The 71,054-nt window shown below is 45.1% G+C and overlaps 1 protein-coding gene across 5 annotated transcripts; it reads left to right on the top strand.

Annotated features, from left to right (window-relative positions):
* Nucleotides 1-378: 378 nt before the first annotated feature.
* Nucleotides 379-41,160, top strand: ZBTB44 (zinc finger and BTB domain containing 44). 5 transcript variants are annotated; one of them, XM_064731957.1, is made up of 6 exons: nt 379-525; nt 17,696-18,765; nt 23,397-23,481; nt 30,124-30,287; nt 33,626-33,926; nt 35,945-41,160. In XM_064731957.1, the coding sequence occupies exons 2-6, from the start codon at nt 17,748-17,750 to the stop codon at nt 36,225-36,227; spliced, it is 1,851 nt and encodes a 616-aa protein (XP_064588027.1). In that variant the 5' UTR covers nt 379-525; nt 17,696-17,747; the 3' UTR covers nt 36,228-41,160. The 5 variants fall into 5 exon arrangements, with proteins under 5 accessions (XP_064588027.1, XP_064588028.1, XP_064588029.1 ...); XM_064731958.1 differs by having other exon boundaries at nt 30,175-30,287; XM_064731959.1 differs by having other exon boundaries at nt 30,178-30,287.
* Nucleotides 41,161-71,054: the final 29,894 nt, after the last annotated feature.

Raw genomic sequence — 71,054 nt, forward strand, 5'->3', positions numbered from 1 at the left:
TCTCTCCCCGCTGGGTCTCCCGTTCCCGTTCCTCTTTCTCCCGTTCCCGTTTCTGTCTCCCCGTTTCCCCGTTATTTCTCCGTTTCTCTCTCTCTCTCTCTCCCCGCGGGGTGCCGGCTCCGCCGTTGCCGCCGCCGGGCTCTGTGTGCGCAGGCGCAGTGCCCCGCCCCCGCCGCCGCTCGCGGTGCATTGTGGGACACAAACAAAGTGCCCGGGCGGCGCGCGCGGGAGCTCGGACGGAGGCGCGCGCGCTGCCCCCTCCCCCCCGCGCCCCCCCTTCCCCCGCGTGCACGCGCAGCGCGCGCGCCCCTCACGCCCCCTCGCGCGGGGGGGTCGCGCGCCCCCCGCTCTCCCCCCCCCCGCCCCCCCCCTCCCCCGGGTTTCCCGCGCGCCGCCTGAGGGGGAGGCGGCGGCCTCCGCCCCCCCCTCCCCGACACCATCCCGGTCATCCCGCTCGTCCCGCCGCCTCCCGGCCCCGCCGTCATGGCCCCCAGATAGCGGCCCGGCCTCACCGACCGCCCGCAGGTAACCGGGGAGCGCGGCCGGGCCTGGAGCGGGAGGGGGCCGGTCGGTGGCGCGGCGGCCGCTGGTGCCCCTGGGGGGCGGGGGGTGGGATGGATCCGGCTCCGGCCCCTCTCCCTGCCTTTCAGACCCGTCCCGGCCCTTCCCGGCCCGTCCCTTCCCCCGTGTTTGCCGTGCGTGCCCCGGGGCTGCGCTCTCCCCCCCGGGGGATCCCATTGCGCGGTGCACCGCCGCGGTGTCCCCCTCCCGCGGGGCCGTGTCAGCCCCGCGCCTCGCCGAGGGTTCCCGGCCGGGGGTGTCTCCTGAGGGTGTCACCTTTCTCCGGGGGTGTCCCTGTCCCTTGTGCCGGTGCTTGGGGGTGCCGCCTCCCTCTGGGATGCCCCGCGTTTCGTTGTTCGGGGTGTCCCGTGCCTCGTGTCTCGGTGTTCGGGGTTCTCTCCCCTCCAGGGGTGCCCCAGCCCCGGAGCTGCGGGTGCACACGGGAGTCTGGACTTCCGAGGGCTGTGGGGGGAACTTGTGTTGTTTCCTACATCCCAACGGGATACCTGCTGCCTCCAGTGCCGGATTGTGGGAGGAAATAGAGGGATTCCCACTAGCCGTGAGGCAGAGCTGCTGTCCCTTTGTTGTTGTTTGTTTTTTCCCTACCACAGCCCCTTCTGCACATTCCTCAGGGTCCATCTGCCAGGGTCTGCTGTGCTGCCTCTCTGTCCCCGCACCGTGAGGGTGGCACAGTGCTCATCTGCCAGGAACTGCTTCTTGTTCTTCTGCTCTCCTTCCATCTCTCCAGAGTCATTTTCCTATAGAAACACAATCAGCAGATTCTGGGAGGGTATCATGTGTTTCTTGCTTGTCAAAAGCCTGTTGTCTCCTGTAACGCACAAGGGTACTGGTGCCTCCCAAACTCTGCTCTACCTGTTTCAATGGGGTCAAGCACAGCCTGGTAAATCCCACACCTCAGGGGGCTGCAGGAGCTGCTGAGGTTTTCCCCACCCACGAAGACACATCCTCCTGCAGAGCCTGAGGGATGAGTCCTGCAGCCCATCTCGTGCTGTGCAGCCTGCTGTGCCCACTGCTGAGGGCTGTGTCCCCTCCTCCACACTCACCGCTGATTTCCTGCCAAGGGCCTGCATCCTGTCCTGGCTGTGTGTGCAGCCCCAGGGCAGGTGCAGGGTTTGCTGCAGGATTCCTCATGCTTCTGGAGGTTTCCACCCTGAGTCCTTTCACACCTTGGATGTTCCCACAGATTCCTGTGCTTGCTCCCATCACCTCCAGGGTCAGCCCTGTTCCCATCTCTGCTCTCTTCTTGCCTGCCTGTTACATCTTCCATGGCTGAAACTTCTCCCTTTTCCTTCCTGGGCCCAGCTGATCCTGCAGTGGAAGACTCAGCTTAATCCTACCTTGGTTTTTGCTTTGGCTTTGGGGTTTTCTTTGCTGAGTAAAATCAAGTAGTGTGTGTTCTATCAGCACATCCCATCACTCTAAAATACCATCACTTTCTCTTTTTCTGGTCATATAAATAATTTTATATATTCCAGTGGCTGAAGAGTTTCCAGGCAAGCAGGAAAGTGACTTTTGACAAGGCCATGGAGTGACAGGATGAGGGGGAATGGCTTCAAATGACAGAGAGCAGGATTAGATGGGAGATTGGGAGGGTTCCCTGTGAGGGTGGGCAGGCCCTGGCACAGGGTGCCCAGAGCAGCTGTGGCTGCCCCATCCCTGGGACCATTCTGGGCCAGGTTGGACAGGGCTTGGAGCAGCCTGGGACAGTGGAAAGTGTCCCCTGGGTTAGTGGAAGGTGTCCCTGCCCATGGCAGGGGAGTTGGATGTGCTCTTTAAGGTCCCTTCCAACCCAAACCATTCTGTGATGTTTCTAGAATCATTGTTGTCCTCTGGGTTTGCCATACCCCCATGGGGAGTTTCTCAGTTTTCCTAGTCACACATTTGCCCCTGCTTTATTTCTGTGCTTTTGCCTGATAGGAAGCTTTTCCTTTCCCTTTTAAATTTTTTTATTTTATTTATTCTTGGGGTGTATCCACCAGGTATCCTCATGGCAGCTCTTCCTGAGCTAGAGGTCACTCAGTTGAGCTGGTTCCTGGCTCTGAGCTGGACCTTTCCACAGATGAGGTGGTGGTTATGTGTCACATGTGGCACTGCTGTGTGGACCCTGCAGGGTGATGTGAGTGGGAGTGAGTCCTGTCACAGAGCAGCACCCAGGAGTCTCAGGGATTGGGATTTCAATGTGTTTTCTCCTGCTGCAGCCTGATGTGTGCACGTGGTGCAGATCCCAGGTGTGATGAGCCTGCAGACCTTGCCTGGCTTTCAGTGCAGCAGTTTGCAGCTCAGACTCAGCTCTCCAGTGTAAATGCCTCCATTGATGTCCAGCTGTTTACTCCAGGAACCAGCTACAACGCTCCAAGTGCCTCTCCCTTGGGACTGCTTCTATTTAGACAGCTGGTTTTAATCCAGAGCTGACACTCCAGCAGTCTCTTTCCATGGGAAGGGAATTTGCAGCCCCACTTCAGTCTCCCAGGTGGATGATGCATGGATGCTGAGGGAGGACCATGCTTGGGAGCTTTTGTGTACAGGCTGAGGGAATTCCTGTCTCTGACTGTGAGGTTTGAGGGGAGACTCTGTGCTTACATATTCCTTCTGCAGTGGGTAAGAGGAGTAGTCAGAGTGACCACTGTGTGAAAACTGAGTCCTTGCCATGTTTGTTGCAACAGGAGGTTGCACAGAATACTTCCACTTCCACAGAATACCCTGTGAGGAGTCCCTCAACCTGTACAAAAATCATACCTGGCTTCTGGGGTTTTTTTTTGTTTCTTTTTAAACTGTAATCTCATTGAATCCCTCATACTTTTTGTATTTTGTTTTGCATCAGCACCTCATTTATAATTTTACAAGTCTCAGTTTTCTCTCTGGGTTCTTTTCCTGTCCCAAGCTGCATTATCCCATTCTGTTTAGTACACAGGCAGCTCTTCATCACTTGGGTTTTATTTTTCTTTAAGCTCTGCTGTTGTTTTGAGGTGATTTGGCCACAATCATAAACTGGCACTTTCCAAAGGGGTGCTTTCATTGTGCAGTGTTGGTGGAGAATTGTGCTGCTCAGAGGATCTACAGCAAAACAGCTTCCCCCTGTCTGAGGCTGAGCAACCCCCCAGATGTTTGGTTTGGTTGGGTTTGGTTGTATCCCACAATGTGCTGGAAGGAGATTTTGTGTCTTTATGGCCTTTCTGTGGATGGCTGTGTGGTGTTTGTATGGCCAGCAGCAAGCCTTGGCTCCTCACACCTGTGTGGGGTATTTCACATCAGTGTTTCACTGGCCTCACCCATTCCAGCTGCTAAACTTGAGCTTTGAGAACATCTGAGTGTGTTCCTAGGAGAACATCTGGTGATATCTGTAGCTTCACTCCTTTTTTAAAGAAAAAGAAAAGAAAATCAACCTGTGAGAAAGAAAATCAAGCTGTGAGAAAGCAGTGGTGCTTTTGCTGGCATGTGACGAGGAAGGAGATGTCCCCTGACGTAGAAGGGATTGTCTGTTGACATTCTTCTCCCTCTCCCAGTTAGAAGTAGGTTATCCCTGCTCAAATTATGCAACTGTGCAGACAGCCAGACTTCAGGAATTCCAAATACTTCAATGTGTCAAGTGCTGACTTGGAAATGAAATGCCACGGTTGCAGAGCGTGTTCACAGTCTGGCGCTTGCAATCCGACATCGAGCTTGGAACCGCGTGTGGCTGAGAAGGGGCAGCAACTTCATTGCTTGTTTCTTCCAAAAGTGTGGTGGGAGCCAAACTGGGTGGGAGAGCTGCCTCTACCTGTGACACTGTTTCCATATGGAAGCAGAAAAAAAACCTGCTGAAAACATTGATTTGTGTAACAAATTGAAATGCTTCCTTCTCTGGCCGTGGTGTTGCAGTTTTCAGCATCTAGATCGAATTAAAGAGTTGTGTGCTTATTGCTGAGTAAACACAGGAGTCCATCACTCTCCTTGCCTTGCAGAGCAAATTGATTCTTCTAATGGTTTCACTGGATGAAAGCAGGTGTCTGGGACTGCTTTGTGCAAGGTGCTGAAATGAAATGGTGGTGGTAGGAAATGAGCTGCAAACCTGATAAAATGGGGTGACAGGAAATGGAAACGCTCAGCATTTCATTCAATTCTTACATTCCATTTAATCAAGTGAAGGGAGTGACTTAAACTGTGCATTATTTGTAAATAACGTGTTCTTAATGCCTTCCACTTCAGAGCTGGGGAAATCATCATTTCACAGGAGCACACTGAGCAGAGGCTGTGAACAATGGGATAAGAAGTGCTGCAGAAAGTGTGCTGGGCTCAGCATGTGGTCTGTGACAGTGGCCAGCAGGAAATCATTAGGGGAGAGTGGAGCAGCAGCCCCAGCTCGGGTTTGAGGCGATCTGAGCCTGCTGGACCTGTCCTTGAGGGCATTGCTGAAACATTTCCAACACTTTGCACCTGCAGCTTCCACAGAATACCCTGTGAGGAGTCCCTCAACCTGTACAAAAACCACACCTGGCTTCTGGGGGGTTTTTTTGTTTCTTTTTAAACTGTAATCTCATTGAATCCCTCATACTTTTTGTATTTTGTTTTGCATCAGCACCTCATTTATAATTTTACAATATATATATATATTATATACATACATAATTTTACAAGTCTCAGTTTTCTCTCTGGGTTCTTTTTAGTTCTGTTTAGTACACAGGCAGCTCTTCATCACTTGGGTTTTATTTTTCTTTAAGCTCTGCTGTTGTTTTGAGGTGATTTGGCCACAATTTGTTTGCTTGCTTTACCCAAGAAGCCTGAATGAAGAGAGATGTGCTGTCTAATAAAGGGATACTTTGTAGCTCCTCTGTGATAATTTTATAAACATTTACTATGTGTAATGTTTTACATTCCAAGTGCAAATGAACACAGTAATCATAGTGAGAGATATTGTAGTGGAAATACAGATACTGAAGAAGATCTGAGTTTATAAATACAGTACAGATGGCCCTTGATAAGGCATTTTGTATTTGGATATTACCAAGAGAGCAGTATGGAAAAAACTGCACTTGTGGTGGATACTTGCCAGAGTTAAGTTGGAAGGCACTGGAAGCATGAAGATGCCATGTCCTGTGGAGACCTGAGTCCCAGAAATGACTTTTGGGATATCTGCTGGGTTAAGGGACACATTGCTCCTTTATTAGGGACAGATATTGACAGTGTTGAAGCTCCTGCAGTTTTCTTTCAATATCTTGGTTTTTTTTTTTTTTAAAAAACCCCCTCTGTTTTGAAATACCTACTGTGAGAAGTTTCTGTAAAATGTCAGTAAAGATGGTGGACCCACAAAACTCCTATGCCCAGCACAAACTGTGGATGTGGCCATACAAGGGCAGACAGCTCCAGCCTGTGGAGTTGCTGCTCACCTGATAAGGTGATTTGTGGATAAATCCAAGCCCTTGTAGCTTTTGGAGCCAAGAAGAACTCCTTTGAGGCATTTCTCTGCATAAATGAGTCATTAGGAAAATAAAGGTACACGTAGTGCTGAAAGGGTGATGACACAACCACATTCCTGCCTTGCTTGAACTTGTTGAGGATTCTTTTGGAGCTGCTGCTGTTGATGTGTCTGTGACACCCTGGCTGCTGGCTGGGTCAGCAGTGCCTGTTCCCTCCTTGGATCTCTCAGCATCTGAGATTTTGCCTTGATCTCTCCCTCCTCCTCTTTACTGAGCTCTTTCCTCAGTGTTGCTTCCAGCACTGGGGGTGTTTATGGGGCTGCTGTGCTTCAGGGACAGTTCAGCTATGCATTGCCTTTCAGAAAAAAAAATATCATTTATTATAGTTAATGTGGATTTCATGAGGGTGTAATGCTTCCTGCAATAAAAGTGAGAGAGAAAAGCTGTCATTTTGTGTAATAAACCTGAATATTTCAAACAACCAGTCAGCTGACAGGTAAGCTTTGTGCTCAACTAGTAAAAACTAGCACTTAGCCAAATTTGGTTGTGACAGAGCTTCTGTTTGTGCTGTGCCCTCCGGTCTCTTATTTCTGTCAAATAAGAAATAAGAAAGAGAAATAAGGGAGTGATTTCCAGGGATAGGGGGGAGCACATGGTTTGGGGGATAGCTGAAAGCAGGCACTCTGCACTTTGGCTGCTTTTCTGATTTTGCCTTGGAGGAAAAGAAAAAAATAACGTGTGGGGACCAACAGATGGGAGAGTTTTGTTATTTTTGTTGTTTTTGTCTTTTTGACTCTTTCAGGGATCCAGAGGAGTAGTGCTACCAAAACAATCTTGAGCCATGCTGCTTTGCTGGGCCATTTTTTTTCCTGAGATTTCTTCCACATGCCATCACCAGAAAGGGCTTGGAAATTCTTGGGTTTGTGACTAATTTGAGAGGCTGGCTTGAGTCGTTTTCTTCATGGATGTTTTTCCTGACTTCTTGTTGATATGCTTGCAGAGCTTCTGAAAGTGAAGGCTCAAATGCTGTGGGTAGCCATGGTAAAAGAAGAAAAAATAGATTTCTGGAATTAGTTTAAATGAGCAGGTTGCTGCAGTTGCTGCCACGTGCAAATGGAAGTAATATATGGACATTTTTTGGCAATTTGCAGTGCTTAGAAAATTTAATATTCAGTTGGGGGTTTTTGTACTGTTGTTAAAGAGCAAGGACTATAAAACTGCAGCCTTGCTTTTTATTGCACTGAGTGGGAAATGATCATCTAACAGCTTCTCTACACTAAGAAATTTGGGAAAAACTTCACCTGAATTTGCATGGAGCAAAAGGATACAAAAGTTCCTGAGATCCCATAAAATTATGCATGAGCAGTGCCATGGAAAGCGTGGTTAAATGTGAATGTGTGCCTTAGGGCTGTAACACATCAGCCCATTCACTGGGAGCTGATTTCATTCTCAGGCACTTCCCTGCATAAGGATATGATGAGGACTCTGTTCACTTGTTGCTTTTATTCTACCAAAAAAACCCCAAAAAAACCAAAAAAATGGAGGTTTGTTTCATATGTTGATAGCACTTTTAGTAGTTTGATCATGTGTTTTTTGGGGAATTGGTGAAAACCAAAAGTAGGGTAGTGAGTCTGCTGTGAGATATCCCAAAACACTCTGTGTAGTGAAGTTCACACATTAATTTTTATTATGAGAATGAAGGTAATTCAGTGTGGAACAAGACTTTTTCACAGTTCCTGCTCATATTGTTAAACAAGCCTCAGTCTTAAGGGCTGTCAGAAAATTGCTTTTATGTGCTGTAAGGAATGCTAACGTGAGATTCCTTCAGTGCAGAGGCTGGGGAAGGTGGCATTTATCTGGTTTGCTTATTCAACCATGTGAAAGCTATATTAGGCACATAAACTTTCTGCACTACCCTGCAGCTTCAAAAAAGCAACAAGTTCAATCTGGGCCCTTTGAAGTAGTGAATAGTAACATTCTGTTCTCCAGAAGTGACGACTTCAAATGATCACACCAAAACTCCCAAAGCTGTCATGGCTGAGGAAAACAAGACAATTCTCCTCAGATAAATCTTATTTCAGTGTATCCCTGTTGCATGAAACGTGGGTTTTGTTGGAGCCAGCAAACCTCAGTTATGCAGAGAGGCTTAAAAAAGGACATAGAGCTTCTTTCTCTATCTGGAAATGATCTCAGGAAACATTTCACTGTTGCAGAAATGTGGCATCAGATCAGTTCCAGCAGCAGGCACTACTGTCCTGCCCTGATTATTGTAATCTGTGTTTTTAATTAGATGCTGAGATGAGGAGCTGTTGTGCTGCTCAGTGCCCTCAGTGCTCCCTGGCAGCTCTGCCTGCCCCAGGGTCCTGCTGGAGGAAGATGCTCTGAGGAGATCTGAGCACACTTTGCTTTGCAGACACGTGAAGGGACAGCTGCAGAGAAGGAAAATACACCAAAACTCCTTCTTGGGACTCTTTCAGGAGGTTAAAATAGATATTGGCAAATAGCTGGCAAGAACTCAGGCACTGCAGCAGTTCTGTGTGCCTTTCACTGAGCTGTTCATTGCATGGAACAGTATGGAGATCTTGCTCCAAAGTCACTTTTAACTCATTAGCTTCCAGTTCACAGCTCCCTAATGTACCCTGTCAAATATTAAATTCATTCTGTTGGATTTCCCATGAATTTCATTCTGTTCCTGGGATTCCAGGTCTCAATCTTTTGTTTTTGTGTTGTGCTGATGATACACCTTAACCTTTTGATCAGCATTTTCTGAGCCAGTGTCTTGGAGATCTTGGCTGAAATGAGTAATTGTGGCACTCCATAGGTGAATTCTTCAGTCTGTTCTCCAAGTACATGAATTATACATACATAGGGGTTGATTAGGGACAAGAATAAATCTAGAAATGTCACTTTCATGAGGAAAGGACAAGCCAGAGCTGCATGAAAATCTGCTGTAAGTATGTGGCTCTTTACCTTCAGTTTGTCTGTTCATCTGTGTGTTTGCACTAACAGCTCTGTTTGTCATGTTAGTCAAACATTTAATGAAGTTCTCATCATAGCTGGTGTTTCCTCTTTCTCTGAAAAATACATTTTCAATTCAGCTTGAGACACTTTAACTTCAGTAAACACAGGTGGTATCCCAATTTCTGTTTGTTTTCTTATTCTTCATTCTTTTTTTCTTCAGTTTGTTTTCCTTTGGCTGGATTTGTTCACTTGTATACAAACACCTGCAATCGTGTATCTTTGAGAGATGAAAACATCTCTATATTTTTTAATAATCAGCCCTTGTACACTAAATATTTGAGAGATGAAATTACCATAGTGCTAATGTTGCCAAGCTTATTTGCAGGTGCACAAAATGAGACATTTTTGTGGTGCACTGACACCTTTTCCCTGGGAATTAAAGTGTCACTATTTAATCACAGCACTGATGGAAACACTTTTAGACTGGCTTCTAATGAAAGGAGTGGTAAGATGTTTTACACACCTACAACATGACATTTAATCTGCAGGTTTGATCTGTGCCAGGAGTTGTAGCTATGCTTTAATCTTGCAGCATTAATCCAGCACACTCAGTGCCTGATTCCAGAGCCCCAGGTCGGCTCTCAGGGATTCCCAAGCGTTTGCATGACAAACTCTTGCCAGCTCCCAGCTTTTCCCATCACTCAGGGGGCTCTGTGCTCAGCCATGGCCATTTTCAGAGCTCTGCAGATCAATTCCCATTGCCCTGAAGCCAACAGGAGCATTTAGCAGTTGAAACTTGACTGTGGACAACTTAACTTGCAGCCCTGTGACATTTCTGTGACAGTTCCTGATGTCCCCATTTATCTGTGTGTGGGTTTGCAGCTGTGAGTCCATCAGCTGCAGAGAGCACAGCTCTCATTTGCTGAGACATAACTGATGTGCAACTCCTGCCATAAAAATTAAAAAGAGAGAATTGAAGTAGGATTGAACTCTCCTGCCAGAGAGACAGCACAAAGTCTTGCAGGCCCCTTGCTGTAGGCCATACATAAGGGACAAGATTAGGGACAATGATTAGGGACAAGAATCAATCCAGAAGTGTCCCTTTCATGAGGAAATGACAAGCCAGAGCTGCATGAGAATCTGCTGCAAGTATGTGGCTGCTGGTGGAGTTAATGAACGTGGCCTTGGAATGTGTAATTATGACAGTCAGGCAGATGAGTGCTTCATTCTGCCAGATGGGAGAGCTCCACTCTGAGCTGCAGGACAAGCCTGGGGGTTTCAAACAGATTCACTCTGCAGAAACACTCTGGGAGCTGCATCAGCCCAGATTGGTAAGTTCTGTTCTTGTTCTGTTCCATCACTGGGAAGTTTCTGGAGGTTTGTGGATCCCTCTGAGCAGCAGGTTTGGCTTGGTTTGGATTCTCACATCCCCATCCTGAGCTGTGTGCTGGGCTCTGCTCTGCAGGCTGCAGTTCTGCTCCTCTCACACTGACAGAGCACAACTGCTGAATTTTTACATCCAATTTCCTAATTCCCATGCAAATGACTGGTCAGGAAAACAAATAAAAATCCCTGAGACACCTTGTGCTTCACCTTCAATGCAGAAACAGCAACTCCTGAAAAATAGTGATGCTTTAACTAATGGTTTCCAGCTTTTTCTTTGCTGTGACCTCACAGTACAGGAACAGCTCTGTGATATGTTTGTGTTGGTTTTAATATTCTAAAATAAAAGTAGCAGACACATATATACCTCTTTTACATCACAGTAAATGTTTGGGGCTTTTTTTTTAATTTTTACTCAACCAGTCTGGTGACATGAGGAAGACTTTGGTCATCTCACTTTGGAAGCTATAAACCTTTTCTTGGAGTTTTATAGTTTTGAATGAGGACAGCTGAGATATTTGGAATTAAGCAAATATTGCTTTAACAGCAGCCATTGTGCTTAATATCCATGGTGTAAAAATAAAAAAATCTGCAAAATCATAGAGGAACAGGAAGTACACAGAGAGGAAGAGGAAGTGCACCTTACACAAGGTGTTGGTTGTCCATCTTTTGGCAAGGAAAGTTAAAATCAAGTGCCAGGAAGGTGTAGAAGTGGATTGCAAGGATGGTGCAGTGTCTGACCATACCCCACCCCTTGCTGCTGGTAAGAATTAAAGCAGAATGCCAAAGTAGGATATAGGAATATGCATTGAGAAGTTCATTAGATGAACTTTTTTCAAGAAGCTGGCAGTGGTGAAGGCATTGTTGCCAAAAGCAGAGGCTGGTTCTGAGTGATGAATGGCAGGGGTGAGAAGTGGCTGGGGTGTGAGCTCCTGCATCCAACACTCAGCTAAAGTTCCACTCATGCAAACCAGCCTGAGATAATCTGTGCTCTTCTGCTTGGGGAGAGTCTGTTGGTGCTGTTCCCTTCAAATGTGGATGTAAATGTTTTCTAATTTTATCCTTTCAGAAGTGTTCTGTTTGCAGCTGACATCCCATCTCCACTTTACAATAAAACCATTTTGTAGAGCAAATTGATGGGTTTGGCACCCCACTACTTGTCTCAATGCCTTCAGCAGCCCTGAGAATTAAAATGCACCTAGTAGATTTGCATCATGCAAATGCATTTTTCCATGATCTGAGTCAGTTTTTTCCTATCCCATGAAAGATTAATGTTTTTGATAGCAGTGAGAGTGTGAGTCAGAGCTGGAGCTGTGAGCTGGGGCTCTGCCATGGCTGCACACATCTGCTTTCTCCTTGTGCCATGCTACAGTCAAAGCTTTTGTTTTCTGTTATTGCAGGGTTTCATTTGGGGGAAACTGCAGAGATCTGTTAGGAATATGAAACATGTATTTTATGGACACCCTGCCTTTTTCCTGAATAATTATTTTGGAACAGGAGCTGTTGGATGCTTTTCACCTTGTCCTTTGCAGATAAACATTGTTCCTGGTCTGTTGGAGGACTTAGAATAAAGAAATATTCTGTGCTTTTGCCTTTACCTCTTTCCTGCCCTGAGGAGGTTTACCTTGCTTGCTACCAAAAATGGTGGTGGGCCCTCAGCTCAGCATTTCCAGATGTGCAAATCTTCTCAGCAATTCCTTGTGAAGAGTTGCAACCTTGCTGTGTTGACTTTGTGAACCTCAGCTCTTGGAGCACTCAGGAGAAACTTCCCTAAATGTTTATAAATCCATTTAAAATTGGGGAATGTGAGTAGTTTATTGTCAGTTTCTGGGAGTGCTAAACATTCAGAGCCTCTGATAATTGTTATTTATAGGTTATTTACATTGACCAGGATCAGTTTAAACCATGGCTGCTTCCTCACAATGTTTGACTCTCCTTCCATGGAGCTGATTCTGGAGCGCTGCCTGCCACCCTTCAGCAGCAGCTTCTGCTGGGCTGTACCTACAATTTAGGAAAATCTAAATTCTAGAGTTTGGAAAGTCTCTTTGCAAGGAGGTTTTTTGAGGAAGAGGTGGCTGCTTATGGACTAATTTGCCACTGTAGCATCCTTGGAAATTAAAAAAAAAAAACATAAATGAAAAATTAAGTGTGGGATAAAGGAAGTGGCTTGTAGATGAGTACAGAGCACCCAACAAATGCTCTCTGTGAGCATTTGGTCATGAAGTCAGTGGCCTCAACAGCTCTGGCACATGAATTTGGCAACAGTGGTGTGCCAAAACCCCAATCTTTACAGGATGTGTGGTCCTGTGAAGTGCAGCGATTTTGGAGTGCATTGGGAAAGCACAACACACTCTTGAGATGCCTTCTGCTGTGAAGGGAGTATTGGCTGCTCACAATAAATAAGGGGTTGTGGTATTTCAGCTTTCATGTGAAATTGCTCTTCCATTCCAGCTCCCAAGTGGAGCTCTCTGAGTTCCTTACCTGCCATCAGCCCCTCTGGGTGGGCACACAGATCCTGCCAGGGATGGGAGTGTTCAGTGTGCAGCTGGAGCCCTGGCCAGGAACAAAACAGCTCCAAACTCTTTAAAACAGAAAGTGCCTGAGCATTGTCCAAAGCTGGGAGGAGAGGGACACAGGGCAGTGTCCTGGGATATTCCAGTGAAATGCTTTGGACACTCTGAGAGGGCAAGGACTGAGGCAGGCCCAGCACTGAGCGCTCCCTGGGTTGTTTGCAGGCTGTGCCATCCCCTCACCCAGCACAGGCTGTGCCATCCCCTCACCCAGCACAGGCTGCAGCTTGGCATCTCTCAGGTTGAGCACAGCGGGGTTTGTGCAGCAGCTCCTCAACACTGGCTCCTTTGTGCACTCTCAGTTTGGAATCTGCTGTCCTGGAGGAAATGGAACTTCTCAAGGCCAGCATACTTCCCAGAATGGGTCATTTCCCTGGTCCACTCATCCACTGCAGCCAAAGGTTACAGGTTTGCATTCCAGGGATTCCAGAGTGAATGTTCCACACTGATGTCATTTTGAGCACAGAAACCTCTGTTTGCCTCTTTTACATGAATTCTGTCAGGTTTGGCAGTGCTGGCGTGAGGTCAAGCTGGGGTCACTAACCTGAGTTAAAATATGATTTAAAATAAAGTTTAAAAAGTGCTGTTGATTGATTTGAAACTAGGGTGGTGTGGGAGCTCTGGCCTGCAGTTTTGTGAAGTGAACCAGGACAAGATTTATAATGGAGATAGCACCTTTTACTAGGCCAGCTGCTGTTGGGGAAACAGATGTGGGTTTAGATAGAGATAGAAACAGAAATAGCAGACTTGTAGTTCATTCTAATTGAAGCAGTTGTTCTGACTCAATTATGAACTTAATTATACTTAATTATACTAACCAGTTAATTGGAGGGCGTGAGGGGTGCTGGTACCTGTGTACCTCAGTGAGATGACAGAGATAAAATGCTCCAGGTCTCATGTTTATCCCCGTGGAAGGTTTGTCTGTGTCTGAACTGCTGCTGATGGAATGCTGCTCTAACCACTGCCCAAGGAGTGATCAGCATTCAAAATAAATAATAATGTAAAAAAACAACCAAAGATCTGATTTACACCATGGGCTCACCTCACAGTTTGATGAATGTATCTGAGGGCTTGGTGAGCACCAGGGTGGGAATTTCCTATTTGTTTTGAGGAGCTAATTGCTATAAAGTGATATAAAGTCTGTTGGTTTCAGTGTTCAGAAAAAGCTGCTGTTTTCATGCTGTGAGTTGCCACGGATCAGGATAGGGAGGTTAAAGGTAGGGTGGTGGTTTTGTGGTGCTAAAAATGACTTCTGTTTTGAAATGATATGACTAAGTGAGAAACTGAATGCAGACAGCTCCCTGAGTTTGCTTCACTGACTTCTAAAATATTATTCTAGATACCATGTTTGAAACCCAATCACATCAGGCAGCAGGTGAATAAGGAGCTAAATTTTGTGTACATGGAAGTTAATCGGTCACATAAGCAATATTTTTGAATTCCAATATAGTTTCTTTTCCATTCACAGTTTCATTACATTATAACATTACACTAACAGTGTACAGTTTCATCTTTGCTGTTTCTAAGCTCGGAAACTTGACACCTGTTGAATCCCAGAACAGTGGATGTGCTGTGGTAGCTGTTGCTAAAACTTGCATTTCAGTAGCCTTGAAAAGTGAGAATGAGCTGAGTTACTCCAAACTACTTAAAGGTCAGCTCTTCATTTGTGCCCCTAGGTGTTAGAAAAAAATAACAACTAATTTTCAAATGAATTGTACAAATCCTTTGGTACAGTAGCACTTCCCTTCAGACTGCTTTTGGCTAACAGTGGATAAAATTGTCCTTGCTCTGGAAGCCCTGAAGTGCTCACATTTGAATTCTCACCTTGTTCAGGGATGGATGCTGTGATGGTGATTCCTCACATGTTTCCAGGGCAGGAATGCATGCTGGAAAAACCATTCTCTCCAACTGTAAATGTCTGTGTCAAAGTTAAATATGGACTGAAGTGTCCCACTGTGAATATTTTTAAAACCTGTGAAAGTGCCTTGAATTTCTCTGTGTTTCTGTGGAGGCTGGAAATGTGTTGTGGGCCAGGGTGTGAGTGTGTGCCTGGGGAATGGGAGGAGGAGCCCCACTCTCTGTGATACCATCCCTGCTCCCTGCCTGCAGAATGGTTTGTGGCTCCCAAATTAGCAGCTTTTCCAGCTCCAGCCCTCTGAGCACTCAGCTGAGGTGTGCACCTTGCTGTCCCACCCCAGCCCTCCCAAGGGCCTGGGTATATTTAGTTCTTGCATGTGGCACCCCAGAGCTGCTGGCAGGGACTGGCTCTGCCAAAGTGCTATTTTCAAATGGTGATAATACACAGATGATAGACTTGGGCTGAAGCTGTAATGTTGCAGCCCTTTACCCTCTCAGGTCACTGGCAATTGAGTGCAGCTATAAAAGTGCCTTGTGCCACTGAAAGACTGGAAAACCTGGATAAAAAACATTGGATAACCTGGCTGTGCTTTAGCACGCTCATCTTTTCATGTGGAAAATGCTTTCATACTGTTTAAATTACCTTCTAAAAATATTTGATGTTTTTACTACATCATTAACTGTAAGGAACTGATATTTTTTCCCCCTCCTCAGCCTGGCCCTTTGGATTTCTCTGAAAATAGCATTTGTGCACGCTCCTTGTTCACACTGAGGCCTGGGTGGGAGCCACTTGTTTGAGTGGAGGTGTCAGTGCAGTGAGGGTGAAAGTCATTTGCCAGAAGCGATTTAACAGAGCAATATCCCACAGTCGTGGCAGGAACACTGCTCCTGTAATAAATTTAAATCAATTTATTGCACATCACTGACTTCCGCTATTTTATTTTCAATTCTGTAACCAGATCAAGGTCAAGGAAGCAAAAAGATGAAAGGAGAAGGGGAAAGGAAGCCAGGAGAGGGGAGGGGCAGCAGGACAGGAATGGTTTCGAGCAGGGCAGCAGAACTGAGCTCTCACTTTGGGGCTGGAGGGCCGAGCATTCCCTGTTCAGAAGCACAGAGAGGAAAATGGCTTTGGCTTTTGGGAGGGTTGCTCTGAGATCTTTCTCCTTTTTCATAACAATATATTGGTACTATTTCTAAATACCAAATGATTCCATGGCTAGTCCTTGTGAATGTGATGTTCTTGTATTTCTGCTGAACAGAAGTACTTGTGAACTTCTGATGTGCCAAGGAACAGCTGCAGCAAGCAGCATTTCACAAGGAAGGGGATCCAAAGGCCATTTCTAAATATGCTGTTACAAGATTTTGCTGTAGTGTGTTGGTCTGAGATCAATGAAATATGTTTTTCATTTGATTCATGCTGGAGAACAAAGAGTCTGGAAATTCAGATGCCTCTTGAGGTCGATCTGTTTTCTTTCAGAGAAGGGAATGTTTTGCTTGTGCTTAACTTCTTCCTCTGCACCAGTGTGAGATTTCATTTTAAACCCAAACGGCCCTTAGAGTTTCCACCAGACTTTATATATATTATCAGGTGTTAGTTAATCTGTTCTCTTGAACAGTTAGGGTTCCTCTGTCTGCAAGGGTTTGAGTATCAAAAGTGAAAACCCAGGAAGAAGAAGCAGCCAAATGTGAATGTGTGTAGAACCAGGTGGGCTGTGGCAGCTGCTGTTTCCATGTGTCACATTTGGGGTAAGTTGTTCCACACTTGCACTTGCTCTGTGAAGCTCCACGTGAGCCATTTGCAAGCATGGAATGTTTTTTTTGTGTGGAAGGGAAAGAAGGATGATGTGCAGAAGCTGGCTGACTCCAGGAATGAATCAAGCACAATAATGCTGTTGATGTTTAACCAGTGAGATAATTCTCTATCGTGTTAATTGTATGAGGCACGTGCAGCACAGAAAGCTTCCATGGAGGCTTGGAAGGGGCTTAAGCAGGTGAAACACTGTGGTTTATGTTCCCTTCACAGTGAAATGTTCCTGAAATTTTTGGGGAATTCTCATCCAGACCTTGCACTAAACACATGCATTTGCTCCCACATGGAGAGAACTGCACCCCAAGAAGGCAGTTTGTGTTTTTCACAAGGAAGTTGCCCTCCTTGTTTTATTTATCACATACATAAAATCAGTTTATGTCTATTTGATTTAAGCTTAAACTTTCCTTTGAGGTTTATATTGCATTGTGTTTATGAAGGAATTCTCAATAACCTCTGAGCCTAGTTTAAAGCTATTAAAAGCAGCTTTAGGTAATCAATACCTGCACTACAGCAGGAAATCAGACCTATTGGCAACTGCTGTTTTATATTTATTTGTTTGAACTCTGGCCTCTGAAAATTCATGCTGTAGTTTCTCTCAAGCTTTTCTGGTATTAAATACCTTCCCTGGGAGATTTGCTTACTCCTGCACCCTTGTTGTTGGCTCAGCCTGACTTTTCTGTTTAAAAGAAACCTTCAATAGTCTGTCAGTTTAACAACTATGAGCAGTGGTTTTCTGGGCCCAGAAAATAAAAATACAGGTTTCTACACAGTTTTTAAAATGCTTTGGTTTTGGTATTACAAACATTTTTTTGAACTGTGTTGGGAATTTGAGTTTGAGTGGGCATAACAGGAGTGTGGAGAGAGAGAGAGAGGGAGAGATACCCCTATAGGTACAGGGAGCTATAGGTACATAGATGTATGGAAGATGATAGGGACAGATTGTAAATCATTTAATCTGTGATTATGAAAATTACAAGTAATTGTATTTCTGTGGAGTTAGTCCCTTGCACAGTCTGGATCCTAGAGGAACCTGGCTGAGAGGATTCAGATGAATTTTCTTCGTACAGAGTCTTACAATCACGAATGCACTTGGCTTTTGCTTTCAGAGATGGAAATAACAATTTTCCTCTTTATTTCAGGATACCTTTGATCTGTCATATGTGGGAAGAACGCTAAGAGAGCCATCTAAAAATGGGTGTTAAAACATTCACTCATAACTCCCCTGCTCACAGTCAGGAGATGCTGGGGAAGCTGAACATGCTCCGCAACGACGGCCACTTCTGCGACATCACCATCCGCGTGCAGGACAAGATCTTCAGGGCACACAAGGTGGTTCTGGCAGCCTGCAGCGACTTCTTCCGCTCCAAACTCGTTGGCCAAGCAGAGGACGAGGGCAAGAGCGTGCTGGACCTGCACCACGTGACGGTGACGGGCTTCATCCCCCTGCTGGAGTACGCGTACACGGCCACGCTGTCCATCAACACCGAGAACATCATCGACGTGCTGGCCGCCGCCAGCTACATGCAGATGTTCAGCGTGGCCAGCACCTGCTCGGAGTTCATGAAATCCAGCATTTTGTGGAACACACCCAACAGCCAGCAGGAGAAGGTGCTGGATGCAGGACAGGAGAGCGGTGCAAACTGCAATTTCACCTCGCGGGACGGCAGCCTGTCGCCGGTGTCCTCCGAGTGCAGCGTGGTGGAAAGAACCATCCCCGTGTGCCGGGAGTCGCGCAGGAAGCGCAAAAGCTACATCGTCATGTCTCCTGAGAGCCCCCTCAAGTGCAACACACAAACCAGCTCCCCCCAAGTGCTCAATCCTTCCACTTCCTACCCAGAGTCCAGAAATCAGCCCGTGGACTCGTCCTTAGCCTTTCCCTGGACTTTTCCTTTTGGAATTGATCGAAGGCTTCAGTCAGAAAAGGTGAAGCAGGCGGAGAACTCTAGGACTTTGGAAATGCCTGGGCCCTCCGAGTCCAGCAGGAGGATGGCAGATTATGTGACTTGTGAGAGCACCAAGGGCAGCTCTCCCCTGGTGATCGAGGAGGACGTGCGAGTCAAGGTGGAGAGGCTCAGTGACGAGGAGGTGCACGAGGAGGTGTCCCAGCCTGTGAGCGCATCCCAGAGCTCCCTGAGCGACCAGCAGACAGTCCCAGGGAGTGAGCAAGTGCAGGAGGATCTCCTGATCAGCCCTCAGTCTTCATCTATAGGTATGGCCATTTCTGCAGTCCCATGTCCCACCTGAGCACTGGGGATTTCATTGGAGGAAATCTGCCTTGTAGGTGTTCATGCTACTCCCTTTTTTCCTCCTGATTTTTGAAATATTACACATAAACTTGGAGTTCTTTGCAGCAGGCAGCCCTCAGTCTTCATCTATAGATATGACCATTTTTGCAGTTACACATCCCAACTGGCACCTGAGCACTGGGGATTTCATTGGAGGAAATCTGCCTTGTAGGTGTTCATGCTACTCCCTTTTTCCCCCTGATTTTTGAAATATTACACATAAACTTGGAGTTCTTTAAATAATTTTGCAGAAGTCTGCCCTCAGTCTTCATCTATAGGTATGGCCATTTCTGCAGTTCCATATCCCACCTGAGCACTGGGGATTTCATTGGAGGAAATCTGCCTCATGTGTTTTCATGCTTTACTTTTGTGAAAGTCCCTTTTTTTCCTCCTGATTTTTGAAATATTACACGTAAACTTGGAGTTCTTTAAGTAACTTTGTAGAACACAGCCCTCAGTCTTCACCTATAGGTATGACCATTTCTGCAATCACCCGAGCACTGAGGATTTCATTGAAGGAAATCTGCCTCGTGGGTGTTCATGCTACTCCCTTTTTTCCTCCTGATTTTTGAAACATTACACATAAACTTGGAATTCTTTAAATAACTTTGCAGGAGGCAGCTCTCAGTCTTCATTTTTAGGTATGGCCATTTCTGCAGTTCCATATCCCACCTATGTAGGATTTCTGCAGTTCCATATCCCACCTGGAACCTGAGCACTGGGGATTTCATTGGAGATCTGCCTTGTGGGTTTTCATGCTTTACTTTTGTGAAAGTCCCTTTTTTCCCTGATTTTTGAAATATTACACATAAACTTGGAGTTCTTTAAGTAACTTTGTAGAACACAGCCCTCAGTCTTCATCTATAGGTATGACCATTTCTGCAGTTCCATATCCTACCTGAGCGTGGGGATTTCATTGGAGGAAATCTGCCTTGTGGGTGTTCATGCTTTAGTTTGGTGAAACTCCCTTTTTTCTCTCTGATTTTTGAAATATTACACATAAACCTGGAGTTCTTTGCAGGAGGCAGCCCTCAGTCTTCATCTATAGGTATGGCCATTTCTGCAGTTCCATATCCCACCTGAGCATGGGGATTTCATTGGTGGAAATCTGCCTCATGCTTCATTTTGGTGAAACTCCTTTTTTCCCCCTTGATTTTTGAAATATTGCACATAAACTTGGAGTTCTTTAAGTAACTTTTCAGAAGGCAGCTGAGAATGGTGAGCCTGTGGTAGCCCTTTTATTCAGCAGAGGTTGATAACTCCTTTTTACCTTTAGTTGCCTGACTGGGGAAACTTAATTCTGCTTTCAGGGTGCCAAAAGGCACAATCTCAGCTGAGCTGCAGCATCAGATTTGCAAAGCTTCTGCCTGCAGCCACAAAGGGTTAGAACAGTGCTTTGCATCAGCCATCAAATCTCATATAATCGTGACAGAGAGCCTTTGTAAGAGGATTTGCAAAATAAGTGGTGAAACACTGTCATCTTAATGCCCCAGACAAAAATAAAACCACACAGTCATAATATTGAGAAGCTTTCCATTTCTGTGGGATTTGATTCTCAAGTTGCTTCTTCAAATGCTGCTTGGTTGCTGAGAGAAATCTTTTTTCCATGAAAGACAATTTGAAGCCAGTTTTGGGATCTTATAGCAGGCTGTTCTTTATTAAGAGCTAATACTTCAAGGTTACTGGAACAATCCCTTTTTTCCTCTGCACAGAATGCATTGAATGGCTTTTAGTAAATCAGAAGATAGAGCTTTTGCAATATTTCTAATTGAATTATCAAAATTTTGCCCAAGTCAGCTCTTTTACTCTCAAGTGGCTTGAGCTGTGCTCAGCACAGTTTGTTTACTGAAAGATTTTTAATAACTCCTGTTGTGTTTGAAGGCTGTAAGAATGGCAAATGCACTGCTCTGCTTCATTCCAATAATGTGTATGTGAAAGGCTGCCCCCATTAAGGAATTAAATAAATTACAGCACAGTAAAGATTTGTAGCCTTGTAATCTGCATTATTTGTTTGCTTTGGTCAGTGCAACGCTGTGAAATCCCTGGAGAAAGTGAGCTCAGGCTGACCCTGCAGAACTGCAACACACACTCAATGCCAAACTATTCATAAAAAGAAATGAAAATATTTCCCATCTCTGCCATCCTGTGCTGTTGGATTGTTCTCCACTTGTTGATATTTTAGATTGTAATGCTTTTTCCAAATGAAAATGTTTTCTTTATTGGAGACAAGGATGTTTGCCTTTGCTGAGGAACAGACTTCATGTCTTCTAGTTTAACTCTCAATCTTTAAATGTAGTTTGGCAAAATATTGCACAAATTAAAAACTAAAAGAAACTATTTGTTTGCTGGGGAGTCACCAGGAAAAGAGGTCCTTGTTCAAAACCAAGTTTTGTTTGATTCAGTTTTAACTCATTGCAGTCAGAACTGAAAGGCTTTGCCAGGGCCATGTGATAAGAGATGCAAATTATTTCATCAAAGTAATTATATCATCACAGACAAATAGAACAAGAAGCAGTAATGATGAGGGAATGTTAAAAATAGCATCTCGAGTGATATATATCATAAATATATAAATGAATATCACACCAAGCTTAAAGAACAAACTGGGTGTAAACTCCAGGCCCCAGAGGAGCAGTTTTGTGTGCATGGGGTAGAAAATCTCAGGCTTTAGTGATTATAATTTTTAAACTTAAATATCTGTCATTGCTGTTAGTACAGCATGTCCTGCCTTAAAACAGCTGCAGAGAGAAGAAAAATGTGCCAGGGCAAAACCTTTAAAGTACAAATCTGCTCTTTGTCTTTGAATGTGTTTGAATTAATATTTAGTGGTTTTGGCATAATAACCATCCTCAGAATGGTTTTTATTCATGTTTTGCTATAAAGGGAAACAGTGTTCTTGCTTTTTAGCCCAGTTATGGTACAGCACACTTTGTAGCTAGAAAGCACTTTTTACCTCCCAAAAATGCATTAATGTAAGAATAGTAAATGGAGGCAGCAAGATATGTTAAAGTGCAGCTTTTTCTCCCCTGAAGATATTTTCCTCATATAATTGCATATATTTATCTCAGTGTTTTATAGTGCATTTAGAAAAGCATTCTTGCCTCTCTCTGATATTGCAAAAAGCTCTTATTCACTCTTTGGGAAATTTAAGAATTGTTCATTTGCAATTTATTTTATTTGGAAGGAGACGTGGAGCAGGGACTTGGTAAATAAATCATTATGGTTCCAAAACAGCTGTGTCTGAGAAGACACTCTCATAACTCATTAGCACTTTTGGCATTTGAGAGGTGAAGGCATGAAATTCAACCTAAGAGCAGTTGGGCTTATTTTTAGTGGACTGTCACTTAAGTATTTCATGAGAAAGAAGAATAAATCAAAATGGGATTAACTTTTGTACTTCATAGATTGCTTAGCTGATGAATATCCCAAGTATAGTTTGTCACTTCTCAACAAAATCAAACATTTTTATTTTACTAATTGGGAAGCTGCCAGAGATTCAATTTTCCTCTTGTCACTGGCCCCATAACATGGCATCACATTAAGACAAAAATCTCTCACTTTGGGAAAGATCTCTCATTCTTTTTGACAGAATTGCACATTTTCTGCTTCACCTTCCCCATCTTTGTTCCTTCTCTTTGGTTTTCCATTTTCTCTGACACTTGCCAGTGTACACCTAATTCTACTTGATTTTCCTGGTGCCCTTTAGGATCCCCAAATTCAGGTTGCTCCTGTAGCCCTCTCTTAGAATTATTTCAGCCCAGCAGCCAGAGCAGCTCATAGCACTGCCCTGCACTTTGCTTGTCCTTGAGATGGAGATGAAGGGAGAGAAATCTCCTTCCCCATCTCGTGTCCCATGGATTGAGTGGGGACATGCAGGGGCTGATTGACCAAACTGGAGCTGATGACAGACAAGGCATCACAGAATGAAGGTGTGGGTTTGTTTTAGTGCTGAATTTCCTTGGATTCTGTTCCCCAGGCCCCTTGAGCCACATTTGCCCCAGAGCTCTGGAGTGGTTTTGTTTGTGTATCTCTCTAACAAACAGCTGTTTAGTCTCTTTTGTGTTGCATTTCTGATTTCCCAGAGGGCTCTTCCTGTCTCAGCTGCTTATCAATAAATGAAGACATTATCAGTTGATATATTTATGGATGATTTGGACCACAAAAGCCATTTAGTGTGGCAGGTTTGAACTCTTTATTGCTCAGGAAGTGTTGAAAAATTGACAAAATCGTCCCTTTAGGTGAATGTAACATTTCTGCTTTTCAGTGCTAGTACTGGATGTGTTTTGAAAACTGGCTGTATTTAACATTTCCATTTTCTAGGTGTACCAAATACGTGCCCTTATTGAATTGTCAATTTACTGGGTAATCTGTGCAGAGAGAAGCTGATTTGGAACAAGTTGCTTCTGGGTGTTGTAAATGACTTTCCCAAGGCACTTTTATTACCTTATCAGTGTCTATCAGAGATTTGACAAAGCAACCTTGATGTGTATTTACCTGCCCCCCAACCCTTTTTGAGCAGTTATTTGCATTAAATTGCCCTTTTTTCTTTGCCTAGGCTCCATAGATGAGGGGGTTACAGAGGGACTGCCCACGCTGCAGAGCAGCTCTGGCACCAACGCCCACGCGGACGATGACGATCGGTATGTGCCAACCTGGTGTGCCAAGTGTTCTGCACCAAGTGGGTGCACAATGACCCTCCCAGCCCTAATCCCACAATGTTTAGTTGTTCCTACATCGAGTTCTGTGTGTTGATCAAAGTACAATCAGTGCCTGGAGGGGCAGATGCTTTAGGAGGATGGAGGTGATGAAAGACCCAATCTGCTTACTCGTTGCTTTTTGGTTCCTATTTATTTCCAGGCAGCACTGGTGAAGAAAGGTAGTCCTGTTCTTGCTGTTTCTTCATCATTGCTCTGTGTTAATAAATTTTAATTAAACCTCTATGTGAAACAACTGAAAACAAGGCCTGGCTTCAACAGACCTCACTACTGCAAGCCACAGGAGAGGCAGAGCAGCCTTAAATCTCTTCCCCCAAACTTTCTGCCTGTAGTTCTTACCAAGATGCTGTGTGGCACTTGCTGTAAATATTTAGCAGGCTTTTGCTGTGCTGAACTGAGTGATTTATGAAGGGAATCCCTTATAAGGGAAGGTTGGCAGAGAAAACCAAACTAAACTGGGTCTGTTTGGTCAAAGAGACATCGTGGTTCTGTTGGAGCCCAGTGAGGTGCCCAGCATGGCACACAGGGCTGCTCTCAGCTCCTCTGACTGCCAGTGCTCAGCTCTCCCCTCTCTCAGCACATTTTTCCAAACTGGGCTTTGTAAGACAAGGAAATCTGAGGAAGAAGTGGGAACCTTTGGAAGTTGTTGCAGAAATTGTGTCAAGAGAAGCTCCCCATAGGGATAATAACCAAAAGCTGCATTTTCATAGCTCATAAAATCTTTCCTGTCATTTCCATCTCAAATCTGTCCCACTTCCCTTAAAAAGGGAAAATAACTGCTTAGATAAGACTTCTTGGATGACGTGGAAGATTTTATCTATCTGCTAACAAACCTGAGTATAAAAATAACACCCAGCACTTAAGGGTTGGATTAATAGTAGGAGCACATGTTGCACTTGAACTAATCCAGGCTTTGAAACCTGTGATTCTGAAGTCAAGTGGCACACATATTTTCAGCAGTGGATTATTTCAGAAATTTCCTATAAAACTGCAGAGCTCCAGCACAAATTGCATAGAAAATTCAAAAGCTGAAAAACTCTTTAAACACACTGAAAATTCCCACTAAAATATCTCCTACATGCAGAGGAGGAAAGAATATTTACCTTAGTTTATGCTGCAGTTTGAAAATAATTAATCTCAGAGTGACAGAAGTATCAGGAAAATGAAGTAGAATTTGCACCTTGTTTCAATAGCTACAAGTGAACTGAGAGCCATGGGGATTTCAGACTCCAGAACTAAAATTTTCTACCAAGTGATTTATTTTATAAATTCAAATGAAAGTGTCAAGAATGTTGTGATTCCAAGAACCAGTTAAATGTTTACAATGGTGCTTCCAAGACCTGAGCAGTTTCCTTTCAGGGGTTTGTATTTGTTTTGTCAGTGCTTTCAAATACACTGGGACAGCCCCTCAAGCATGACTTAAATTCCCATTTCAAGCATGGGATGGACACAGCAGCCAATAAATATGGATTGTTGTCCACTGTGCAGCAATTTGGGCACACAAGTTTGGGTGCATAAAAATTCTGAATAAAGTAAAACATGTTTCTCTAGCTGAATCAGAGAAAACCCAATCAATACATTGTACAGATGGAGAAAATTTCCTTCCCAAACTGAATGTTTCATGCACCTTAAACTCCATATTGTACATTTCTTTATTACTAGAAATTCTCAAAATGTCAAAATCAGTTGTGTGTGCCCAGTGCAAATTAATATTGAAAAATGTATGTTGTAATAAGCATTTATTATCTTAATAAATGTAATATATTACAATTCTATTTCTAAAACAAAGCAAAAACCAGTCCCTCTAAAAGTCTCTCAATATTTCATCCATGTCACTGTGGAAGAATCATAAACATTTCAAAAACTAAGATTTCTTATCTCTTGAGTTTCTGGCTTAAATAATTAACATCATTAATTTGGCCTCCTGCATAATCAGTGTTTCATAAACAGGAGGTCACATGTAATTGTTGTCAGCTTAACAGGCACACAGGAGTCTGTTAAGTATTAAAATTATTGTTCCAGTGAAGTCTCATCTATTCCTTCTCTGGTATTTCACATTTGGATTGTTACACACTTTTCTAATCTTGGTGTCTGTATCAGTTTGTGGCTGCACTTTAAAAGGAATTGCTCATTTATAAAAGTTATAAAAAGTCCCTCTGATCCATTAGAATGAGAACCCAAATTTCTCTAAAATAATAGTTATTTGCAAATAATGAACATTTCCAGGTTCACTGGCATTTTCACATTCATATTTGTCAGAGTTTAGTTCTATATAGTTAAATATGTAAATAATCTGAGGGTGAAAAGAGGAAAAAGTGCAAGTAGGATATTTCAGTGACAACATTTGAAACCTCTCTCTCTTATGTAGTTGGTACAGAAGTTCTTGGGGATCTCAGACAAATCTCAGCTGTTAAATGCCATATTGATCACAAATTGCAAGTTGTGAAAAATTAAGTAAATGTGAGGGGAAAAAGAAGCAGGGGAGAGGAGATCTAATAGTGTTTCAAATATAATATTTTCATGGTGCTAAGTTATGTTACTTTTCTAATCTTGCCTGCTTTAACAGTTGGTATTTGTATCAGTTTGTGGCTATGCTTAAAAAGGAATTGCTCATTTATAAAAGTTATAAAATGATCCAATGGAATGAGAACCTCAATTTCTCTAAAATAATAGTTATTTGCAAATAATGAACATTACCAAAATGCCAGTGAACCTGGAATTCATGTTTGTCAGAGTTTAGCTCTGCAAAGTTAAATACGTAAATTATCTGAGGGTGAAAAGAAGAAAAAGTGCAAGTAGGATATTTCAGTGACAACATTTGAAACCTCTCTCTCTATGTACAGAAGTTCTTGGAGATGTCAGACAAATCTCAGCTGTTAAATGCCATATTGATCACAAATTGCAAAAAAAATTAAGTAAAAGTGAGGGGAAAAAGAAGCAGGGGAGAGAAAATCTAATAATGTTTCAAATATAATATTTTCATGGTGCTAAGTTATGTCACTTTTCTAATCTTGCCTGCTTTAACAGTTGGTCTCTGTATCAGTTTGTGGCTGCACATAAAAAGGAATTGCTCATTTATAAAAGTTATAAAAAGTCTCTCTGATCCAATAGAATGAGAACCTCAGTTTCTCTAAAATAACAGTTATTTGCAAATAATGAACATTACCAAAATGCCAGTGAACCTGGAATTCAGGTTTGTCAAAGTTTAGCTCTGCATAGTTAAATACGTAAATTATTTGAGGGTGAAAAGAAGAAAAAGTGCAAGGAGAATATTTCAGTGACAACATTTGAAACCTCTCTATGTAGAGAAGTTCTTGGAGATGTCAGACAAATCTCAGCTGTTAAATGCCATATTGATCACAAATTGCAAAAAAATAAAGTAAATGTGAGGGGAAAAAGAAGCAGGGGAGAGAAAATCTCATAATGTTTCAAATATAATATTTTCATGGTGCTAAGTTATGTCACTTTTCTAATCTTGCCTGCTTTAACAGTTGGTCTCTGTATCAGTTTGTGGCTGCACATAAAAAGGAGCTGCTCATTTATAAAAGTTATAAAATGATCCAATAGAATGAGAACCTCAGTTTCTCTAAAATAATAGTTATTTGCAAATAATGAACATTGCCAAATGCCAGTGAACCTGGAATTCACGTTTGTCAGAGTTTAGTTCTATATAGTTAAATATGTAAATAATCTCAGGGTGAAAAGAGGAAAAAGTGCAAGTAGGATATTTCAGTGACAACATTTAAAACCTCTCTCTCTTATGTAGTTGGTACAGAAGTTCTTGGAAATGTCAGACAAATCTCAGCTGTTAAATGCCATATTGATCACAAATTGCAAAAAAATTAAGTAAATGTGAGGGGAAAAAGAAGCAGGGCAGAGAAAATCTCATAATGTTTCAAACAGAATCTCTTCATGGTGCTAATTTATGTCACTTTTCTAATCTTGCCTGCTTTAACAGTTGGTCTCTGTATCAGTTTGTGGCTGCACTTTAATAGGAATTGCTCATTTATTAAAGTTATAAAAAGTCTCTCTGATCCATTAAAATGAGAACCTCAGTTTCTCTAAAATAATAGTTATTTGCAAATAATGAACATTGCCAAAATGCCAGTGAACCTGAATTCATGTTTGTCAAAGTTTAGCTCTGCAAAGTTAAATATGTAAATAATCTCAGGGTGAAAAGAAGAAAAAGTGCAAGTAGGATATTTCAGTGACAACATTTGAAACCTCTCTCTCTATGTACAGAAGTTCTTGGAGATGTCAGACAAATCTCAGCTGTTAAATGCCATATTGATCACAAATTGCAAAAAAATTAAGTAAATGTGAGGGAAAAAGAAGCAGGGCAGAGAAAATCTCATAATGTTTCAAACAGAATCTCTTCATGGTGCTGAGCTATGTCACCAAGTAGGTATTTCACCCTGCTGGCAGTGTGAGCATGGGAAAAGACAAGCCAGGCACTGATAGCTGGGGAGCCTCTGATTCCCACTGGATCTGCTTTAATCAGCTCTCCTCACCATGAAAGATGGATGAATTCAAAAACCAGGCTTTCATTTCAGTTTCTCCTGTGGAGCTGTGCCCACAGCACTTCTCCAGTGCAGGTTTGGAGGGTGAGTGAGCCCAAGAGAGCTGGAAACAAAAGGAGAGCTCAGCTCTGGCTCCTGAGCTGGAAACAAAGGAGAGCTCTGCTGCCCTGCTTTGGGTGTCTCCTGAGAAAGCTCCAGCAGCACAACGTGCCTGTGCCTCCTCACAGCCCCTACCACAGCACCTAAGGAACTTGTCAGAAGATGAAATTCTTTGTTGTCACAAAACCCAAATGTTATTCTTATTTGAGCACACTGCATGTATAAAAAAGGAAGCGGAGTGCCAGGCTTGGTCAGGAATTTGGTTAGAAAAATCAGAACCTATGTTTAAAATACTCTCATTTATTTCAAAAAACCTCAGTTGATGTTTTTTAGACCCTAAAATGGTGAAGAGCTCCATTCTGCCAGGCCCAGGACAGGAGCTAGTGACTTTGCTCTTGCAAATATTCCCTTTATCACAGATCACAAGTCTGTCACATCTCTGTTTTCCACAGCTCTGGGACCCTACTGTGTATAGAAAGTCAAGGACAAGAAAATGTCTTCTTTAGTGCAAATCTTCCTCCAGTGCCATGTGAGGTCAGAAATCCTTAGGGTTTTACAGACTGAGTGATACTGAACCCTACAGGAAACCCTTTAATCCTGTGTGTATCAAGAGATACCTGGTGCTCTCTCTCCAGATAAATTTTACAACTGGAACTTTGGCTGCTGAGAATTCTGCGCTCAGAATTCAGATCCCCCCCGTCCTCACAGTGGTAGCCCCATCCTTTTCCAGAGTAAAGACAGTTTAAGTGTTGATTTTAAAGAGATGATCCTGGTTCTTCCCCTCCTGTGCTGAGCTGCTCTGTGAATTTTTGTATGATGCCTAGGAAAATGTCTTTGTGAAAGTGCATGTTTGATTTTGTGTGAGTGTCATAAACCCTCAAATCCAGCATTACCCTGATGCCAGCCCTCTGGGCCTGAGGGGGAGGCAGAGCAGCAGAAGGATTTCCTCAGTTAGGAAAACTTCCTGACTGTGAGGAGGCACCATTGCATCTTTTCTCAGGGCATTTCAGTGCAGTAAAGCTGAAGTTGCAATGTGCTGTGAACAACCAGGGTCAGAGCAGTTCCCTGCTGCCAGTGATGGCTGATCTTCTTTGGTGAAATGGCAATTTCACCAAAAATACAGATTTTAATGCTCAGGGAAGGGAAACCCCAGGTAATACAAACCCTGTTTGTACCAGCAGATCTGTTCCTATTTCACTGTGCCCTTGAGCAAGTTCCTTGCCAGAGGACTTGGATTAGAGCACTGTAGTTCCCTTAAACAGTTTGAGCACTGTAGTTCCCTTAAACAGTTTGCAGCTGGAGGCTATGGAGGAGCAATTAGTCAGTTTTAAATAAATTACTTTGAAAGTTAAATTGTTCCTCATTGCAGTTCATGTGCTGTTCTTTAAACACAGCACTGGAGCTCTTTGAATCAGACAAGGAGCAAGTATTGCTTCATTAGATTAATATTTTAAACTTAGAAATATGCAATTGTAGACACTAGTATTTGTTGATGGAGCTTGGATTGAGATGAAAAATTAATTGGCTTTAATTTCATTTGTAAATATCACTGAAGCTGCAAAATACTCCTTTGCTTTTCATTTGCTCAGCTCTATAAACTCTTCCTCAGGGACTGTTTAGTGATTGCAAGTCATCGATGTGCTGGAGAAAATGCCCACGCCTGGAAAACAGCATTCAGTTCAGCTTGCAGTCGTGCTCAGGCCCAGAGAAACAGAATTCTGAGCTTATTCCCTGGCTGTGCTCAGATGTGCAGAGTCAGTGACTGTAAGATTTCAGGTGCAGATCAGACACATTGCTACAGACCCAGAGATTTCCAGAATAAATGAGATTTCAGCAAAAATGTGACGTGCCAATCTCTTCCTTCTCCCACAAAAGCCCTCAAGGTTCCGATTTTTGCAGAGGAGGCTTCTTGGCTGGTTTTATAAATGAATGCCTTTTTTCTTTGTAGTCTGGAGAACGTTCAGTATCCCTACCAACTCTACATTGCTCCTTCCACCAGCAGCACAGAGAGGCCCAGCCCCAACGGTCCCGACAGACCCTTCCAGTGTCCCACGTGCGGGGTGCGCTTCACCCGCATCCAGAACCTGAAACAACACATGCTCATCCACTCAGGTGAGAAACAGCCCTGCTCCCCCACTGCCTGACTCACAGCCTTGTATAATGCAGCTTTTTCACTCACCTGCCAAGTGCCTGAGAGTTGATTTCAGAAAGATTGGGTAGAGGTTTGTCGTTGAATGCTTGTTTTGATCCCTGGAGTCTGACTGGTAGTTGTGCTCGTGGATAATCAGCATTTGTGTGGACTGAAAAAAACCTGATTGCCTGCAACTCATCAGGATAAGTAATTTTCCTGAAAAAGATCTGAGATGAAATAAAATATACTTGGCCCTTGTATTGCACTAAAGAAGTAGATTGAAATTCTTCCTCTGCCATATTGCAATTCTCTGCTGTTTCAGAGGAGACTTGCAGAAAGTCTCCTTTCTGCTTAAGAAAATATTATCTATCTGTGTCCTTGCATTTTAGGAGGCTGTATGCCTTTGGATGTCAGACTTTTTGGAAGGATTGCAGGACAACTGAATTGGTTTGATTATCAATTTAGCTCCTGCAGGTAGCACAGGCAGCCAGAGGTTTATGGGAATGCCTCCTCTGGACCTGGGTCCCCAAACTCATTTTGATTTCTAACCAAGCATGAACTCCCCAATGTCTTTGCTATTGGTGTTTTCAAGACTTGTCAGCATTATGTGGCAATAACATTGACATTTGAGGGAATAAAGGGAATATTGAAGGGTTTTTGCATTTGGCCACTAAGTCTCATGGTTTAGCATCTCCTGGTTTGAGTCTGGCTCTTGCCTGCACACAGAGGCTGAACCATTCTGGGACAGGGCAGCCACAACTGACAAGGTGTAATTTTTTCCCTGTCAACAATTATTTGTCAAATCCTTTCAAGCAAAATAGCCAGATATGTGTTTAATATTTGAAAAGCAAATTCTGTGGGCATATCAGGTGCAAAATGATCCCAAGCCTGTTGTTAAATCTGACAGCAAAGCATCTCTGGTCCACCTGACAACCCCTGGGTAAAGCTGGGAGAGCTTTGAATAGCTGGTTTAGAATAATTAACATGCAAAAGAACTCTCAAAGCTTGTAAATGTTGAAAGTGTTTTCACATGAGTAAAATGGCTAAAGAGATTTCCCTCAAACTACCAGAGGAAATAGGTGCCCTTGGACACTAGGAAAACATGAAAAGTTTGAGCTCCACCAGACCATATTCCAGTTTATTAACTTGTTTTCACATGCTTAACAGGGCATTGCAGTGTAACCTTAACTACAGCTTTCTCTGTCTAAAAGCCCTCAATTAAAAGTTCACCTCCTGCTTTGAAAGTAAGGAAAGCAGAGTGAAAGACTGGGGGAATTAACAGCCAGGGCTGATGCACATTCAGCCTTTTGAGAAAATCTTTTTTATTCCTTGACAGCCCTATTATGAATAGAGCTCCATATTCCAGATTCTTAACCTCATGTTTGGATTTTCCCACTTTCTGCAGTTCACACTTTTTATTAAATCCTAAGGTTTTGGTGACTCAGACTTTTATCTTGTAATAGTTCTGTTTGTGTGATTAAACACTCAGCCACTCCAACATGTTGCAGAGCTCGCATATTTTAGGGTAAGAAATGAAAAATGAGCTAGGAACTGAATTTCTAGAATTAATACAAGAAAAAAATTCTAAATTAATACAAGACAAAAATGAGAGGCATGAAGCTCTGCTGTCTTAGAGAGCTGTCTGTCATGCAAAGTTGCCGAAAATCCTTGTGCAGCAAGGTTCCCACGCAATATAAAGGCTCCCACTGCCCCTTTTATCACCATTCCTGCTGCATTACAGGGGCGTCCCTGTGCACAGTCCCCTTGCCAGAACACTTCTCTGAGGCCAAAGGCAGCCAGAAAAAAACATTGCAATTAAGGGTAGGCTGATAATTGCATTGTTGGGAAGCAGTCTGGCACAAGAATCTGCCGAGATCAAAGGAGTTCAAAGGCACAGGGGTGGCTGCAGCATCAGGGCCTGGTGGCTGTGCCTGGGTGTTGCTGGTCAGGGGCTCTGTACAAATCACAAATGGGACAGGACTGTGCAGGAACGTGCTCTGAGCTGCTTTATTTTTTAGTATCAGTTTCATTACAGGGTTATGGCAATGGGAAGATGCTATCAGCTCTAATCTCAGTTCTGCTGTCTCTGAAGCCTGCCTTTTGCAGCTTTCCCAAAACCCTCTGATTTTATAAATTCCCACACCTGGGGATCTTTAATCCACGGGGGCTTGAGCTCATTTAAACTGTGGGGAAGGAGCTCAGGACAGGTCACAGCCATGAAGGATGAAAGTTTGACAAGAAAGTCTCACAAATATGTATGCTTGACAGAAAGATTTTAAAATGTAGGAATAGAGATGGAAGCAAGTTTTGATATAGAAGAAAAGAATTGCTGAGCCAGTCTTCCTGGATAACCAAGGAGGCAAAGGGTGTGTTGGTTAGAAGGGGTTTTTATGGCTTAGAACAAAGGATAAACCCACCCCAAACAAGAAGATGGTTTTTACCAAGCAGAAAGAGAGCACAGGCAAACAAGTCAGCAAAGTTACAAGTAGAAAAAAGGTCTCAAAATTTTCCACTGCAAGAAAATCGAAAAACAACTTCTAGCTTCAACTGTAATGTACTGACTGTTAGTGATTGGAGAACAGTGACATGAATATGGTAATTATAGCAGTTATGATAGGCTATAGATAATGGTTAAGGTATAGATTGGTTCTACTGTATTGAGATGCTCAGCAAAGAAAAGTATAGAATGCATTGTAACCAAAACCAAAGGGTCTCCAGGCCTGCCTGCAGCTGGAGCTGACAGCTGTGGGCACAGCTCTGTCACCCACAACCCTGGACTGCTGTAATGTCTTGGATGGAATAATCTGCATTTTGGATACAATAAACTGCATTTTGGATACAATAAACTGCATTTTGGAGAGCCCCTGGAGTCCCACATCCCTCATTTCGACTCTTACAGTGGCGCCCAACGTGGGGCACCATCAGTAAGAGCCTGAATGAGGGATGCAGGTGTCCAGGCCTGCCTGCAGCTGGAGCTGACAGCTGTGGGCACAGCTCTGTCACCCACCACCCTGGACTGCTGTAACATCTTGGATGGAATAAACTGGATTTTGGATGCAATAAACTGCATTTTGTGTACGATAAATGCATTTTGGAGAGCCCCTGAAGTTCCACATCCCTCATTTCGGCTCTTACACATGAGATTTCCTGGAGGTTGTCCTGAGGGAGTGTAGATCAACTCTAATTGTTTCTGCCTTTTTAAAGTTAACAGAGAATCTCTTCCTGGAGCAGGGCTCTGCTGTGAGCCCCCAGAGCTGCTGTCTGGGGAGGATTGTGCCCTGTGCTCCCCAGGTGAACGTGTTTGTGCTCTCTCCCGCAGGCATTAAACCCTTTCAGTGTGACCGCTGTGGGAAAAAGTTCACCCGCGCTTACTCGCTCAAGATGCATCGCCTGAAGCACGAAGGTAAACGCTGTTTCCGGTGCCAGATATGTAGTGCCACTTTCACTTCCTTCGGGGAATATAAACACCACATGCGGGTTTCCCGGCACATTATCCGCAAGCCTCGGATTTACGAGTGCAAAACATGTGGCGCCATGTTCACCAACTCTGGAAATTTAATCGTTCACCTGAGGAGCTTGAACCATGAAGCGTCAGAGCTAGCAAACTACTTCCAGAGCAGGTGAGGTGCACAGCAAAAACCTAACAGGGAAACTTGCTTTTTTCTTTTTTTTCTTTTTTTTTTCCTTTTTTTTTTTTCCTTAGATCATCATTTCCTGCTTTCAGGGCAGCCTGCTGTGCCTCTCATCAGGCTGCCAGCTAATTGCAGTCAGATTGATTCCTGCTCCACTCTCTGTTGTATCTGATCTGTCTTACAGCATGGCAGCTATATAGGAGGCTACTGAAGAATCCAGTGACATGCAGAGGCTGGTTCTGGGTTATTTAATTTCTCTTTTCAGTAGTACCTATGGCCAGGCCAATGGTGTGAAGCCACAGTGTTCTGTCCTACAGTATCTGTGATTTTATATTGATTTGCTTTTCAAAATCTTGTACATAGTCTGTTCACTTTCATAGGGCACAGACTTCCTACTTCATTTAAGTGCTTGCTTAACACTGTGGAAAGATTGCATGACTCCAGACCTTCTCCTTTCTCATTTTCTAGATAACATTACTAAATGGTTAGACTAATAGGTTTGGAAATAGTAAGGGCCACTTGGACATTTTTTATCAGGGCACCAAAGACTTGGCATATCTCACAAATGCACTGCTAAAGACTATTAAAAGAGTTCTGAGGTATCAGAGGAGCACTGTGTTCTCTCATTGATATAAATACAATTGTTGGAATTTGAGATAGAAAATACAAAAGTTGGATGAGAGAAATGGAAGACAGGAAGATCTTCCAGCTCTTAAATCTTAGAGAGAGTGCAGTTTGGTGTGTGTAAGTCATCTGCCTTCAGCCATGCAAAAAATGCAATGTTCTGAATGTTACAGCATCACAATCCCACCCCTCCTGATTTCCAGACATTATTCTTCTTCCCATAAAAACATTTGAGTATTTTGTTCTATTTTATTAACTCAGAAGTGACGTAGGATGAAAAAGATTGAAAAACAAAGCAGGAAAGCCAGTGGCTGTTCTTTCAGCAGAATATTGTTTAAAAGTACAAGTGCTTCATATCTGTGGGCTTACACAGTTCTTGTTCTTGGCTCTTGTGCCAAAACTGGAGCAAACACTCTGAGGGTGATGCCCTGGTTGTGGGAAGCACTGCATTGTTGTCAGCAAATTAAAGTCACATTAAAGGCTGTGATTTAAGTTGCCTGTAGCCCTTCCCTCAGTCTGATTTGACAAACATGAGGTTTAGCAGAGCTTGGGTTGGAGCAGTGAATGCTTCTGTATTTAAGGTTTTCTTTTAACTGAGGCATTGCCAGGTGAACCCAAGCATACAAATGTGCATATATGTAATACATGGATATACTTGTCTCAAGTACAAACTTCATGTCTGGTGCTGAAAACATGCAAAGAAATTAATTTCCATTAGGTCCTCATGCTCTGAAAATACAACTGGAGCGTTTGGTAGGTTTTCTTTGGATCCACTCAGCCCTCAGCTGTTCAGAGTGCATAGCACAAGAGTTGTCCAGGAAGGATTAAAAGGGGAAGGAAATGCAATTCCATACTTTTCTCAGGAGTGTGATAGGTGTCAGGATCACACCCCCAGTGCAGCTGGCAGCTCCCTCTGCCTTCAGCTGCCCCACCTGTGCCCCTGGCTCCAGCCTGCCCACTCACAGGGAAGTGCTGCTGCTGCTCTGGGGGATGCTGTACCTCAGACATGCAAAGGGCCACATTTTGCCAGTGCTGAACTCATTTTTGTTTCTATTTTTAAAGCCTGAGTGCTCCCTTTTTTTCAATGAGGTTTGCAGTGCCAAATGTGTTCCAGACATTAACTTGCATTCTCATCAAGGTGATACAATCTAATCATAAGAAGTTGCTGTGTAGGAAATACAGATGTGAAATAGATGCCACTGAATAAATTCTGTGTGTGTGGAAATGAGAAGCAGGTTATGGTGCTTAGTGGGGTATGGCAGTGCCATGATCTTGGCCAATGTGAAATGAGTTCCTTTGTTCTCTGTCAATGCTTGTGTGATGGAGCTGCTGCCGTGGTGTGGGAAATGACATTTCTCTTCTGTCCTTTACCCCTCCTGCAGTGACTTCCTAGTACCGGACTACTTAAACCAGGAACAAGAGGAGACCCTCGGGCAGTATGAGCTAGGGGAGCATGGCTTTGAGAGCAACTCTTCTGTCCAAATGCCTGTCATTTCACAGGTGTCATCTACTCAGAATTGTGAAAGCACTTTCCCCTTGGGGTCTCTGGGTGGGTTGGCAGAGAAGGAAGAAGATGTGCCAGAGCAGCCAAAGACTAACACCACTGCTGAGGCAGCCGCGGGTGACCCTCCCAAACCGGAGCTGTCATCTATTACTATCGAATAATTCATGGTTTGGTTTCATTTTTGTTCTTTGGAAAGTGCCTGTGTTTGGTCCTGTACATTTTAATTTAATTTTTTTAAACGAAAAGTGGGGAGATTTTCCCCTTTTTACTTTGTAAGCTACGCTTTAAACTGAAAACTGCGACAGATGTTACGTTATTTTTCATGACTGAATGATCACTTCTGTGAAAATATTTAAGACTGATTGCACAAAAAAAGATCTTGTCAGAACATCATGGAAGCTGTGATATACTTCTAAAGAAGAACAACTGATTCAGATCACTTTAACTATTCCTTCTTCCACAGTTAGAGCAGCTCATTAAGTTTCTCTTGCTTCTGCAGGCCCTCTGGTTAAGGGAGAGAAATCAGAGGAAACCTTTTTCAAATGATAAACAAAAGGATGCATTGGAAACCATGATTGAACAGTTTTGACTAGTTTTGAGTGGATGCTTTAATCTTCTGCATAAAGAAGTGACACTTCCTATATGTGCCTGCTGTTTTTCAAAGCCCTTACTGTGCCCTGTGCTTGGAAATGGTGAGTGGTTTTGAAAGGAACAGTCACACACTTCTTCAAAACACACATCCCTGTCCAGCCCAGATGAATGCCAGGTATTCCTACTTCTTCTGTTCCAGTCCTTTTAGAAACTGCTTGATCAAATAGCCTAAACAGATCAGGCCAGCTGAGGCTGGGCATGGAAAAAGTCTAAAGGTGCACCAGGAATTGGGAATGATGGAGAAGTGTTCAGCCATGACAGCCTGACAAATATCTCCTGACTGTACCTGTCTGTAGATGGGGAGCCACAAAGGAAAATGAAGGTTTTCCCAAACTGAAATTCTTAAACCATGGCCAGATTATTTGCAGTTCTGATCATTGCCCCCTCACATACACACTGTGTTTTTACTAATCTGAGATTTAGCTAGAGGGAGTTTACAGATTGGAAAAAATAAGCTCTTTTGTGCATTATTGCACTTTTTTTTTTGTTGTTTATACATATGTATGTATAGTTTCAGAGATTTTTACTAGCCTGTTTTGGATAAAACAAGCAATTTATTCTCTCTAAGGATAACTTTCTAACCAACAGGGGGCTGTTTACAAAAAGCCTATAGAGCAATGATGAATTGTTCCTGTTTCAAAACACTTTAAATCCTTGCCAACTCGGTTTATTAAAGGCCATTACTCCAGCTACACACACAGCTCAAGCAAGCAATAAACTGAAATATTTGCAATTTCATTTTTCCATATTTAGAAAAAGCTACAAATGGAGGGTGTGGGATTTTCAGAGCAGTGAGTCTTGTTTGGTCGAGGCTGTTTGGGCTCAAGTACTGCTTTGAAACCTAAATTAGGAAGTACATTAGGAGATTTGTGATTTTTCTTACAGCTTCTGAAGTTAACTCAGTGTTTGATGCCAAATGCCCACGGCCTACAGATGATGTGCTGAGTGAGTAGGTATTGCTTGATCTCAGTATTCCAAAGGCATGATTTACTCCCTTAGTTTTGAGTCTTTTTTTTTTGTAAATTGCTATTTTCTGTTATTTTCCGGATTTGTTTTATGCAAACATGAGGAGGAAATGAAAGCAATAGAGAAAGGTTGCTCCTGAAGAAACAGAAGACACAAAAGTGGTATTATATTGCACATCAATTTGTATTCAGTCAGCCTAGGCAGCTCTGATACTCTCTGAGACTGAGTTCTTTCTATTAATAGCCAGCTTTTGTAAGGAAAAAAGTTTATTGACCTTTGGAAAGTGTTTAAAGGGTTTCAGTGACTTCAGCAATTTTTCTCTTTTTAGGTTAAACCCACATATTTTAGTTAAACAGAGTGAAAACAGTTGGGATTTAAGTACTTTCCAGGTTGCTGGAATGAGGTTTCTCCACCAGATCCAAAGGGTGTTTTAGAAACATGCTGCAAAGAACTTCTGTGCTGCAATTCAGTCTTGATTATATCTACCTTTGTGAGGCTTCTTAAAAGTGCTTGAAGGAGAAATGCTTTTTCTGGGCTGTGAAATAGCCCAGTGCCTGCTGATGAGCTGAATTTAGAGACCATTTCCCTTCCACTTGTGATTTCTCTGAGAAGCCAGTGAGACAAGACAAAGCCTTTTGCTGAGCTTTGTTCTGACCCAGAGGGCTCCAACACCGAGCTCAAACCCAGCGTTTTCGCTTTTTCCTGAATGTTCCACAGGTAAATGAGAGTCCTTTGTGAGTCATGTTCTGAGCAGGGCTTCACCCAAACCACATTTCCTGACTGCACAGATGAAATAATCAAAGGTGGGCAGGGATGAGGTGGAGGACATAATCTGATCATTAAAATCTGATCATTTTCATCCCTGAACTATTTTGCTAAAGAGTTCATTGGTGAGAAGGTACAAATACACCACAGACATACCTGCATATTGGATTTTTAAGACTTAAAATTTTGAGTCAGAAGGCAAATTGCTTTCAGAATACCAAAGAGAAAGGGGAAAGTTACAAAGACTTTACAACTCTGATCTGTTCTTCCTGGAAAAGAAATAAGGATCATTAACACTGAGGTACAAGGCAAGGCCTGGGGTTCATTGTTCATTGCACTGTGTGTTACACATTATCTTTTCAGCCTCCTAATTTCTGGGGAACATCTTAATTTAGTTCTCACTTTTCAATCTGGTTCAACTGGAGGAATAATAGAGTTCTTGGAGGATTTTGTTTGATTGGTTTAGGGTTGAGTTTACTTGTTAATTTTCCTGTCTGTAATTGTTTCTTGTTAATATCTCTTTTGTCCATTGAAATGAATACGGTTTAAATGCAAACACCTTTTTATTCCTCCTCTCTAAAACTTGTTGGAAGTGTTCAGTTCTTTGAAATGCTGGTGTTCTTCACAAAAGAGATGTAAAAACACAGGACATCTTCAAACAATTTCTGTTGCTCATGTGCTTGGATTCCAAACAGAGCAAGAGAGAGAACTAAAACAGAAAAAAACTTGCCTTAAACTACACTTGGGATTAAACCTAAACCATCCATTTCTTTCAGCACATTATCAGAGGGGTTTGAATTCTGGGATGCATTTTCTTATTTCTTCTTTGCTTTTTTTCCCTCCCTCCCAAAACAATCCATTATTTAGTATGCATTTCTGTGTCTGCTAGACAAGGGTCAGGGCTGATGTGTTCAGCCCTCCTGCTGCAAGCAGAGTGAGCCCAGGTGGTGTCCCCACAGCTGGAGTTCAGTTGTCAGGCTCGCAGAGACCACGGCCAAGTCTCTCATACTGAGAGATCAGTAGACTCGGGTATTGGAAATGGTTCTGGCTTCACATGGATTCTGAGTCGAAAAGATGTGAATTTAAACTTTTTAAAAAAGTAATAGCTGCCAATGCAGTCAGATATATTTTATAAGACTATGATCCCTATATGTCCCCTGTGGGATGGAGTTTTATTGTTTTTAAGCTATGGTTTAAGGTTTTATATGAGGGCTTCAGGCACTTCTTGGTCGCTGGTTCCACCCTGCAGCCCCGGGTGGGAGGGCTGAGGTGAGTGCTGGTCTCTCTCAGAGACAAACCAGGAAGCATTTTATATGCAAATCCAGCAGGAGCTTTGTGCACCCTGCAGGGATGAGGGAATTCAGATGGAGGAGCACCTGCTGCTCCTCCATCCATTGCAACTTCCACACCATCAGAAAATGGCAAATAGCTGATTTTCATTCAGGCCGCTCACGTTCCAGTTTTGCTCACAAGGTGAAATCCTGTTTTGGAGGGTTCTCATCTCCAACTGTAGACATAATAAATCCCATAGCATCGTGATGATGGCAGGTAAGAGGGTTCAAGACAGTACCTCACCACATCCGAGGTACCTGGTAAATAGAGTGGGTTCCAAGTATTTGAGGAAATGTACCACAAAAGAAACAAATGTGAATTTTTTTAGTGCAACAGTACTTACTGCTCTGGATTTTCGTTCACTCCGTGTGCTAGCACAGTAACTCCGTGTCCCACAGCTCTCAGCTGCAAATCTGGTTGCACTAAAAAAAAAATGGAATCTGGTGCTGCCAGCCTGTGTGGCAACTGTACCTACAGTCTTCCTGAGGGTTGCTGAAGTCCCCAGAAGAGTGATTTTGTTTCACCATTCATTTAGCTGTGCATGCTTTTGATATTCTGACCTGTAACCCTGGCTACACCGAGTCCTTGGACAGCTTCCTTGCTCTGCTCTGCAGTGCCTTCACTCGAGGTGCTGCCCATGGTGAAACCCCAAAGAGGGAAAAGTGGAAGCTGGAGGGAAAAAAAAAATGTGAATTAAATTATTGTTGGGCTTCTTTGTGCATTTTAGTAACAGTGAAACCCCCTTAACTGTGCCAGTCTCCAGTCACCAGCCGTATATCAGTCATCATCTCATCCTCAGTACAGCTTCTCTTGTTGATGCTGGCCACAGCTAGATTACTTGGCATGTTTATTGACCTAACAGAATTGGTTTTGGGTTTTGGTTTTGTTTTTTAATGTATACGATGTTTAAATACACTTCACATTTTATATAATACTATCTGGCTATTAGTATTTTTCAGGAACCATAGTTCTTGGTGGCTATATATATTTTTGTGACTTTTTTTGTAAACTAAGTGCCGTTTCAACGTTACAATCATTTTTAGAGTTATTGTAATCAATGTGAATATCATGTTTTTTCAAATCTGTTCTGAGCCTGTAGTGTTTGCTTTGTGATCATATGTGTAATGTATATATTCTGTATAGTTACATTGTATTGAAATACTAGCTTGTTTGATATAAGAAAAGTATGTATTGGGTACCTTTTTGCTAGCCTGGTTGTTTAATCTTTAAAAAAAAAGTTCCAAAATACAAAAAAAATAATCTCCAAACTGGTCCCATTATAGGTCAAAATTAAGGGGGGAGAAAAACTAGTTTTGAGTGTCTTTGGATAGAAATATGAAGCTAAGATTTTTCATTAAAATATTAATGTTTTATGGAGTATATCTTTGCTTTGTGTGGTTATTTAACCCTGCCAGTGTTTGCCTTGCAGTGCAGCAGAGTAGCCTGGACCTTCAGTGAGAAGGTGCAGCCCTGTCCCTTGAGCCACATCATATCTCAGCTTTTAACCAGTCCCAAAAGAGCTGATATGAGGAGAACTCGCTGGTGCTGAAAGGTAGTTTAAAACAAAATTAACATTAATAGATGGATGGAGAAGTTACATGAGTAAAGAGTATTAAGAATAAAGCACACATTTCTGTTTCATTTTCCTTTGTCTGTTAGATTGCCTTCTGTTCATGTTCTCTTTAGACCTCATTCTGCAAAAGTGCTGGGGCCAACTTTCCTTGGGGTGTTGTTGATGGAAAGCCAAGGGGGAGCCTGATCAAATCAGCCAAAGCAGAAGGGGTTTAACGTGCAGTGGGCACTCCCTGCAGTGGCAGCTGTGAGCTCCAGAGGAGTCCTGAAACAGAGTGTGGGACTCAAAATCCATCTCTGCTGTTTCTACAACCCTGGCAATTAAAATCCCTTTCCTCCTACAGCCCCACCTGTGAGTGAGCTGCAGTCCTGGATCAACAGGAAAATGGCAGCTTGGGAAGTGCTTGGCTGAGGAGCTAACTCTGCCCTGCACCAGCTCAGTACTGAGGGCTGGGTGATTTATCCACCAGCTGCCAAACTGTGCTCAGTGTCTGACACAGGAGGGAGGCACAGAATGGAAAAGCTCTCCCAGGTGCAGAGCAGCTGGAGCCATGATGAGCATAGAGAGTTCATGGGCTGGAGAGTTTCTAAATCCCAAGTTCCCCTTTCACTGAGGAACATGAACAGGGACAGGTGTCTGAACCTGAGCATAACTGGAAGAGGGAGCTCATCTGGTGAGGGCCCTGGACAGGATGCAGTGTGACAGAGGATTGGGTCTCCCATGAAAGCAGAAATTTATTTCGTTGAAGCCAGGTCACATTTGGAGTCAGCAGTAAATTCTGGGTGACTGCAGAGGCACACACAGCACCCAGAGCTGGGCAGGACCCAGGACATCCCTCTGTCTGTCCTGAGCAGCCCAGACCCTGCCAGGGGCTCAGAGACCCTGGCACAGAGCCCAAAATGCCCCTGTGGGTTTGATTATGACCCATGGAGCAAATTACCAACCTTAGATGAAGATCTGCAAGCCACAAACAAATTAAGTAGAATGACAGTGAAATTATCACGAGGTGAAAAAGTAGATTTGGGAGTTTTTTAGAATGGAGGTTCAGGTGGCAAGATGGAGGGATCTGGGCATGTCCAGCCTTTCTCCTTCTTCTTCTTCTTGGCCTCCATTTTCTGCTGTGATGGTGGCACTTACAGATTGGTTTGGAGTAGAAGCTCACTGTCTAACATAGGTGATGGGTATTGGGAAGTAATTGTAAACATTGTACACATAGTTTTTAGTATAAAAAGATAACACAGCCCTGGGGCAGGCAGAGTGCCTTGGGCTGTCCTGCTGAGCAGACCTCGGCTGGACAGGAGAAAGAGTTTTACAGACATGAGTGGATGGTGGAGCTGTGAATTCACAGCACCCAGAGCTGGACAGGCACCCCTGGTGGATGGCAAGGCCTGGGCTGGTGACTGGAGCAGGATTTTCCAAAGCACAACCATGTATTTTGTGTGAAACACCTTTTAGGCACCCTTAACAAAGCAAGTGCACACTATTGAGGCTTTTTGTGTGGCTTCCTTGGAGCATTCAGCATTTTATTCCTGACAGTAATGAAGGATTATTTCTTTTGCTTAGAGGAGAGTGTCTGAGCTAAGACCAAACTCAGCTACTGAGAATGTGGCAGAGCAGGGATGAGAGTTCTCCCAGGGCTGATTGCATCATTCCTACCCAGTGATATCCCCAGGAAAATGAAGCTGCTGAGAGAAACCTGGCTGGGGTTGTGCATGAAAACAGTTTAAATGCGAACACCTTTTTATTTCTCCTCTCTAACTTGTTGGAAGTGTTCAGTTCTTTGAAATGCTGGTGTTCTTCACAAAAGAGATGTAAAAACACAGGACATCTTCAAACAATTTCTGTTGCTCATGTGCTTGGATTCCAAACAGAGCAAGAGAGAGAACTAAAATAGAAAAAACTTGCCTTAAACTACACTTGGGACTAAACCTAAACCATCCATTTCTTTCAGTACATTATCAGAAGGGTTTGAATTCTGGGATGCATTTTCTTATTTCTTCTTAGCTTTCCTCAAGCTGCATCTGCAGAGGAGTGAGGTAACATCACAACATCTCCCCTGTGAGAGCTGAGGTTGCTGTGAGACCCTGAGCATGCAGAGCAGGGAGCTGTGCCCGTGGCAGAGCCTTTCTTGCAGCCCCGAGGTTGGGGTGCAGTCCTGTGGAGTTTGGGGTCTGTTGGCAGCTTTTCAGGGCACACCAACATGCTCGAACAGCAGAGTCACTGCCAGGAGCCCTGATTTCCTCAGCTGCCTTTCACAAATCCTTGAGAAATAGGCCACAAACACCCCGAGTGAGATCTGTGTGTTTGAAAACCACTCTTGAGTTAATTGCCTTTGAGCATGAGCTGCCTTTGTCTCACTCACAAGGTCTCGGGTGAAGATAAGAGAGCAACTCACGGGGCATCTGTTTGTGTATCTCCCTTGAACCTTTACCTCCCTGTTGAAGTTTGATCTCTTCTATCCAAATTATGAAATTAATGAATTAAATGTGTGGTGAGTGGCTGTGCCCTGGCTTTGACACACACCCCTCTCATTTCAAACGCCACTGGATTCCTGTGGGAGTGTCTGTAGGAATGCATGCACTGCAGCTGGCTGAACTGCATTCCCAGGCTCCCCATGCCTCCCTAGGTGCCCCAAATCTGTGCTTTGCAAAGCTCCAGCACTCAGAAGGTGACAGTTGTTTCTCCCAGAGTGCTGCCTGCTCCCCTGAAGGTGCACACACAATGCAGAAGGAATTCTGAACAATGACCATGTGAAAACAGCAGCTGACCAACTCCTTCCTTGCTGCTTCCCTCAGGAGCAGCTGGTACTGCTGGCTCCTGGGAAATGATGAAATAAATGGGTTAAAAGCCCAGACCTCCACCAAGAGCCTTGCTCTGCTCTGGCTTAGTTTCTTTGCTCTGGTTTAGCCCTTACAAGCTTCTCTTGATTTTGGAGAAGGAATGAGAGATGTGGTTTCCTGCCATCTCAAGCCCATCTCTGAACAAGCTTCTCCTTCCCAGGGAGGCAGGACTTACAGACAAGACACTGTAAGAAGCAGATATAGTTTATATTTTCTGGTCTTGAAGGGTTTTCTTTTTTTTTTTGAGGAGGCAGTGAGCATTGATACTTCATCATATTGGTACTTCAATATATTTGTCTCTTTCATTTTTTTCCCCTTGCAGAATCTGACATTGTCTGGACTATTTTAAAGAAAAAAACAATGTCAGCTACAAACAGATTGCTTTTGAGTATGAAGGAGCATAAGTGGAGTAAGTACTGGGTACAATTCACTGATGTCAAAATAAAGTCCTTCATTATTTGTTGGCTTGAGGCATTTCTGTCTGCAGTGCTGAATGCCTTTCAGAACACCTTGGGCCCAGGAGATCTGTGAGCATGGCCCTGGCATTTGTGCCTCCAGCAGGACAGAAAATGAGAGGTGAAATGGATCATTGAAATTCTCTGGGGGCAGGAGAAGCCTCCCTGCCAGGTGAGCACAGCCCTGGTCGAAGGGGATGATCAGGAGTGCTCAGGAGGAGCAAGGACACCACGAGGAGTTTGGAGGAGCTGACTCTGAATTCCAGGAGCAATTTTTGGTGTTTGGGTGAAGAGACACAAGGAGAAAGGATCCCATGGGGTCTGATACTCCATCATTGCATGGAAACAGCCCACTGGCTCTGGAAGAACAAGGTAAATTACAATTCCAGCCACTGGAGCATTTAAATAGTCTGCCTTGCCAGAAATTGAAATTGCTCCTTAAGAGCAAACCCATTTTGTGAACTTTGCTTTTGCCAGTAGCTTCTCTGACTCAGCAGAGTTTATTTTATAGCCTGTGTATTAGTGGGGTGCCCAGAACTTTTTGGAGAGTTTCTGTGCATAAACAGACCCTGTGTAAAACAAAACTGGAGAGAAAAGACACAAGACTAATAGACAACAGAGCTTAGAAAACCAAAACATCTCTCCAGGGTAGGACTTCATCTTCCCACAATTTAAAGGAGAAAAATAACAAAAATCCTAACAAAACCTTTTATATAACTTCAGTGTTGCAGTGATCAGTTTCAGGGTTGACGTGACAGCAATTACAAACAAGAGTTATGCAACTGCCTCGTTGATGGAATTGAAATTAATACAGAGCCAGACAAAAAGAAATGGCTTTGGGTTGGATTGTTGTGCTTGAAAGAAATAAAAAAATGTTCAGGTCAGCCTCTTTTGAAAAAGTGAGCATAAGCCCAGGCTGAGAAAGCTCCTTGAAGAACACACAGAGTGAATTGCTCTTAAAAATTCTCTTTGTGTGTGTTAGAGGCAAAATTGTGTTTCTCTTCTAAGGTTTACAGCTCATGGTTTTTTAATCTGACTAGTTCAGTATTTTAATTTTGCTCACGTTCCTTTAAGTGTCCTTTTCTAACAGCATTGAGCAGAGCATCCCTGGCTGTTGTGATTGTGGCTGATTCACTGCGGGAGCAGCCCACGCTCACGTGTGCACCCACACCATCCCCTCCACTCTCCATCTGCACCTTGGAGTGGAGCTGGAGGCAGCATCTGGCATCCCAGGCAGGAATGAATCCTGTGGGTGAACACTGTTTGAGAGGGCTTGGATTCATGGAAAGAAAATCTGGGAAAATCCTGAGTCTAACTGGAAAATCCTGAGTCAGAGCCCGGCCTGCATTGACAGGAGCTGTTCCTGGCTCCTTCCCTGAGATGTCTCTGCTGAGGCAGAGTGCAGTTACTGCTCAAACAGCAATGGTTTGTGCAGATGTCTTGGTTTCAAAAGCCAGGTGTCTGCTGAGGAAGGCAGGAGCCTCCCTTGAAATGGAGAATGTAAAATGTAAACCCTCCCCCTCCGCCCCTTTTCCGAATTGCTATAAATATGGGAGCAGGGAAGTAACAGTTCTTTAATAGGGAAGAAAATAAAAAATAAAATAAACAATGCAGTGCACTAGAACAACACTGACAGAGTCAGAACACAACCTGACACCCTGTGGGTCAGGCTGTTGGCAGCAGTGCCATTGGAATTGTGGCTCAGCCCTCCTGCAGTGTCAGGGCTGGTTCTGCTGGAGCAGGGATCCTGGAGAAAGGTGCAGTCTCTGCCTCTGGAGATCCAGGGGCAGAGGCAGCTGCTGTTCCTCTGGGGAATCCAGTGGAGAAGCTGTGCTGGTGTTCCAGAGTCTCCAGATTATATCCAAGCAGGAATGCTTGGCTCCTCCCTCTGGGCTCACATCTCCCAATGGGATGCTGTAGTTCTTATCAGCCATGCAGGGACATTCAATAGCTGTTATCAGCAGGTGTCTGCCCAGCTGTGGAAGAGATAAGGAGAACTGCCCACTGAACAGAAGGCAACTGCCATACAGATGGCAAATAGAACACAATGTGCTTGGCAACCCAGGACAGCAGACATGAGCCAAAGCCCTGGAATTCACTTCCATTCACTGGCAGGTGTATCAATCCATGCCAGGGGGGGTCCCTTACTGAAGAAACACTGAGGATTTTCTGTTTCTCCAGAACTGGTCCAGGGCAGGGTGCTGGAACCAGATGATCTCAAAGGTCTCTTCCAACCCCAACACTCTGTGATTCTATGAATTTCTCCTGTTGATTCAGGAAATAAAGCACCAAGGGAGACACAAGGAATAGGAATGAAACCTGTTGTTTCTCTGCTCCTCCTCACCTTCTTCACCCTGAGTAGCAGGAAGCAGAAGAGTCCTGAGCTTTTTGCGTCCAGAGGGAGAGGAGGAGCAGATTTTGGAGGAGCCTACAGGAGACGGGTTTGCTGCACATCCACTGCCATGTGCTGGTTAGTGTGAGTCACCCTGGGAATTCACAGGGTTCAGTCAGGATGAAAACACTGCAGGATGGAAAACACTGGCCGGCCATCCATCCATCCATCCATCCATCCATCCATCCATCCATCCCAGGAGCTTTTGTGCTGATTCCCCACCAGCCCTATCACAGGAAGGTGTTGGACACGTGGCTTCATCCCCAGCAGCCTCCTGGCTCAGGAGAAAAGCTGATCTCCAGGAAAGCCTTGGCTGCTGAGTTCCCAAAGGCCACTTGTTCCCACCTGTGTTTGTGTGGGCCAGAAACTGAGCACTGACGTGGCCTTGGCTGCTCAGTGGCATCAAAAGTCCAGTTTCTGTTGTCCTCCTGTTGGAACCCCTGAGAATTTTAAACTTTCTGTGCTGAAAGGCACAGACCCACATGAGAACATTGCATTTGACCTGAGGCTGTGAAGAAGGCTTCAAAAATTGATTGATAGCACTGGGATTACGGGTGTGGAGTTGGTTAGAGGTGTGTAATATCACAGGGTGGAAAACTTAGAGTTTGGGGTTTTAGAATATAGAAATAAATATGAAGCAAGATGGAGGTTTTAGGGTGGAGGCAGGTTGTTTTTCTTTACCTTCTTCTTCATGGGTTTGGGTGGCATTTTGTAATTGGGCAGAAAAGTCCACATTGCATGCTTCAAGGGATTAGTAATTGGGTTAAAAGGGAAAATAATCTAGGTATCAGCTCTTAATTGGATAGTTTAGTCTTAAAAGACCTTGTAACAAGAGATTGTTGGCCATTTTGTGCCTTGCTGCAGAACTCACAGCAGTGAGACTGTTTTACTGATAAGAAATAATAAACACCTGAGTCTGAACATGAACTACTGTCTCAAGTGCCTTCAATCCAGACTCAAAGAAACCAATATTCTCCCTTGCCTTTCCTGCTTTCCTCCTCCTGTCTGTTGCTGTGGGTTCTAAGGGAACAAGGAAAAAGTGAAAGCTTGCATGGCCTTTGACATCCTCCAGCCAGAAATAAAGGCCTGGAGGTTAAATCTGATGGTTTTGCTGCCCTTCCCCTCTGGGACATGGCAAGGTTAGAGCAGCTTGATCTATGGTGTGGCTGGGCAGCTGTGATGGGTGCTTTGTCACAGTCCAGAGCAATCAGGCTAACACAAACCAGAGCCTTCCCTGGAGCTTTATGGAACCCTTTAAAAAGTGATGGATGCTCTGCAGCAGGAGAGGAAGGGGAATCAGCAGGTTAGGTCAAACTGCAGAGCACGATAACCAGGGTAATTAATACCACTTAATGGGAAACTGCAAGCTCTTGGCTCCTCAGATATTTGAGTTTATAATCCAGGCCAGATTGCCTTTGAAGGATGGCTCTCATCAAGGGAGGCTGGGGAGCCTTGCTGCAATAAAACCATTCCATGGAGATGATCCCTGTCCCTCTCTGCCATGTCTTAAGGAGCTTTTGGCCACTGATTTTGGCCCTCTTTGTCTCAGCACTGTGGGAGGGAATGGGATCCCTTTCCCTGCAGAGCTGAGCTCAGGTGCCAATGGGGCCTTTCCCCATCAGCTGCTGTTTGTGCAAATTCCCTGGATCAGCTGCAGAGTGGAAATGGGCATGAAGGGGTTTTGTCTTTGCTGCTGAGATGGTGCCAGAGCCTGAAGCCTGAATTCTCATCCCACAGTGGCTTTGCAGGACCCTGTTGTGAGCAGGTCTCTGTGTGCTGGCAGCACAGAGCTCTGAGGGGATGTTGGGAGGGACAAAGGCTGCAGCAGCACTGACCAGGGCACATCCTCCTCTCCTGCAGCACCCTGGGTGTTTTGATCCCTTAATTTACCTGAGCCATTCCATTGTCCAGGCACTGCTGGCAGCTCAGGCAGCTGCTTTCCTTCTTGCCTAAAGCCAGAGAGGGAGGAACCAAACCTCTGCAGGAAGAATCAAACCACAGCAGGAGAAACCCAAGGGAAAGAGAAATTCCTGCTGAACGAGTGTCACTGGGATATAACCCCAGCCCCATCCTGTCCCTGCCCTCTAGATCTGTGCAGGGCCATGGGTTTAATTCTGGGTTTCCTCCTCTTCCTGCCTTGTGCTGTTCTGGTTTTCTCTGACAGAGTGCAGCCACATCATTCCAGGGTTTCCTGTGTTCTGAAATTGGCACACAGGAGGAGGAACCGAGGTCCTCGTGCCCCTGATATTTTTTATACAACTGCATAAAATTCATTACTGTGTTGGTTTTGGTTTCTTTTATCAGGGGTGTCAAGCACAATCACTTTGCTCATTAAAACTAACTTTAAATTCCCGAAGGGAGACAGAGGGAAGGGAGAAGTGGAGATTTAGTTTTCTGAAAGTGTCTTGGAAAGGAAATTACTGGATTATTTAATTATCCCCAAAGCAAGAATATGAAACCTGCAAAACTGGAAACTAATTTTCACTGCAACTTTTTTAATTTAGAAAGTGACTTTCATTCAGGTTCATTCTGAAAAGGTGGAGGTGGTGGTTTTGTACAAAATTCATTTTGAGCAGGAAAATATCTCTCTTTTATTTTTTAACATGCTATACCTTGCTCTGAAAGGCACAACCTCTGAAAGGTTTTCTTCTTGACTTGGAAGGTAATTTCAGATCATTAAAATCTCTCACAAAGAGGATTCTGGCTTGGCCTTTGGGCAGGCTCAGGAAGGCAACTCTGCCCTTCTTGCATTCAAGTCATGTTTGGTAGCTTGGCTTTGGGACAGAGGTGCTTTTGTCATGGTTTTGAGGACTGAAAAACAAACCCTTAATTACCCTTGAGAAAACCAAAAGGACTGCACTGAGAGTCACCAAAAGGTTCATGGAAAAAGGCAGGTACTGGCAGCCCCCTTTCAGCTCAGCCATGTGGAGTTCCCAGCAATAACCATGGAGCAAAATGCCTATTTATAGAAAACAAATAGAATAGCACAGGGCAGGAGAGAGGCTGGACTCAGAAAATTGCATTAGCATATTGGCAGAGTGAGTTCCTGGCCTGGAAGAGCGTCCACAACACAACACAACAGGCTGCTTAATCAGCCCAAGGTCCAGCAGCCCTGAGTGACAAAAAGCAGATTTTGCAAAGCAAACCCAGCCCTGCTCTTACCTCCCCATGCAGTTCCATCTCTGCATAACCTCATGGTGAATGAACCCCAAATCTCTGCAGCCAAGTCTGAATTTAGCTGGTGGTTTTTTATCTCCAGAGGTGTTTCATTAGCTCAATTACAAGTGACATGTTCCACTATGTGCTGCTGACTGAAAAAACTCAGCCAACCTAAATCCCTCTCCAAATAGAATCCAATTAACCTCTTACTCCCCCTTCCTTTAATCCCCTGTGCCTCATGACTCATTCCCAGCCACACCTTTTAAAGAAGACCAAATGAACTCCCTGAGATCACTCTGAAGGGCTGAGCTGTTTGTTGGGTTTGTTTGTGTATTGCAATGCTCTGATGGCCCCTATGAAGGAGAAATGATGAGGAGGACTCCATTGATCTCAGAAGGCTAATTAATTACTTTATTATACTATATTATTCTGTATGACTAAAATTGAATCTGCCAAGCACTCAACTGCACACACTGCACTCATCTCATGACTGTCACCCAACAGTCCTGACACACACACACACACACCTGGCCCTGACAGGCCAAGGAAACAAAACCCCATCACTGTGGGTGAACAATCTCCACATTGCATTCTACTCTGGCACAACACAGAAGCAGCAAATGAAATAAGAATTGTGTTTTCTTTCTCTGAGGTTCAGAGAATGTGAACCTCAGTGCTGGTGTTGCTGTGAGCACATCCAGGTCCTGGGTGTTGCTGTGAGCACCTTGAGGTGTTGCTCCAGCTGCCAGCTCAGGGCTGGGGCTGCCCCAGACCCAGGAATGTCCTGGCAGCAGAGCTGCCCCACAGTCTCAGGGCAGTTGTGTCGCTGGCTGGGGTCTCTGTACAAATCACAAATGGGATGGGGCTGCTGTGGAACTGCCTTGAGCTGTTTTATTTCCCAGCATCAGTCTCATTCCATGGTTATGACAATGGGAAGATGCCATCAGCTCATATCCCAGGCAGCAGATCAAGAACTCAAGGTTACAACTCACTTTGTAAGTTTTTTGACCAATCACACAAAGCAAAAGCACATTGACGGTAGCTCTATCCAACCACCATAAGCACAGGTACCTTTGGTTAAAACAATGCTTGCTTATTTCAAATACAATACCTGCTTGTAACCCTTAAAACACAATGCACAGAGCTCCATTTTTAAGCTTCAACCTTCCTAATATCTTGCTAGATAAACTTTTCTGTAGCTTAGAGAGTTATTCTAGACAAGCGTTAATACACAGACCATTGTTCTATTTGTCCTTGCTTTTCTAATTTTTAAATAATTTTTCTGCTGACTTATCTCATGGCTGCTGCTTAGCTCTAATCACAGTTCTGCTGCCTCTGAGGCCTGCCTTTTGCAGCTTTCCCAAGACCCTCTGATTTTGTGGATTCCCACAAGCTGGGTGCTGAAGCCATCAGTCAGGTTCAGAGCCCAGAATGGAGGGTTTGGGTCAGTGCCCTGCTCCTCCAGATGAGCCTTGTACAAACCTGACTGTTCTAGATGGACAATGAGCTGATTGGCTCTCACAATTACAAGATAACTATTGTGTGAATATTAAGAAAAGCTTTAGTGATGTACAGTTATGTTATTGTAGTTTAGATGTCCTCTGTTCTCCCCATAGTTCCATTCCCCCTCTGTATTGTTTTCTAGGACAGGTACAAAGAAGCTGCACAGGTGTCCCTTACCTGGGGCAGGTGGGAATGGAAAAGCCTGGGGGTGCTCAGGGAGTGGGCATGGCAACACCTGAGCTCCAATCCAGTTACAAGAAAGCAGTCTGCACTGATAAATGGCAAAGAAGAGCTGACTGACAGACTTTGGGAAGGGCCAGGGCTGGCTGATGCAACCCCAGGGGTATAAAAGCCTGAGCATCCACCTCGAGGATGAACTGTCCATATGGTGTGCACGAGGGGCAGTTCCCAGCACTGCAGCTTCTTCCTTGTGCAGTCTTTTGTTGTATTTTTGTTAAGGTTTAATAAACCTCTGTGGCAGACATCTTCTATGAAAAATCCTTTCCTTAGGATTTTTTCCTCCTGAGAAGCTGGGAAGCCTCAGGAACAAAATGTAACAATGGTTATCTGCTGCTGTGGAATGCAACAGGTGCATCTGTGATTGGTCTCATGTGGTTGTTTCTAATTAATGGCCAGTCACAGTCAGCTGGCTTGGACAGAGAGTCTGAGATGCTGTCTTTGTTATTCTTTTCTATTCTTAGCTTAGCTAGCCTTCTGAGGAGAACCTTTTCTTCTATCCTTTTAGTATAGTTTTAATATAATATATATAATAAAATCATAAATCAAGCCTTCTGAAACATGGAGTCAGATCCTTGTCTCTTCCCTCAACCAATAACCCCTGTGAACACCGCCACAAACCTCTTTACATTTTCAAAGTGAGCAGTTGTTTCTCACCCTGACCTGCACAGGACCCACCCTGAGCCATGGCAGAGCATCCCCTGCTCTGGTCTGTGCTGGAGCCCTGAGGCAGCCTCTGTCAGCTGGGGCCAGAGCTGGGATTTGGAAACCCTGAGTGCTCAATTTGGCCACAGCCTCGCTTTGCAAACACACACAAACATCTCATTTTCTCCTTTTTTTTTTTTTTTTGCCATCAGATCCATGGTCTGTGGCCTGATGAACTTGTACTCCCTGTGAATTAGTGGTAGGATTATTACTGGAATTTTGTCTGCTTGCAGGCTTAAAGAAGCTCTTGATTTGAGATTGAGGCTGTTGCAGTTGTTGTGTTTGGTTTTGTTCGCAGACAGTTATTTTTTAAAATAGTTTTTGTCTTACATTTTCCTCCAAATATAACTACAACAAATAAGCAGTAAAACTCAGAGTGGCAGAAATGTGCTGTTGAGGAGGAACAGGCCCTTGGGAGTGCTCAGAACAGTTACAGAAGAGCTGTGGGGTTACAAACAGAGAAATACAGTAGCAGACACACAGAAAAACTCCATCTCTTCCAATACTGATGTTCTGTGTGTCTTGTGTACCCTGGATCAGCACAATCCTGCTCTGTGTTTTCCAGCCAAAGATAGTTTTGGAATATTCCTACAAACAGCTCCATAAAATTTCATATCTGTGTTGGGTTTCACTTTTAATTCTGGTAGGTTTGAATGTCCTGACAAGGATGTTTTAAAAAAAATAAAAATAATGAAATTCTGTTGTGTGAGCTGAGCCCAGGAATGCTGCAGTGTGTCCAAAATGAGTCAGTGTGCTCTGGGGTAGCAGAGCCTGGCTGGGGAGGGCTGATGGTTGGGAACACTCTGTGTGACACAGAGAGAATCCCACAATGGTTTGGAAGGGAACTTAAAGCTCACCCAGTGCCACCCCTGCCATGGCAGGGACACTTTCCACTGTCCCAGGTGCTCCCAGCCCCATCCAGCCTGGCCTTGGGCACTGCCAGGGATCCAGGGGCAGCCCCAGCTGCTCTGGGCACCCTGTGCCAGGGCCTGCCCACCCTCACAGGGCACAATTCCATCCCTGCACGGCCCTGTGGGTGTTGGTGGGCAGGGTCCCCGATGTGAGCCCGGGAGGCTCCGGGACAGCCCCGGGCAGGGCACGGCCGGTTCCTGGGGCTGTCCCGGCCAGGCCAGGGCAGGGCAGGGCAGGGCAGGGCAGGGCCGGTTCCTGGGGCTGTCCCGGCCAGGGCAGGGCCGGTTCCTGGGGCTGTCCTGGGCCTCAGGGCCGGTTCCTTGGGCTGTCCCGGGCAGGGCAGGGCCGGTTCCCTGGGCTGTCTGGTCCTCGGGCCGGTTCCTGGGCTGTCCCGGGCCTCAGGGCCGGTTCCTGGGGCTGTCCTGGTCCTCAGGGCCGTTCCTTGGGCTGTCCCGGCCAGGGCAGGGCCGGTTCGTTGGGGCTGTCCTGGGCCTCAGGGCCGGTTCCTTGGGCTGTCCCGGGCAGGGCAGGGCCGGTTCCCTGGGGCTGTCCCGGGCCTCAGGGCCGGTTCCTGGGGCTGTCCCGGGCCGCAGGGCCGGCACAGACAGAACCGGTCTGCTCAGCCTCTCCTCAGACAATTATCCATTGATTCTCTTCCGATGACATCCCTCTAAAGCCTTTGCTGGATTTTCTGCTTTTAATTCTCCTTTTCCTCCCCGAAGCAGACAGAACATCCATCCATCCTTCCTGTCTTCTGTTGGCTGCAGCCCATCCTCGTCATCCTCCTCCTCCTCATCATCCTCCTCATCATCCTCCTGCTGCTCCTGCCCGGCCCTGGGCAGCTCAGGACTCTGTTGCCAGTGGATTTCAGGGATTTCTGTGCTCTGAGCCCGGCTCACCCGGCTGGCTTTAACCCCGGGCTGATCTCAGCCTGCCCAGAGCTGCTTTCCCCATTGCCCCACCAGGCTGGGATGTTCTCAGGTGCCTCATCCCGAGGGGCTCGGGGCTCTCGGAAAGAGCTTATTTACTGCTTATTTACTCTCTTTACTGCTTGTTTGTTGTAGTTATAATTGGAGCAAAATGTAAGGCTTGCTGTGGCTTTGGCCTTGTGACAGATGGGGAATGCCATGGCTGACTCTCACAATTAAAAGGCAAATATCATGGATATATGTTAAGAGAAGCCTTTTATAGACTTACAGTTATGTTTTATAGTTTTGTTTTACCCCCCCTTGTGTCGTTACCAGGGTTTGGGACATTTGGGAGGGTGGGATTGTTACCATGGCAGCACCTGACCTCCAATCAAGGTATAAAGAAGTGATCTCCATCCCTGGACAGACAAGAAGGAGAGGATGGACAGAACTTTGGGAGGAGCTAAAGGGTTAAAAGGTGAATTTTCCATTGTATGGAAGAGCACATGGTGGGGAAAAAAAATCCTCTGCTCCCAGCACTGTAATATTTTCTCTATTCAGTCTTCTGCTGTATTTTTGATAAAGTTTTAATAAACCTTTTAAATTTGGAAAGTGAGCAGCATTTCTCACAGCCTTTCTTTGTCTGATGCTCTCTGTTCTTGGAGATGTTTTGTTTGTGCCCTTCCCCTTAAGGGGTCAAGTGCTTCCACGGGAGGTTAGCCTGTAGTTTTCCATGGATCCACACAGCTCCAGGCAGGAGGGGATTTGTTCTGTGATAATACAGCCGAGCAGGCAAAACCACAAGTAAATCAGCCTGGGGTTTTTTCCCCTTTTTAATAACAGTTTACTATTCTGTAAGTGCATGTAAAGCACATGCCCTGTTCTCCCAGCCAAGGAGCTTGACAGCTTGTCAGCAAGAACTACCACAGGTCTGGAGTGACTGATTTACACAAGTAAAAGCACGTGCCAAGACCTGGCAACAGCCTTCTCCTTTTTTATTTTTTTTATTGCAATGACTTGGCAACCCTCTGTCTTCTCCTTCATCCAAACTTTTGCCTTTTATAGTCTTTGAATAACACCTTTTTTTCAAATATGTGTAGCAGCTTCCCTCCCTTCTCTTTCAGCCATTTGCTCTCCTTATCTGAATTGGCTGTGGGACAGGAGATCTTGGCTTCACAGCAAGCAGCTCCTGACTGAGCTTTGGGCACAATCCCAAACCAGCCTGCACGTGGACCTGTGTTTTTGTGGACTGGGATGGGTGTGTTAAGGGTTTTTTGCACTTTTTTACCTGTGCTCTGACATCTCCAGGCTCATGTGTTGTACTTGTTTGTGCTAAAACTCCCCTCTGTTCATAGAGAGGTGCACATATCTGAGCTCACACTGGTGCTTGGACTGGGATGGGGATTTGTTACATGGTTTTGTGGACTGGGATGGGTGTGTTAAGGGATTTTTTACCTGTGTAAAAAGTGTAACAATCCTTGTAAAAAGTGTAACAATCCTTACACTGACATTTCCAGGCTCATGTGTTGTACCTCTCTGTGCAGAAACTCGCCTCCTTTCATAGAAAGGTGCACATATCTGAGCCCACACCTGTGCTTGGACTGGGATAGGGATTTGTTACACGATTTTGTGGGACTGGGATTGGTGTGTTAAGGATTTTTTGCACTTTTTTACCTGTTTTCTGACATCTCCAGGCTCGTGTGTTGTACCTGTTTGTACAAAAACTCACCTCCTTTCATAGAAATGTGCACATATCTGAGCTCACACCGGTGCTAGGACTGGGATGGGTGTTTTTGTGGAATGGGATGGGTGTGTTAAGGATGTGTTACACTTTTTTATCTGTGTAAAAAGCATAACAAATCCTTACACTGACATCTCCAGGCTCGTGTGTTGTACCCGTCTGTGCTAAAACTCTCCTCCCTTCACAGAAAAGTGCATGTGTCTGAGCTCACACTGGTGCAATCAAGGTGTTTATCAGCATTATTCTGATGTCTTCAGTGTAATCAAGTATTTATTAGCATTATTCTGATGCCTTCATTGTGGAATGGTGAGGAACTCATCTAAGGATCACACAAATTCCTTTCTATCCAGGCAGGAGTTCTTACACTCATTCACACACACACATAGAAGCCACCTTGTGTAATCAGCTGGCCTCCAGGAGAGCTCCAGACTGGATTATGCCAGGGTTGCTGCCTTGCTGTCTCTGCCCAGGCTGTGTTCAGGTGCAGCTCACCCACAGCTGTGCAGACACCAGCATTCCCAGGCACAGACAGTCTCTCACACATAAGCTTATAGATTTATGATTTGTTGTGAGAGTGGAAAACAGCTGCTGCAGGCTAATCAAATACAGCAGAAGATTTAATGCAAAATATTGAAAAACACTGTCTGGTAGGAGGGTGAAACTCTGAAAAACATGCTGGTCTCATGGCTCTGGGCCAGCGCAAGAAGATTTGCACCTGGCCATGACAAACGTCAGCTCGGGGCTGGAGGAGGCTGCCTCACCCTCCCAGGCTGCCAGACTCGGGCTGGAATCGTGTTGGGTTTGGCCTGGAGCAGCTCCACAGGCTGGGCTGTGGTTTCCAGGGCCATGCTCAGTGTGAGCAGCGGGAAGGAAGAGCAGCCCAAGCCTTGCAGGTCCCTGGCAGAGCAGGCTGAGGCTGCTGCTGCTGGCTCCCTTTGTGAGGAACGAAACCCTGGAGATGAGAGCTCTTTTTCAGAAAAGTAATTGCTAGTTGATGTTAACGAAGTTGATAGGGTCTGAAATTTAAGTATTGGTCTGCTGTTAAACGTTGAATGTTAGAGTTCTAGGACTTGCCTTTAGTTGCCGCTGTTAAGTGTTAATATTTTACCTTGGATTTGTATCTCTCCCCTTCATACTCTGTATTTGTACCCCGTGTTAGTCTGTTGTTAAATATTGAATGTTAGAGTTCTAGGACTTGCCTTTAGCTGCTGTTAAGTGTTACTATTTTACCCTGTGTTTGTATCTCTCCTCATCGTACTCTGTATTTGTTCCCCTTTCCATCTCACCCCGGATTTGTATCCCTTCCCCTCAGGAACCACTTCCCCTAATCCCAGGTAGGCCTTGCACCCGCACTGAATTCAAATGGGAGGCTGTGGAAACTAATGAACCCTCTCAAAACAACAAAACAGCCCATAAACTTTGACTTTAACCCAGCTGAACCGCACTAAATCACCCACCCTTGACCAGAGCCGGATTCTGTCCTGTCACCATAACTTTATTAGTGCTCAGCTTGGAGGATCCCCCTCAGCTACGAGGCAACATTCCCTTCCTAAGGACTCTTGTGAGGAGGGAACCGCAGCTCTGCTGAGAGGCAAAGCTGCCCTTCTCCTTCTCCTCCTCTTTCTCCTTCTCCTCAGTGTGGTCCTGTGCGTGACCCCTCGGTTCCACACCCAGAGCTGTCTTTAATAAAAGTCCTTTTTAAAGGAGCTGCTCTCCTGGCCCTGTTTATCACACCTCCTGCCCATCCCTCCCTTCTTCAGGGCTGTCAGCTCAGCACCTTTCACCAGTTCTGCTCAGGCTGCAAAGGCTTTGGAATAATTAACTGCAAATGAAAGGATTTCATCTCAGGTTTCTGCTGCCTGACGACACAGGCAATTTATGATGCCATGAGAAGCTCAGGCTGGGATTATTTCTGTGTAGCACCCAAGGCTGGTGCTTGGCAGCTCATTGGTTGTTGGAAGGGACAGAACTGGATTAATGCCTTGTGGATTTTATCTATAAACTTTCATGGGTTTGAGGTTGGAGGGCTCAGCTTAGCTGAGCACAGACTAAAGCTGTGGCACTTTGCAACATCCTCATCTCCCTTTCCTGGTGCTGTAGGTGGGACCTGTCAGCACAGCTCTTCCCTTTCTCACCTGGCAGGTATGATCTCACTCATCCATCTCCAGGAGTCAGACCATGAAAGGCTGGGCTGTGAAAATAGCACAGGATCTGTCTTCAAAGTGTCCTTCCCACAGAGCTTGGCTTGGCAGCCTCCGAGTGCCAGAACAAAGGCACCTGCTCCTGCTTCCCTGGGTGCTCAGCAGAGAAACAGATCCGTGATCCAGGCACGCCCAGACTGAGGCTGAAGCACAGGTGTCTCCATTCCTGGTCTGCTACAGGGCACAAGAGGCTTCTGCCTCAGCAGTGCTGCTACAAGGGGTCGTTCTTGTCAGCTGATGGTGGTGGGGTCAGTCCCTGTTATCCACCTGCAAAAGGTGTCAGCTTTTCTGGCTGGAAACTCCCCAGGCTGAACCAGCAGGTCAGTTCTGCTGCACACCCTGCTGTGGGCTGGGACAAGGTTTTCTGAGAGGAGCCCTGGGGCACTTGGGCTGAGCTCTCTGATTGTGCAGGGCCTGAGTGCCCACTCCTCACCTGTGCCCTCAGCCTCCTTCAGTACCAATGCTAACAGGATGGAGCCTTCCAGATCCCAGCTCTCCAGCAGGGAGAAGGGTTGGCAGGAGTCAGTGCAGAGTGAATACATAACCCAGCCTTGTCTGTGCCCAGCTAACACCTTCCCACAGCAAGGGCACGGATACAGGACCTTGGTGTGCGGATCAGCATCTCCTGAGCTGAGAAGAACAGGGCTGGGTTACAGGAACCCCCTGTACCAAACTCAGCACTGAGCCCAGACTAACACTGCATCTCTCACCTCCAGGACTCTGCTGTGCTGCTCATCTCCACTCCTCTGTTCATCTCCACTCCTCTGAGTGCCCAGTCCTCACCAGTGCCTTCACCCTCCTCCAGTACCAATGCTAACAGGATGGAGGCTTCCAGATCCCAGCTCTCAGCAAGGAGAAGGGTTAGCAGAGTGGATACATAACCCAGCCCTGCCTGTGCCCAGCAAACACCTTCCCACAGCAAGGGCAGAGCTGCAGGACTGTGGTTTGTGGCTCAGCATCTCCTGAGCTGAGGAGAACTGGGCTGGAACCCGCTGTACTGAGCTCAGCTCTGAACCCAGACTCCACTTGCACCTCTCACCTCCAGGATTCATCTCCCCGATGCCCTACTCCCAGTAATTCCTGGTCTGTCCTACCCACATGTGCTGTCAGCATCTCCCTGTTTGGCTCTGTGCTCTGGGACCCTCAGCTGTGTGGGGCTCTCAGTGTGCTCTGTGCAGTGAGGCACCAGCTGCAGCAGCAGCTCTGACTCACAGCTCTGCTGTGCCAAGGAGCCCAGATTCCCCTCTCCGGGGGCAGACAGCCCTGGGTGCCATCGAGTCCACGCTGAATTGCACCATGCAGGGATATGAGAAGCATCTGTTCCCTGCAGATGTTCAGCCATCTCATTGTTTGTTGGGTTTCAGGACAGGAGCCCTCCTCAGCTCTGTGAGACACTCGCTGTACTCAGATGTCTGGGAGAGGCTGTGGGGTGGGGGGAAATGTCTCTGTGTGACGCCAGCAAGGAGCACAGACAGAGCTTTCGTGCTCTCTGGAAAATACTTGAAAGGCCTTTGAGCTCTGGCTAATCTCCATTATCCTGGGTTTTCCAGCAGCAGGCTGAGGGAGGAGAGCAGGGCTGAGAAGTACAACTGGACATCATTCCCGGGCTCAGGAGAGCTTGGCAGAGCCATTGTGGCAAATGGAGCTGGATGCAGCAGAATCCAGGCTTAAGCTTGGCTCAGATCTTAGGCCCAGCAGAGCCTCCTCTGATCTGCAGGAGCTGTGTCAGTAGCTGAAGGCATTTCAGCCTCACTGAAGCAGACACAAGTGCAGCTGTTGGATTCCCTGGGCACGGGGCAGAGGGGAGGTTGCCCACATTTGAGGCCTTTTTGCCCACGGGCATTTCATGTCTTTCTTTATGTGGTTTTTCTACAGATTTATTTTCTTCTTTCTCTGTAGATCAGCTTTTACAATGCCTGATGCACTGCAGGCTGTGACACCTGAGGCACAGAGCTGCACAGCAGCAGCAGCAGCAATGCCAGGGAGGGTTTAGCAGAGCTCTGTTGTACCTGAATCCCAGGTTAAACCTTGGATCCCCTCCTCTCCCAGCTCAGTGGCTGCTACAAGGGGTCGTTCTTGTCAGCTGATGGTGGTGGGGTCAGTCCCTGTTATCCACCTGCAAAAGGTGTGGGCTGGGATAAGGTTTTCTGAGAGGATTTCTGCCATTTGCAGGGTGCCTTTTGGTCTGTGCCCAAGCTGACAGCTCGGTTTGAGCTACAGGATCCCACCTGGGTTCCATTTCTGATGGAGACATTTCTAAACCAGACAGGATTTGAGGAATAGAGGAACAGTGGTCTCAGTTTTCCTGGGTTCAACCAGGTACAGACAGAATAAGGCCAGAGTAGAAATCTGACACTGATGGAAGCAGTGCCAGGAAGAAATGTCCCTTCAGTGTATCCCTCCCACTTCTCACAGAAGGAAAACTCCATGCAGCCCCCAAACTTTCCTAGTCAACACTTGTTCCCTTTCCTGTGCACCAGCAGAAAAGCTTTGTTAAAAAGAATCATTTCAGGATTTTGAATGTTTTGTTCCTGCCAGTGAGTCAATGGTTTTTCCAGTCCCTCCCCCACGATAAGTGAGTGCAGGCTGAGTGTGGTCCAGAGGAAAATGTGAGTTCCACGTGTCCTGGCCACATGCTGCTCTGGTACCAATGATAACCAGATGGAGCCTTCCAGATCCAGCCTCCAGCAAGGAGAAGGGTTAGCAGAGTAAATACATAACCCAGGCTGGTCTGTGCCCAGCTAACACCTTCCTACAGCAAGGGCAGGGATGGAGGATCCTTGGTTTGGGGCTCAGCATCTCCTGAGCTGAGGAGGACTGGGCTGGAACCCCCTGTGCCAAACTCAGCCCTTGAGTGCATGTGACAGTGTTTGCAGGGGTCTGAGGATGAGGGAAGAGATGAGGATCTGACTCTGTGTTTCAGAAGGCTGATTTATTATTTTATGATATATATTATATTAAAACTATACTGAAAGAATAGAAGAAAGGATTTCATCAGAAAGCTAGCTAAGAATAGAAAAAGAAGTAATGATAACAAAGGTTTGTGTCTCAGACTCTCTGTTCGAGCCAGCTGACTGTGATTGGCCATTAATTAGAGACAATCACAGATGCACCTGCTGCATTCCACAGCAACACACAATCATTGTTTACATTTTGTTCCTGAGGCCTCTCAGCCTCTCAGGAGAAAAACTCCTAAGGAAAGGATTTTTCATAAAAGATGTCTGTGACAAGCCCAGACTCGCCCTGCTTGTCTCACCTCCAGGACTCTGCTGTGCTGCTCATCTCATCTCCTCTGCTCATCTCCACTCCTCTGCATGCCCAGTTCTCACCTGTGCCTTCACCCTTCTCCAGTACCAGTGATAACAGGATGGAGGCTTCCAGATCCCGGCCCTCCTGCAGGGAGAATGGTTGGCAGGAATCAGTGCAGAGTAGATACATAACCCAGCCTTGTCTGTGCCCAGCAAACACCTTCCCACCTTCTCCACTCCTCTGCTCATCTCCAACTCTCTTTCCTTTTCTCTTCTGGGAGAGGAAATTAGAAGGGCTGGACAACAGCAGAAACAGGCCTTGGGATGATTTTGAGGTTTCAACTGCAGCTGGTACCTCATCCTTTTGGCATCTTACCCATGTAGGATGCAAATACTGCCAACCATCTGTAGCTGGAACAGCCCATCCATTGCTTGGCAGATCTGAGGACTGTCACAGAAGGAACTCTGTCCCAAAAGCAGTGCAGGAGCCGCAGTGTGCAGCAGGCCCCTGCTGCATGTCAGACCTCTTTGCCCTTGCATGGTGCTATTTGCACACAAAAAATGCCTGCAGAGCTCTCAGCTCCCCGAAAGTTATCACCATCACCATCATCATCATCATTTCCTGCAGAGTGATAGCAAAGCCAAAGCCCAGGTATGAAGATGATATTCCTGTAACAGCCTCAATACCTGGGAAGATTGGGATGTGGAAGAAAGCCCTCTCACTCTGATGTTGGTGTCACAGTTTCCCTTTCTCTGCTTGCCCTGGTGTTTGCTCCCACAGGGGTGAGATTTCCCATTCCTCTGTGGAAACAGCGAGTTCCTGCACACCCATACCTCACCTCCCTCTGTTCCACTTCCTATTCTGAGCCACTAAGGGAGGGAACAGGAAAAAATCCATTGATGGTTTTTAGGGTAAAATCTCAGGTAGGTTACCTTCAATACAGATAAGCTAAGTACACAGAAAACATAAGCTTTACTCAGGCAGCAGTTCACAGGAACTTGGCAGAGGCCTGCCTGCATTTCAGAATCCTTCTCCTTTTTCTAGATGAAAGCCCTGCAGAAGGATTTGTTTTTCAGACAGAAGGCAAGCCAAGTTGGTGATTTCATCCTAAGGCAGGCTGTGTCAAGCTGGTCCTATTCAAACATGCAGGAAATCAACCCTGGAGCTCGTTCAGAAATGAGGATGGAGAGTGGGGGGAGAGAGAGGGGCCCTGAGGAGGACACGAGCCTGGATCCTGAAATCAGGCTCAGGACAAGCTGAGGAGGTACCTGCAGTCAGAACCCATCCCTCACCTTGGGGGGATTCACTGGCACAGCTTCAAGGAACATTTCTTAATTTCCAGCTCTCCTAAGCAGAGAGCTCATCTCTGTCCTCACACACGGCTGGGAGGGACACCCAGGGCACTGCTCTGGGAAGGGCCAGGTGGGACCAGAGGGCAAGGATGTCCCCAGAGCTCCTCATGGCAGCCTGCTTTTGTGTGGTGAAAATAATGAGGAGAGGAGAGGAGAGGAGAGGAGAGGAGAGGAGAGGAGAGGAGAGGAGAGGAGAGGAGAGGAGAGGAGAGGAGAGAAGAGAAGAGGAGAGGAGAGGAGAGGAGAGGAGAGGAGAGGAGAGGAGAGGAGAGGAGAGGAGAGGAGAGGAGAGGAGAGGAGAGGAGAGGAGAGGAGAGGAGAGGAGAGGAGAGGAGAGGAGAGGAGAGGAGAGGAGAGGAGAGGAGAGGAGAGGAGAGGAGAGGAGAGGAGAGGAGAGGAGAGGAGAGGAGAGGAGAGGAGAGGAGAGGAGAGAGAGGAAGAGAGAGAGAGAAGAGAGAGAGAGAGAGGGAAGAGAAGAGAAGAGGAAGAGAAGAGAAGAGAAGAGAAGAGAAGAGAAGAGAAGAGAAGAGAAGAGAAGAGAAGAGAAGAGAAGAGAAGAGAAGAGAAGAGAAGAGAAGAGAAGAGAAGAGAAGAAAAGTTGCTGTGGACATGGGAGCAGGGAAAAGGGAGAGGGAAATGGGAAAGGGACTGTGAAGATGTTCTTTACAAACTGTCACAATGCTCTCCACTTAAACATTTGTAGAGCAGCTATGGAACACCAGTGATAGAGGGGAGGCAACAGATGGCAGAATTCAGAACATTTGTTCTTGGGTCTGCTTCAAAATCTCTGAGCTCTTTGGACAGTCCATTCCCAAGCAGCAAGGGAAGGACTGTGGAGAAAAAAATTGCCCTAATTTTCTCTTCTGCATTTTTGCAGCTGCCAGCTTGCCTGTTGTTTAGTGAAGACATCACTCCAAAAAGCTCCAAGGCCCTGCAGCAGGCTGGGACAGCACATCACAGGGGAAAGCCATGAGAAAAACCTGCCTGGGATCTGTGTGTGAGTGTGTATAATCCTTCATCCTAAAAAACATCTGCAGGGGCTTCTGAGCAAGGCAGGCAGGGTTTGCTGTCACTGCTGGACAAAGCTCAGACCTGCCCCTCTGCACTCCCTCTGTCTGCAGAAAATCTGCAAGGGCTCCACTCCTTCCTTTCTAGCAACTGCTTCCATGAGTCCAGATTTTAGTGGTTCGGGTTTGATTTAAATCAAGCACTTTCTGATGTGAATAATACCAGCAAAACTTTTGTAACTTGGCCTGGAAGATGGGAAAAATGCAGACACCAAAAGCCAAGGCAGGCTCTTAAATGTCAATGCTCATTAGGCACTTTTTAACATTAGTGCCTGGTGCTGGAATCTGCCCATGCAGGCTGGAGGATGAGGAAATACTATTTGAACACATCTGCTCCAAGAGATATTGTCAGACTTGGGGAGCATCTTGTGGTAATTAGGGGAATTCATTTCATTATTTACTCCAGCAGCGTTTTGGGTTATTCTCCTGATTTTTTCCCCTTTGTTTTTTGTTTTTGTTTTTTTCATTTGTTCATTGTTTTGGTTTTCTTTTTCTTATTTTTTTTCCTTTTTTATGTGGCGAATCCATTAAAATTTTATTTTCTGCATTTTTTAACAACTGAAAAGCTCCCTGGCAATATTAAGACCCTGTGTTCTCACAGCACCTCCCCCCCTGCTGCAGAGCACCTGGGTAAGAAGCATTTTGGAAGGCAAGGAAGAGAACCTTGCAACCAAACGCTGTATTTTGAATTTTTTGGCTGGAAATAGAAAGCAGCTGTAGACCAAATTTGCTTTTCCCCTTTCCTCTGCCATATCTTCTCCCTCTTCATTTCCCAGTGCACACATGTGCATCCCTCTCCAGACAGAGGCCCCCACGAGCCCCCTGTGCTGTGGTTAAAGCAAAGCTTTGGCTCTCCTGTCCAAAACACTGCCCTGAGCCCTCCCAGTCCCTGGTTTGGAGTGGGAAAGAAAGGGGTTGGATCATCCCGATTATGTCCCAGCCAAAATCACCTTTTTCCATTCTTTGTAGCTGCTCTTGCCAAAGGCAGGGTGGTTGGTACCTGTGCTCCCCAAATCAAAACCTCCCTCAGCAACTTCCATCTCCTGAGCAGAACCACTTTAAAATCTATTAAAGAAAATAACAGCTTTAAGCCCTTCCTTTTTTTTTTTTTTTTTCCTGTAAAAGGGGCCTCTAATATTGTTTAATTAAAAGCTCATTCTGCAAAGCTCATTTGATGTCCGCTTTGAAATCCTGTGCTTTTTGTTTCCATTCTCCTCCTTTTTTGTGCGTTGAATTCAGAACATTTCCAACCAGGGTTTCTGTGTGCTCCCTCCTTGAACCTCGGTGCTTTGTGTGGCACTGAGCAGTGACAGAGTTGTGTCAACCTCTCTGCTTCACTGGGCACATTTGTTCTCTCAAAATCAACACAGCAGCTGGAGACAGTGACATCTGAAACACTCCTGGCTCCCTTTGCAGCACCGAGCTCCTCTCTGGGCTGGGTGCAGTGCACACAGTGCCTTGCACTGAACTCACGCCAGAAAAGCAGGTGCTCAAGGATAATGAAACCTAAATGAATGATAATGAAGCCAAAAAATTAAAATAAAATCCTTAGCTAGGAAAATGCAGGTCCATGGGCTGGCTTTGTGGCTCCCAGTTTGGCTCCATGGGGTTGTTTTATTGGCATGGAGCAGCTCTGTGGGGTGGGTGTTGATTGGGGTGGGTTTGCTTAAGGTCAGGCTTGGGATGGGCCAGCTCAATCCAAATCTTCCAGTTAAGATAAACACAAAAAAACCCACAAAAAACCACAAAAACACAAGGAAATGGCTGAGCTTTAATCCTGCCCCTGGGGGAGGAGAGCTGGCTAACCCTGCCCTCTGCTCCAGGAGCTTCTCCAGCCCTTCCTGGCAAGGTGAAAGGTTGGAGGAAAGGGAAGGATCCTATACTGGGGAATGTGATGGAAATGGCAAGGATCTTATACTGGAAAAGTGATGGAAAAGGCAAAGATCTTATATTGGGGAATGCAAAGGAAAAGAAAAGGATCTTATACTGGGGAATTTGATGGAAAAGACAAAGATCTTATACTGGGGAATTTGATGGGAAAAGCAAAGATCTTATACTGGGGAATTTGATGGAAAAGGCAAAGATCTTATACTGGAAAAGTGATGGAAAAGGCAAAGATCTTATACTGGGAAATTTGATGGAAAAGATCTTATATTGGGGAATGCAAAGGAAAAGAAAAGGATCTTATACTGGGGAATTCGATGGAAAAGGCTAAGATCTTATACTAGGGAATTCGATGGAAAAGGCAAAGATCTTATACTGGAAAAGTGATGGAAAAGGCAAAGATGGTTTACTGGAAAATGTGAAGGAAAAGGCAAAGATCTTATACTGGGGAATGCAAAGGAAAAGGCAAGGATCTTACTGGAGAATGTGAAGGAAAAGGCAAGGATCTTACTGGAGAATGTGATGGAAAAGGCAAAGATCTTATATTGGGAAATGCAAAGGAAAAGGAAAAGATTTGATACTGGGGAATTTGATGAAAAAGGTAAGGATCTTATACTGGGAAAGTGATGGAAAAGGCAAAGATTATATACTCAAAAATGTGAAGGAAAAGGCAAAGATCTTATACTGGAGAATTTGATGGAAAAGGTAAAAATTTTATACTGGGGAATGTGGTGGAAAAGAAAAGGATCTTAGTGGAGAATGTGATGGAAAAGGTAAGGATCTTATACTGGAAAATGCAGAGGAAAAGGCAGAGATCTTATACTGGACCTCCTCCTCAGTTTCCATTTTCAGCACACCTGGCTGCTAGAGCCCATCCTTGGCTGGCCAGGGATCTAGAAGCCTTTTTCTCACCTACAGCAGGGGCAGAGAACAACCACAAGTGTCTGTCTGGAAGAGCTGCAACTTTTATGGGAGCAGCTTTGTTCTGTGCCTGGATGGGCACTTGGAGAAGACAACACAACCAGAAGGTCCTCAAAGTGCTGGGGAGATGCAGAGGAAGGCAGTGAAAGGTGGGATCTCGGGGTCTCTGCTGCTCACAGTGACCCCAAGGTGTGTCACAAAGTCTCTTTTCCCAGCCTGGCAGTCAAAGAAGGAGTCAGAGCTCTTCATTTCTCGGTCTCAAGGTTTCAAGGTTTATTGTTTCTTATCTATAAAATTCTTTCTCCTGTCCAGCTGAGATCCATCCAGCAGGTCAGTCCAGGCACTCTGCCTGCCCCCAGGGCAGTGTTATCTTTTTATACTAAATACTGTGTGTACAATGTTTACAATTCCTTCCCAATACCCATCACCTATGTTAGACAGTGAGCTTCTACTCTAAATCAATCTACAAGTGCCACCATCACAGCAGAAGATGGAGGCCAAGAAGAAGAAGAAGGAGAAAGGCTGGATATGCCCAAATCCCCCCACCTTGCCTTCTGAACCCACATTCAAAAACCCAAAAAATCTATTTTTCACCCCGTGATAAATTCACCATGATTCTACTTAAACTTTCATGGCTTGTAATTCTTCATATAAGGTTGGTAATTATTTTTTTCAAGGGCTAAACCAAAGGCACAGGGGTCTCTGAGCCCCCTGGGCAGGGTCTCAAGGAATTTCCTGGGTTCCAGCAGTGGGAGGCAGAACTGTGTGGGTCCCTTCCAGCCCAGAATATTCTGGAATTCTGTTCAGATTCAGGGAGGTGGGCTGGGAGGGTGAGAGGGCTGCTCAGCTCACTGCCTTTTGCCTGAAGCATTAACATGTTAAGCTCTGAACCATTTAAATTTTATTCCTGGCTTTATGTGTGTGCACAGCTCATAAAATCAGTGATGTGGGTGCCCAGTGGAGATGAAAGCTTCCCACCTGATGTGTACAGTGAATAACAATGATAGTGCACTTGCACATTTTCGAATTGTTCTGCTGTTCTAGAAACATGAAGCTCTGCCATGAAATGGTGGATTTCCTTCAGCTTTGCCTGTTTCTTAGCACCCATGGTAATTTTCATGCAGATTTTTTATTTGTTTTTCTCAGGGTTTTGGAAGCAAAGTGCTTGGAGGTGCCTGCCTGGCCTCTCTGTCAGTGGTGAAATGGGGAAGATTGGGACCTAGGAGTAGGAAACTGGGCAGGATTCCCCTGCCTGTGCAGAGCAGAGGGGTGAAATGGGGCTCTCTGAATTAGGGGGAGCCTGTGGTGCATTGCCAGGGCCCTTCTGCCCTCCCAGCCAGGTAAGCAGAGGTGTGGCCATGGGCCCTGTGGCTCCAGGAGTCATTTCTGTCTGATCCTAAGAAATGAGTGGTTGTCATGGTTACCTGCCTCCCTGTCCTGATCTTGCCAGATGTCTTCTCTGGAGCCTTGGGCTTGGAGCAGGATTCAGCATTTCCCTCCTGTTGAGAGCACGCTCTGATCCCAGCACCTTCCATTCAAATGTGCTGCTCTGTCACACTGGGTGACATTTGTGTGTGCTTGGGCATCTCGGGAGCCCTTGGTGCTCCTGAATCCTTGCTGATCCTTCAGAACAGGAAAGGAGAGATGGAAATGAAGGTTTCTGTGGGCTTATCTAGGGCTGCAGCCCTGGGTTTGCAGTGCTGTGGGGTATCTGGGTGGGTTCTCTCTTCACCCACAGAAAATCTCCCAGGGGTCAGCACAGCTCTATTTTTTCTCTCAGTCTTGTTTCTCAATATCAAACTGGTGTGGCAAGTCATGGAGATCAGTCTCCACAAACCTTTTGCACTGAATATTTTTGCCCCCTTTTAGTGCCTTTTTTCCTTCTTTGCCAGAAGAGGATGTTTGAGTGAAGGGGAGCAGGTTAACAAAGAGTCTCTTTGGGGTTTTTTTTGTGCTGCCTCTGGTTGGCATTGCTTTGGAGAGGAAACTGAGCTCTGAAAAAGAGCTCCTGCAAGAGTCCCACGCAGCCAGGGGATGGCAGGGAATGCAGCAAGTCATGCTGCAGGAATTCTTGGAGGAGGAAGGTGAAGAGTCTCAAAGGAAGGATAAGGTCATTTCCCTTTTTACAGAGTGCATTTCAGAGATGCTTTAACCATTGATCAATATCTAAATGTGCAGTAGGCCTGGGTGATGGGTTATTTTACAGACTAACAGGGAGCCATGTTAGTAGGCTGAACCCCTGGGCTGCAGGGAAGGTGACTGTCCCATGGGCAAGGAGAACTTGCTCCTCTGGGCCTCTTTTGAAATGAGGTCAATTATATTCACCACTTAAGGAAGATAAATCCAATTAAAATTATGAGGGTGCAAGGAATCCACTGTTGCTTTCTTCCTGTTCAACGTTTATAGTAATAATCACTACCAAACCTCAGGAATGAGGGGCAGGGGAATCTCTGAGCATGGACAGCCAAGTGTTACAACACAGCTCTGGCTCAGGCTGCTGAGCCCCCGTGGAGCCTGGGCTGGAACATCTGCTCCATCTCCTGCTGCAAGGTCAGCCTGAACAGCCAGGCACAGGAATCTGGTCCTGAGTGCTGCACGAGTGTAAGAGCTGAAATGAGGGATACAGGACTCCAGGAGCTCTCCAAAATGCAGTTTATTGTATGGAAAATGCAGTTTATTGTGTCCAAAATGCAGTTTATTGTTTACAAAATGCAGTTTATTCCATCCAAGAGGTTACAGCAGTCCAGGGTTGTGGGTGACAGAGCTGTGCCTACAGCTGTCAGCTCCAGCTGCAGGCCTGGAGACCCTTTGGTTTTGGTTACAATGCATTCTATACTTTTCTTTTGGTTACATTGCATTATATACTTTTCTTTGCTGAGCATCTCAATACAGTAGAACCAATCTATACCTTAACTATTATCTATAGCCTATCATAACTACTGTAATTACCATATTCATGTTACTGTTCTCCAATCACTAACAGTCAGTACATTACAGTTGAAGCTGGAAGTTGTTTCTCGGTTTTCTTGCAGTGGAAAATTCTGAGACCTTTTTTCTACTTGCAGCTTTGCTGACTTGTTTGCCTGTGCTCTCTTTCTGCTTGGTAAAAACATCTTCTTGTTTGGGGTGGGTTTATCCTTTAAGTCATAAAAACCCCTTCTAACTAACACACCCTTTGCCTCCTTGGTTATCCAGTAAGACTGGCTCAGCAATTCTTTTCTTCTATATCAAAACCTGCTTTCATTTCTATTCCTTCTTCAGATTCTACATTTAAAAATCTTTCTGCCAAGCACAGATATCTGTGAGACTTTCTTGTCCGCCTTTCATCCTTCCCAACACACGAGGGCCTGGGCTCTGGGGCTGGGCAGCAGGGTCTGGAGCTGGCTCTGTGTGTTTGAGGTGCTCCTGAGGAAACAGATCAGCCTGTGAGGTTGTGCAGGCAGGGATCCAGGCTGCTCCATTCCCTCCTGGCTCCCAGCAGAGTTCTGGGCTTCCCCAGCCTCCCAGCAGGGTCCTGGTGAGGTGTTCTTGGCAGGATGGGAGGGAAGGAGGTGCTGTGTTAGGTCAGCAATCCCTTCCTGCTTCGTTGGCTCTGTGCTGGGAAATGTCCAGGACCTGCAGCTCTGCCCTGCCTGTCTGGGAAAACCAGGGTTAACTAACCTGCCCAGCATTTTCCAGGAGCACATCAGGTTTGCACACACCCCTTCAATCTCCTGAATCCTCCAACCCCTGTCTGGGAGCTTTTCTGGAGCAGGGGACAGTGAGCAGCTCTGGTTGTCCCATGAACTGACCTGGCCCCTGGAGATGGGGAGGGAATTGGTGCTCTGGGCCTTGGGGTGACCAATGCCACAGGAGTGGGAAGGCATTCATCTTGTAATTAGCATTAATAGGGCAAGTATTATCTTAATGAGAAGACTGGTAGTGACACTGAAGTTGTATTTGAGGTTTAACTGCTGCAGGACCCTGACTGAACTGTGTGTTTGCTAATCCTCAGTGAGGGAATTCTGTTTCACTGAGTGATGTTTATTTAACATACAATAAGTGTCTTAATGAATCTCTATTAAAGGCATATGTGGAAACCCTAATTTGAAGCATTACAGAAGAGAGTGAGATCTTCAATTCATAAAATCCTTTTTAAACACTGTGAGCTCCAAAATCTGGCCAGTGCCAAAGCA

The sequence above is a fragment of the Zonotrichia leucophrys genome, chromosome 24 (assembly GCF_028769735.1).
Source record: "Zonotrichia leucophrys gambelii isolate GWCS_2022_RI chromosome 24, RI_Zleu_2.0, whole genome shotgun sequence".
Lineage (NCBI taxonomy): Eukaryota > Metazoa > Chordata > Aves > Passeriformes > Passerellidae > Zonotrichia > Zonotrichia leucophrys.

Coding starts and splice junctions, on each gene's coding strand:
- ZBTB44 (XM_064731957.1), top strand. CDS start 17,748: ATGGGTGTTAAAACATTCACTCATAACTCCCCTGCTCACAGTCAGGAG. Junction 23,482..30,123: donor CACGCGGACGATGACGATCG/GTATGTGCCAAC, acceptor TTTTCTTTGTAG/TCTGGAGAACGTTCAGTATC. Junction 33,927..35,944: donor GCAAACTACTTCCAGAGCAG/GTGAGGTGCACA, acceptor CCCCTCCTGCAG/TGACTTCCTAGTACCGGACT.